The following is a 68,604-nucleotide window of genomic DNA, read 5'->3' on the forward strand; positions in this document are numbered from 1 at the left end:
TGTATTAGGACCCTGCCTATTGGGGGTTAGGTGGGTGAAGAGAATGATGCCCTCTCCCCTTTTGATTTCTGTGTTGTAGAAGATTGGTCCCTCCATCCCATGAATATTAAATACAGTGAATATTTTTAGTTTTTATCAAAATAGTTGTGGAGTTGAATTTTTATCACCCCTTTAAAACACACACACACACACACACACACACACACAGAATACACAGTTTCAGTTTCTTTGCCCGGCCAGTCACCATACATACCTTCCTTCCAAATTGTTGACTTAAAAAAATAAATAATTGTGCCAAATGTATTCTCAGATTAGATACTTAAATGGATTAGGATTGTAAAAGGATTAGGGCTCGGTTTCCCTCTCGGTGCTGTACATTTTGTGGTTTATAGGAAGTAATCACTTTAAAGAAAACAGGCAAGACAGCAAGGCTGGCCAGAGGGATGCATTAGAGCATGACAACACGAGAACTTCTCTGCCAGTGCACTAGCAATCTCCAGAGCAAATATTTGGCATGGAAGGAGTCCCTCATTGGACAGAAACGGCCAGGCCCTTGCTTAACCTCTGTTCAGTGGCTGGCTGGCAGCTGCCGGGAGCAAAACAGGACCTTGTTTGAAAATGGAGGCAGGCCTTGAAAACTCTAACAGCTGGTCTCGGTTTACTGTATTCCTAGCTGAGAGGCAGTGCATCCTTTGTTGAAAGAGGTTCTAAGTTTCTGCTTAACGAGCTCCAGAATAGCATAATGCAATGATGCTCTCTAATAAATATCAAATTCATATTCTGTTCCAAGGAGAGGCCACTCAGTTTCTGCATCACATTCACAAGATAGGATTGTTATATAATTTCTATTTCTACTCTAATGCTATCTCAGTTTATATATTTTCATAATGCAAGACATAGTCTAGATTTTAAATTTAATCATACTCTATAAAACATTGGGGAAAACAGAAATAAAAAAGCTGAGTAAATTCTTCAAAATATATACATGCATACTTTCCAAATTAAGGAAATAAATTTATGTTTTTTTTTCCATTTTAATACATTGGTCCAACTGGTTTGTGTAACTATTTCTGCTTATCAATTCAAAAATAGCTTTATCTTCTGCTAGGATCTTGGCTGATTAGGCTTCTTTATCAATTACTTGGCCTAAATTTTATTCCTGAAAAACCTGAGATCTTGTTAGTTCTGCTTATATAAAGCTACTGCCCTTTATCATTAATTTCTACCTCTGGATATGGTATTATAATGAACTGTCCCAGGGAAATTTTTGGTTCTCTTCATATTTCTCCTTGCCCAACTATTGACAGATAAGAACAATGTCACTAGGCATTATCTTGACACCATTTTGATCAGGTTCATCCTGTGACATGTAGAGCCCCACACAGTCACCTTCAAATTCAGTAGAACTATTGCTTTCTCTGAAGAATCTCTCTTCCCTGATATTTTATTTTATTTTATTTTATTTTTTTTGAGACAGAGTCTCGCTTTGTTGCCCTGGCTAGAGTGAGTGCCATGGCGTCACCTAGCTCACAGCAACCTCCAATTCCTGGGCTTCAGCGATCCTCCTGCCTCAGCCTCCCGAGTCACTGGGACTACAGACATGCGCCACCAAGCCCGGCTAATTTTTGCTATATATATTTTAGTTGGCCATATAATTTCTTTCTATTTTTTTAGTAGAGACGGGGTCTCGCTCTTGCTCAGGCTGGTCTCGAACTCCTGACCTTGAGCGATCCACCCGCCTCGGCCTCCTAGAGTGCTAAGATTACAGGCGTGAGCCACCACGCCCGGCCATCTTCCCTGATATTTTAAAAACTCTAATCCACCAGAGTCCAGAGTTATGGAAACAGTAACCAAAAAAAAAAAAGTGGAAAAAGGAAGAAGAAGAAAAGTGATTCATTAGGCATTTTTATGAGAAGTATCATCCATATTCAATCCTTGTTTCCTGAAACTATCATGCATTCTCTGGGAGAAAAGAAACACATAATGGTCACTGATTTAGAGCATATACTACCCACAGTCAGACAAAAATCTAACATGATAAAACTATGTTGTCTGATTTGCCTCTATAAACATATCTTCAAAAGATCAAAACCACATTTCTAAAAGAGAAGCTGCTGTTGTGTGATGCAGAACTAGAAATCTCATGCATAAGCCTTACTGCATTTAAGTGAAGCAAATTCTGCATTAATCAGCAATGTTCTAGGGATAATATAGGTGAAAAAGTAATAAGATCTTAGAAATAAAATTGAGGAAATTATTTTATCAACATAGTTAAAATTATAATCCAACACATTAAATCTTTGACAAGAAAAATACATGAAAACTAAAATATTACTGAAGTCATAAAACAACTCTGAACAGATAAAAAGATATATACATGGATACAATTAATTCATAAATTCAATGTAAGGAGTTTCAAATACTATTAACAATATATTTGTGTTTGTTACTTAAAGAATCTTAGTTGGTGTAGAGAAATGCATGGCAAATAATGTGATTTTTTAAATACATAAACTTTATTTTTTAGAGCACTTTTAGGTTCACAGCTAAGTTGAGTGAAAGTACAGAGGGTTCCTCCTGTCCCTACCCCACTATCAACATCCCACACCACATTAATACATTTGCTACAGTTGATGAACTTGTATTGATACATCATCACCCAAAGTCTATCATTGACATTAAGGTTCACTCTTTGTGTTGTACATTCTGTGACTCTTGATAAATGTATAATGGCAGGTACCCACCATTGTAGTATCACGGAGAATTGTTTCACTGCCTTAAAAACTTTCTGTCCTCTGCCTATTCATCCCTACCTATCCCCACCCCCAATCTTTGGCAAACACTGTGCTTCTGAATATCTGAATGCATTTTGACACTGAGAGTAATGCAAACGAATTGCTACTTCCTCCCATTTATATAAATACTTTTGAAGACAGCTTTCTAATATGTTTCTATGTAATATATATGTGAAACATAATTCTTTTAATTTGCATTTTTGTCATTGCAAATGAAACTGACCATCTCTTTCTATGTGCATTAGCTATTCAATTTTTTATTATGTAATTTTTAAACCTAAGAAATTTTTATTGCTTCTACTGACTTTATTTTTCTTATTTACAGACATTCTTTGCTTTTTAAATTATCATCTTGTGTCAGGTTTAGGTGCTACAATTATCTTACCAGTTAGCTATTTGATGGTTATTTTTGGAAATTATGTCCTCATTAAGTAAAAATCTTGTTTTTCTATTTTTAAAAACCTCTCATTTTCTTTCTTGTTGCATGTTCTCTCACTCTCTTGCTCTCTCTCTCCCCCTCTCATTCCCTCTCTCTCTTTACATTATGATTTTGCTTTGGAAGTACTTGTTAAACATTTCTTCCTCTTCCAAGTTCGCACATTGCTATTTTACATCTTTAATGATTGCTTTATTTTTATATTTGTGCTTTCATTTTATCTGATTTCACATTTGCATATTTTGTGATTTTCAGTAAGTACATATATTATTTTTAAATAAATAATTATTTGATAACTATGAATTATAAAATCAAAAAATCTATTGTCTATCGTCTCATTTTTTCAACATAACTAGAATCACCAAACTCTTTCTTTGAGATCTACACATTAGGGGACAATGAGTTCTACTGGTATGGCTTGCAAGAATATATTTATTTTACTTATTCATATATTTACACACAACTTGGTTTAATTTATTGAGAAGAGGCAGATAATATTCCCTTGAATTGGGTTTTTTTAAAAAAAAATTTTGCACTTAATATTAAAGAATTCAATAGTAAGAATCTCAGAATTATTAATAAAGTCAAGTCTTGCTTGATTATTTGGAGCACACTGTTGCCATGATCCTGGGCTTGCTACTTTTTCCACTTGTAAGTACTATTCAATTTATAAGAATTCCATCAATAGCATCAAAATTGTTTAAAAAGGTTATTTTCTAGGCAACACAGCATTTGTGAGAAAGCACTAATAAGTTAATGTTTTCTAGTCATGGTTAATGTTTTTCATCATTGAGTAAATTAACTTTTTGTTATTATAATCAGAGTAAAATTATAATGTTCACAAATGTTTTATGGTTAAGGCAAAATGAGAATGTATCTACGATTTTCTAGAATAAAGTGAAAGAAAAGATCACAATATCTCATAACAGTAATTGTTTGTAACTTATAAGACATTTCGTAATATTAATATATTTTGTTTTGTCCTCACAGCATCCCTGGGATGGAGATTTTATTATTTATTTATTTATTATAAATAATGTAATTATCTTTGTTTTGTAGCTGATCAAACAGAATTTCCAAAAAGTTATATTATTTCTCTACAATCATAGTGAGTTAAATGCCAGAATTAGAACCTCGATCAGTAGAATCAATATGATGCTGGGAAAGGTCAGGGAATGTTAGAAGTAACATTTATGAGAGATTACAAACATTAAGATAGGAACTGAGAACATTAGGTTAATGGACACTTCAAAAGCCAGGTCAGAAAGATGAGCTAAGAATTGGGCCTAACCTGTCCAGGGAGGGAATATGTGGTATTTGATACAGCACTATACCATCATTGCCAGTCAGAAAATTTTGGTTCATGTCTTAAATCTTTCATTAGGATCTTGACCACTCAACATTTAATTTCCCTTGGCAATAGTTTCCATATCTACAAAATTCAGGGTTTGATCAATATACTCTTCTAAATCAGTCACCACTTTATGACTTCATTTTGGAATGGATACATTTAATAATAAAGCCAATTTTTCAACAGTGCAAGGAATATATCTATTCTTCCATGGTGACAGAATAATCCAAGATACACAGTAAAGTGTGAGGATTGTCAAAATCCTTCAAGGTATCTACCTTTATTTCATAGATCTTGACATCTATGCAAGTACGTATCACTTTAGATACCCAAATGCCTACCAACATACAAATATATTCAGCATGTGACACCGCATTATGATATTACTACCCACAAACAACTGGTTGGAATAAGCTATTTTGGGTCATCAGGCATTGATTTAGCAGGTGCAAATAAGTTCCAGAAGCTGAATAGCAATAAACACGATTAATCTAAAGGGTACAGAATACAGAATGGTCCAAGTCAAGTCAAATATCTTCTGATTTTCATAGGGCCTCACCTTCATTAAACACCTTTATAAAATTTTTCAAACATAAAAATCAGTAAATTTATTTTTTCTGATTCATAATTCTAAAACTTTCCTTGCTCGTGTATGTTATATTAACACTTGAGCCCACAGAAGTTTGATTCTGCCCAAAATATTACACTAAAACTGTTGTCATTGTGATAGCAGATGATTTCTCCCATCTGATAACGTGAAAACATCACTTTAAGTTCTGTCATATTTTTTTCTCTTAATAGATAAATATACCCATTACTGTGTTTATTTATCTTTTACTGTTAGTCCTCGTTAGCTTCTGTGATTTCTGTGACATTACTGACTACTCTGCCTCAACCACAGATGTGAGTTTCCTATTCTTTGTTCATCTTCTGCATTTTGATCTTTGTAGGTGTTCCTTTTTAGGCCTCCTGTGTTTCTTACTTCCCAACAATGATTGTAAGCCTTACTTGACTAAAAGTACCTTGTAAAAATATACATATTTTAATAACTCTTTACTCTCCTGAAATGAAAGATGTGATGTTCAGAATGGACAGATCCATAGAGACGGAAAACCGATCAATGGTTGGCAAAGGGTGGGGCGAAGGGGGAACTGGGAGTTATGGGGCTTCTTTTAGGAATGACGAAGGTATTCTGGAATTAGACAGTGGTGTCGATACACAGCTTTATAAATTTCTAAAAACCACTGAATTGCAAAGTTTAAAATGTTTAAGATGAAGAATTTTAGTTTATGTTAATTTAATTTAAAACAATCATATAAAATATTTCATCTAAAACAAAGTTTTACCTAAATAACTCTATATATTTAGAGATAAATAGAGATATGTCTCTCTATCTTTCTATGTATACATAGAAAGAGAGAGAAAAAGAGAACTGGGAAATGTGCTAAGACCTGAAGGTCTTTGAGAATATGGCCAATTGGAGGTAAGAATCACAGTAAAACAATTGTTATTAAAATCTAAGGGAAAGTGACCCATATTGTGTGAAAGCAGCAGTTTGACAACACCGCTGTCGGTAGTAGCATGGAAAATAAAGTGTGTGTATAATGTACTTGTCGTTGTGGCTAAACATTTTCAGAGAGCCTATTGAAGGGGCTAATTGGGGTTTTCTAGTAGTATATGACAAAAAAATGACATAAAATAAGAAGAAACATAATTTTTAGAAGAATGTAGAAATATTTAAGACACCAGTCTTTCCAGTCACAAATAGTTTTTTTTTTTTTTTTTAAGAAGTGTCTTTAAGAAAAAGATGAAACCTAGAGTGCTGCCAGTAAAACTAGTGATCTGTGTCAAGATACCATAACCCAAGACCTTTTGTTGTTTTTTCAAATATCTCTCCAGGATTTAAGATGTTACTTCATAGATCTTTTTAAGTCAAAACAAAATGACAAAACAAAACAAGTCAGAGAATCTTAGGGCATGGCTCTTTATTCTTCTTGTTAGACATACAAATTTCTAGAAATCTTGAAGGGATGTCTCCTATAAACTTGACTCTCAGCCTTTCTTATAAAAGATCTGGCTTTTTTCTGAAGAGTTATATGGTTGCAGTATTTGTCTAATTGCATAGATAATAATTTAATGCACAAAAAACCCATGCGGTTTTTAAACAAAGCATATCTGCTCAAAAACAGAGGCAATAAAATGAAATGGGGTGTCTCACTACCCAACTCTGTGCAGGCACCCAGAAGGTTGAGAAAGGTTGAGAATGCTGCAAAGATGGCACATTCTCATGGGAAAGGAAGAATAACTCAGAGGGCAGAGCCAAGAGTGAGAAAAACTACCACTAGGAAGCAGGGGTAATGGTGAAACATCTGGCTGGATATCAGAATGGTTATGAAACAGTATCACCCCCACCCCTCACCCTTTGAATGCAGGTACCTATTGCAGTTGTTCTGTTGCTTTCACAGCACTCTATATTCTCTATATTTGAGTTCACCAGTCTTTGAGTTCAAGGAAATGCACCTGAGATGCTGATCCCAACAAAATCATCTGTGCCTTGAACTAGTTTAAATGATGGAATCCTAAACATTTAAATAACGGCATAATTAGAAGACAGGAAAGAAGGGAGTATATTTTACATATGGAAATGAATTATTGTGATGACAAGGTGAACGATGGTATTTTTTTAATTAGTCCCCCCAAATTCCTCCCTTCCTGTGCAAGCCCCTAGATTTGGGATTGTCCTGTGACAATTTGATGAAAAGATTGTGGCAGAAGTGGTGTTTGGAGACTTTGATTCTAGGCCTTAAGGTGATATGAAGTGTTGGCTTATCTTCATTTGGAAAATTTTATCTTGGTATATTCCAACCACAGCCTACTAAGGCAGAACACTCAGCTCACCTGTCCATGCAGAGAGATTATAAAATACGTATTGTTTTGAAGCACAAAGCTTTGGGGCAGTTGCTATGCAGCAGTAAATCACTTAAATATCTACCACAGTAGAATATATAAGTACACTATCTCTTAGTCATTCAATAAAATTTAAAAGTGAATAAATATAATGACATGCAGCAATATGTAAGAGTCTCACAAACATGATGTTAAACAGCAAAAGTTAGACACAAAAAATGTACAGACTATTTTATTTCAAAAATATATCATTCCAAACTAGGTAAAACTAATGTGATGTTAGAAGTTAGGATATTGGTTAGTTTTGGGAAAAGGCAGTGATCAAAACGGTGAACAAAGGGGCTTTTGGGGACCAGGCAATGTGTCAATATTCTCTTTTGATTGAGGTGTGATTACAAGTCTGTTTTTTATAAAAATACATCAAGCTGTGCACTTCATCATATATACTTTTATGCAAGTTTGATGTACTTTAATAAAATTTATATTTGCAAAATTTATAATGGCATACAATTTAATTTTTATCTGATTAACAACATTAAAAAAGTGATAATGCAAAATTTTAACAAATATTTGAAAAAATAGGAATATTTTTTGCACTGGTGGAATACATGCAAATTGTCACAATAATGTTAAAGAGAAATTTTACAATAGATAAACTTTGAAAATGAACAAAGCCCAGAACTCTGCAATTCTACTTCTATCTATGTGCCTTAGTAAAATTTGTGCATATGTACACAAGGAAATATGTACAATCGTGTTCTCCAAAGCATGTTTTTAAATTGAAGACAATTAGAAAAAGGAAATAAGTAACTATCTATAAATAAAAAATGGTGAAATAAATTGGGTTATAGTTGTAAAACTGAATACTACATAACTTTTAAAATAATAAATTAGAACCAAATGTATCAACATGAACATATCTCAAAAAAAGTTAACTCTAAAAAGCAAGATATAGACTGATACAATTTCTGAAATAGTTAAAACCAAAATATACTTTGTTATAATTGTTTAGGATTCAAATATACTTAGTGATTATATAATAATATTTCTGAGGGTTACTGTAGAAAAAAGTACACACATTGGTTATTTTCTTGAGGGAAAGAACAAGTGGATTAGAATTGAAGACAAAATATATTGAGTTGAATGGCATCTGCAATATTTAATTCCCAAAAGATAATCTGAAAGAAGATAAAATATTTAGACTCAATTATATATTTCTGATAAGCAGATAACAGTGTTTATAAACTATAGATTTTAGTATTAATATATAGACTTTCTGCTTAATAAATATAAATAGTTTAACTTAGGGATATAGTTATTTAGAAAATCTTTGTTAAATTATGATTTTTATCTATCTGCCATAATTGGCAATTAAAAATCTGCCTTATTCAACTGAACTTGTGTCAAGGTCTGACTTTAAGAAAATATGGACTTGAAATATTTATAGTCAACTCAAGGATTTTATTTGACACTACTCTCACTGATTTTTTTTTTCAGATATTTTGAGGGCATGCCTTTATTTATTCTATCTGTGCTCAAAAGTGTTTGGTTCAAATGAAATTGAATCTCTTTGAAGAATCCCAAAGGAGATATTTAAAAGCTCACAGATAATAACGAAAATGCCATTTTGATTACTAAGTAGTATGTAACACCTTTCTGATTGTTATCATGTCCAAAAGATTGCCTTTGAAATTCAGACAGAACTCTGAACCTAGACAACACCAAAGTCCTTGTGTATTATTCCCAGTTTTGCTAAATGCCAAAAGAGATCAATGAGTTTTGTGATCCGAATGACCTCTCTGTAGTTTCTATGTTCGGGCAATTTGTTGTGACATTCAGCATTATTTATTCTTAGCTGGTGGTAGACACGCTCCAGTGTACACCTGAATAAAGTTTCAGTGCTCTATAATTACTTTGACTATAAATGGGACTACAATTGGCTACTAGTATCTGGGGTTTTTTAAATCACATTTTTTAAAAATCAGAATTACAATACATTAAAACATAGCTAGTTTCTTATAGCACAATTTTTATATCCTCATGCTTAAATCCTACGCTAATGAAAGATAACTTAGTGTTTAGATTTACTCTTTTATAAACCTTTGGAAGAACTCTTCCCCCAGGAGCTGGAAATAGGAATTTGAGTATTCATTTAATGAAGAAGTTTATTGAGTTCCTGTGATATGCCAGGTTATGAAGTGCTATCCTTAAGCAGTTTATGGTCTAGTAAATACAAGGGGGTAAGAGGTGTAATATTATGAAGTTAGTGGAGCATACAAATAGGTAATAGGTGCATTATTATGCTGTGTAATAAGTACTTTGGCAGTGATAAATCGTCAATGAACAATCATGTATAGAGACACTCAAAGAAGGCTCAGGAGGCCAGTACCTGGCATCATAAGAAAAAAAAAAAAGTAGCTGCTCTTTAAGTGGATATTTGAAGGAGGTATTTATGACATCAAATTTGAATTGATATTTGAAGGAGGTGTGTTCTAAGAAGATGGCATAGAGTCATCAAACAAAAATAGATGCAACAGAGCAAAGCAAGGAAGTAGCATGGAGTTCAGCACTAAATGCATATTCAGTGAATGTGTGAGTAGTATTGATGAGAATGGAGGGGAAAATAAGGTCTAGACTATCACACGATCTCATAAGGAATCGGAAAGAAGTCATCAAAATTTAGAAATAGAATGAACAGATCTTGGTGATTGACTGGATGTACCAAATCTTCCGCCCATAGTCTTTCTTCTCATTATCAAAGATGAATTATTCAAACACTTTGCTAATGCTAATCCTTGATTGTTTTACTAAGTTTTATTCTCTCTTGCTTACACTTTTCCCTCTCCCTCTCATATATAATTATTATTTTGCAGTAGACAGGACCATCTCCATCAGCATACAAATATACTGTTTTTACTGCCATCTTAAAAATAACCACACAATAAAACTTTCTCTAGCCAGCTACTGTCCCCTATCTTTTCTCCCTCTTGTGAGATTATCTTTATACACTGTTCCAATTTATACCACTGTAACTACTAACATTGGGTAACAATCATAGCCCATGATCATGCCAGAGACAGTCGGTGGTTCCTCAGTCATGCTATCCATAGGCACACAGTCCAAAATCTGACATCTGGCTCTGTTATAAATATTACATCTTCCCTGCCTCAGAACACAAGGGGAAATGGGGAAAACTCACAGCTGCCGTAAATAGTTATAGAACGCCTGGTATGCATACTATCATGCTGCTATATGGCATAATTTTCTGAAAGGTGACTTCAGTGATTTTGACCTCTAGTTCTTTATCGCCATCCCAGATGGCTCACATAAAATCTAGATGAACATATCCAAGTGCCTATTGGGTATTTATATTTGGATTGTGCATGGATACCTAAAACTTAACATTCCCAATACTATACCCATCATTGTTATTCAGCCCCTCTAAATATACTATTATTTCAGTGCTTTCTAGGTAAATAAGTGATAAATGATTCAGTCATCCACACAGGGTAATGTCACTTCTTCTATTGAATATAGCATTAATTAATTCATTTGGTCATTCAAAATATGTACCATCTGTTTACTGTTGTCCAGGAAATTCTTGAATAAAACAGACAAGATCTCTACTTTTTTATTGTTTAATCCTATGGGTTCTTTATGTATTCTACTCATAATAAACTTGTATTTCATCCAGAATCTATAAAGAACTCAAACAAATTAGTAAGAAAAAAAAACATTAAAAAGTGGACAAGAGACACAAACACAAGTTTTTCAAGAGAGATAAATGACCAATAAACTTATGAAAAAATGCTCAACATCACTAATCATCAGGGGAATGGAAATTAAAACCACAATGAGATATCACCTTACTCCTGTTAGAATGGCTGTTATTAAAAAGTCCAAAAACAATAGATGCTGGCACAGATGCAGAGAGAAAGGAATGCTTATACAACTGTTGGTGGGACTGCAAATTAGTGTGAGCTCCATGGAAAACAGTATGGAGATTTCTCAAAGAACTAAAAGTAGACCTACCATTCAATTCATCAATCCCACTATTGAGTATCTACACAAAGGAAAAGATGTCCTTTTTATCAAAAAGACACTGGCACCTGAATGTTGATTGCAACATAACTCACAATTGCAAAGATCTGGAATCAACCCAAATGCCCATCAATTCATGAGTGGATCAACAAAATGTGGTGTATATGTGTACCATGGTGTACTACTCAGCCATAAGAAAGGATGAATTAATGCCTTTTGCAACAATTTGAAAGGAATTGGGGACCATTATCCTAAGCGAAGTATCTAAAAAATGGAAAAACAAACACCACATATACTCTCTAATAAATTGGAACTAACCAATGGGCACACAAGTGCAGAGAGGGAAGTAAAAATCACTGGAAATCATGCAGGGGGTAGCAAGGAGAAGAGGAAGGGCAAGAACCCACCTAGTGGGTTCAATGAACACTATTCAGGTGATGGTGCATTTATAGCCCTGACTCAAGCCATGTAACAAAAACATTTGTACCCTCTTAATGTTTTGAAATAAAAACAAACAAATAAACTTGTATTTCAGTGATTGAGACAGACAATAAACAACTGGAAATGTCAGTGGAAGTCTACTCTATTGCCACAGGCTGCTTCAGCCTGTAGAAAATTTTTCTTTGATTATGTTGCCCACCATCACACTGCATTCCACAAACTTCATTGGCTGCAAGTGGAAATTTTCTAAATGGTCTCCTTGAGCTTTTTTCATTAGGCTTGAGGGGAGAAGAAGAAACTCTTTCCTTCTTCCATGGAATAAGGCAGGACTCAGGTCAACAAGGAGCCTCTTTCTCTAATTTTCAATAACTCCTCTATCTCTCTCTCCAACCCCTTTCAGATCCTGGAGAGGTTTGGTCAGCTATGGTCTCAAAAGAAGTTTTTCAACTCTTCAGCTTATGCCCAAGTTCTTAAACCTGTCACTTTGGAATGTGACTGTAATTACCACCATTTAAAAAAATAAGTTGCAACAGAGACAGAATGCATTATATGACAGACAGACAAGGGTCCAGCCATTTGGAAAGAAGATATTTCAGAAAACACTGCTGTTGTCATATTCTGCCTTATTCGTTGGAAATGCTAATTTCCTGTAGCAGTTGACTAATATAGAACATTCCAAAGAAATGAAATATTTTCCCTAACTTTGAAAAACATTGAAATGTTCTGTTGTACATTTATGTAGGTGAAAAATGTTTACATTTTTCTAAACAATATTTAAATCTATATAGTAAAAGTATTTTTTAAAGCGTTGAATATTTCCAACAAATTCTACAAATGCAACGTCCATGTCAATTGAAGGAATATGGTAGTTTGCCTTGTTAAAAATTATTTTAATATTTTTTCATTGTGTCCAAGATGTATTGCCATGCTAATGCTGCTAGTGAGGTTGAAATTTACCATATAGCATTGCTATCACATTTCCAGTTATTCTACATGTAGATGTAAGTACAGGATGACTTTGTTATATATTCTAAGTGAGTTGAGATGCAAGTGTAATTAGTTGAATCCATATTTTAAACTATAAATTGCTTTCCTTTTATCTCAATTTTGTGTTATATTTAAGGAATTAAAGATCAAATAATTAAAATTATTCAATTGTGGTTTCAATGAACATTTTCTGATAACTAATGCTATTGCTCATCTTTTCATGTGCTTTGTATATCGTCTTTGGAGAAACTTGTATTTCTTTGTCCATTTCTAACTGAGTTTTTGTCTTTTTATTGTTTAATTGTATGGATTCCTTATACTTTCCAGATTCTTAATTCTTATCAAGTGTACAATTTAAAATATTTTCTCATATTTTATGGTTGCCTTCCTCTTTTTGTGGGTGTCATTTGATGCACAAATTTTGCTGTGATACAATGAAATCTTTTTTTCCTATAAAATTAGGTCTATACCATTTTCAAAAGTAAACAATATGACAAGAATTTTATTGATTTTATATTATCTCAAAATAAATCAATTTTCTCAGAAAATTATAGCTAATCTGACTGTATAGGGAAATCAGGTAATTTCTCCTTTTAAAGAAACAAATAGAAAGTGTTCTTTAACAATTAATAATTTAAATTTAGAGAACAGTATGTCTTTATATTACATCAGCTTTTCACAGATTATAAAATAGCACTTTTTACTTAAATACACCTTTAAACTAGAAAAAATCATTTGTTTGATGGAGGGTAAGAGTAATAAAAACAAATATTAATAATTACAAGTTAGGGTTGCAATTGTGAACATGCAATTCTACCCAGGGGCAGGACATAGGAAGAGGAAGGGCACAGTGGAGAACACTAACCTCCCCATAGCAAACACTAATCTGTGCCCCACATCAAACTCCCTACAAAAAGGTCATGCAAAATCTTTAAAATAAATTACTGTGAAGATAAAACATTTCTATAAGCTACATTCATTTAATCTTACATACTGCCAATTCTGCCAACCCTACTCTATAGCTACAATTCATTATGTGGAATTATTATTTTTTTAACTCACAACATCAGAAAAAGCTCCCCTTTCTCTGCTCCCTTCCCCTTTCCAGGTTTGAAGGTTCTGTGTAGTCTATATTGTGATGACAGAAAAAAAAGACTTTGAAGACACATTTATTACTCCCAATATTATATAAATGTTCTGTGCAATACAGTAGTCACTAGCCACATGTGGTTATTTAAATTTATATTTTAATTAAAACAAAATGAAATACAAATGTTCTCCCTCAGTCATAGTAGCCACATTTCAAGCATTTAATAGCTGCATGTGTCTTATGAATATTATAATGCACAATGCAATTATTAAATGTTTCCATCATTGAAGATAATTCTCTTGTATAGCACTGTTCAAGGTCATGACAGTTTTAATATGCATTACTTTAAGCAAATAAATTTTGCCTTTGCCATTCAATATGAGAAATAAATGGGAAATTACTAAGAAATGAAAAATATGAACATTTATTCATAGTGTTTATTGAGAAACATATTTGAAAACATTAGAAAAATAGTTTAGTTTCTTTACTATCATATAGTTCCATATTCTCTACAGCCCAGTATTTTTAAAAGCATTGAAAATGCAAAGGTGTTTTTTAATATTTAATAAAATTGAATATAATCAAGAAAATTTGCAATTATTTTTTACAACTTACCCAAAATTATACACACACACGCAAAAACACACACATTATATATATAATTCCTCAAAATAAGTTAACTTACATATCAATTACTAATTCTGGAAAATAGAATATCAATCTGAGTTTAGATATCATTTTGTGAAAGAATCTACAATTTCTAAAATTGCTTGTCTCTCCCCAGCTGTTGCTTTTCAAATGTATCAGGGTTCAAATAGAAAGAGAACCAAAATCAAATAGAAAATAGAATATTAACATTTCTTATTTTTTATAGCACAAACTTCCCAATGCATTTTAAAAATAGAAGATCACATGTGGATATTTTTTCAGGCTCGAAATCTTGAATATATAAGCAACTAATCATGAGTGAATTTGTTGAATTTGCATTAAATTGTTTAAGCCAGTAGGGTGCACACATTTTGCATTCTAAAAGTATCTAAATATAGTTTTCAATAATAGATAAGGTACTGCATTAATCATTTAATCTTATATGAAATGTATAGGCTATATTTAGCTTTGAGGAATGTACTCAGTTCAACATACACACACACAAATATACACATTTAATATTTTCTGAATATAACCTCTGTTCACTAGTAGGAGGTTTGCCATCTGATTTCATAGAATTATTCATAATAGGGGAAGTTCATTTTTCCTACTATTATTTTCTTTTTACTCCTTATATTTATAGTTAGTTTTTTCATAGTAAGTCTTGTAGAAAAATAAAATAGTCATCTATCTACATAGAATGGCTTGAAGACTGACAGTTTGAAGGTTTTGTGACCCAATTGATCTGTGAAGTTTATCCTTCTGATCAGAGTGACTGAGCAGATTCTCCATTTCCCCTACAGTCTTATATCAGATATACCCAGAGGTGGGTGCATTTTTTTATACAATGTGAGGAGCTCCTAAATATCTTTAAAGAATATTTCACATCCTACCTTTAGGTAATATATTTTTCAACTACACTCCAGGATGAAATGAACTCTCTCCAACAAAACCAGGTTGCTTGGATTAAGAATAGGTTGAGGAATAGACTAGAGAGGTTAGTCTAAAAAATGGAATGTTGTCTTAGGAGGACATGTCAGAAATATGATCATGAAACAGAGAGCCCTGAGTAATGAGAGTAAGTGGTAAAGAAGATAGAGGAAAGGAAAACTAGGACAGATAAGATAAAAAATAGTTGGTGTTTTCTATCAGGTAGCCCTACTAACTTTAGGCTTTACTTTTCAGAATCAGCTTCCATTTTTAAATAATTTTGTAATTTAAATATATTATATCTAATATAATCAAATTTTCATTTAATACCTACAGTTTTTTATGTACAAATATGTCACTTAACTTGCTACCTTAAATAAGACTTAATGAAGGTTATAAATAATTTGGATTCTTTCAGATTCGCCCTTTCCTCTTACATGCAATATCCTTAATATGTTATTTGTTATTGTATTTCATCACTATGTAAGAATCTTATGGCATCCTATTTCAACTACAGCAATTAACTCAGCAATTTGTTTCAATAATTATTGCTTCCTCTATCACTAATCGTAACCTGCACATTTTCTAATTCTTTGAACAGTATATACAAAATACTTTTTCAAATTGATCATCCTTTCATTATTATTCAACAAACATTTATTAAATGCTTAGGATGTGCTATTTACCTATGCACAAAGCTAAGTATGGCCCCTGATTTCCAATGTCTGTCATTCTATTTGATTTTACTCAATCAGAAGGAAATACTCTAAATAATTTTACATTCTACAATATGATTTCCTAGTAAAGAATCTCATTGTTCATAGAACAACGGCTCAATTTTCACATTTTCTGTTTTAAATGATCACACTGAATTCACTTACCAATTGTCATACTGCCAATCAGACTTCATGAATCACACTGCACTCATCTTTACATTCACTGGAAGGCTTTCAGTTGCCCATAATATAAACGTGTATCTCACTGAATTTTAACAGTGAGGGAAGTATTTTCTTTCAAAGTACCAAGGTAGGTGTTGCCAGGATTCTCAACTCAGCTACTCAGTGAAAGCTTTAAAGCCTCATTTTTTTTTCTTCCATCTGTTCTGTCAATAGCTTTGCTGCTATGATGTTCTGAAGATGGTTACTGTGGCTTCAGGCAAATGTTCATGGGAAATAAAAAGGGAAAACAATCTTCCACAGTGTTTGCACCTTCTTTTCAGTGAGGAAAAACTTTATAGAGATTTGCCAATAGCAGTCTTCTTAAATTATAGGTGAGAATTATGTTATAGCTATCTTCCTAAGCCAATTTGTGACAAGAGAAATGGACCATAATACTTAACTTAGACCAAAAGAATTTTATTTCATGGATGAATTCCAGTTCCCTAGAGAGTTGTTGCCATATGGAAAAGGATAAATTATTCAAAAACAAAACAAAATAAACAAAAACAAAGAAAAACAAGCAAGAAAACAAAACCTATGACTTTGCTAAGATGAAGGAAGGGGGACAGGATATGTTTGGTGACATAGGCAGGCAACAACAAGATCTTATACTCTCCGCTCTGTCACACCTCTTCCATCAGGCAGGTGCTACTAAACCATCTCTTTTATATTTTCAGGTGTTGAGAGGATCTACTTACTTTGCAGATAAAAATAATCTACTCATTCTGTCACCAGTAAGATTATTTTCCTGGATACTAGCATCTTATTCATTAAAATATTTAAAAAATGTCTATTTCTAAAATATCTTCCCAAATCTATTACAGGTGTAGAGAAAAGAAGAACATAGCCTTACTCAATATGCAAAGATTATAACATAAATCACTGCTATTTCTTAATCCACTCTAATTTTATAAAGTTAAAAATTTTAATCTTGCTTCATTAGTGAGAAATTTAGGATTCAAGGAACATAATAATTTACCTAACAGCTTTATTCCACTATTAAAAATTTTTCTGCTTTGGTGTTTGCAAGGCAAAGGAATATTTTTAGGGCAAATGACCTAGTTAAATATAAAAAACTGCAGTTAGTGTGAAACTGCTACTTAAAAATCATATCTGAAACTTGAGCCCAGACTTCTGTTATCAAATTCTATACTCCTCCAGGACAACATTATAGAAGGAAATCATTATAACTTGAGATCCATAGACTGATAATATTTCCCAAAATTACCCTGAATCTATTAGGAAATTTCTACAGTTAGGATACAGAAATATTAATCTATAGACAATCACAAGAGGCCATCACTCCCATACTAAGTTTGATAAGCTAAGAAAGCATTGTTTTTTTTTGTTGTTGTTGTTTTGTTTTTTTTGTTTTTGTTGTGTTGTTTTTTTGTTTTGTTTTTACTAGTCAGAGAGCTGAGGATGTAAAAGAGGCCCAAGAGAACCAAGTACTAGAAGTGAGAAGCGCATTTGAGAAATGAGACTGATGATTTCTCTTACCTTGCTAGAGCAGTGAGAAAATCAATCAACTGGTATAATAAGAAACCAGAAAACATTTTGTTGAACTTTTAATGGTTTTAATGTGGTTCTGACAAAATACCAAGGTTCTCCAGCCAAAGACTGAGTTGCAATAAACTAGCGATATTTTCCTAGAATCTTCACTAAGTAACTGGGGGCAGTATGTCAAAAGATGGGGCTCAGGACAAAAGATGTGAAAGAGATCCTCCTGGAGGCAGTTGTAGCTTCCCCAAGTGTGAAGTAGTCTCAAATTGAGGCAAGAGAGAAAACCTGAGAGAAATCAATGCTAGGTCCTACTGAACTACAGAAGACAAAACAAAGAAAAGCACGAGAAAGCAAAGATAATGTCCTCCAAGGCATTCTCAGTTGATAGTGTCCTGAAGTGCAGAAACCAGAATGCTAAGAGAACTTAACAGTTATGCTTGCAAGGCAGAGAGAGATTTCCCTTGTTCAGAAATTGGCATTGGCAGCTTGGCTCTTGTATTAGTCCTGGTTCTCCAGAGAAACAGAACCAATGGCGTGTGTGTGTCTGTGTGTGTGTGTGTGTGTGTGTGTGTGCATGTGTGTGTGTAAGAGAGAGATTTATTATAATTAGTTCACAGGATTATGAAGGCTGAGAAGTCCCTTGATCTGTTTGTTCTCTGCAAACTGGAGGTCCAGGGACATAACAAATTCTGCTTAACTTGGTACATGGCCACATTGTTTTTTGTTTTTTTTAATGGCAGTAAATTGAGATGCAAAAAAAAAAAAAAAATTTACTGTATTGTCTGTGTCAAAGTCAATCAGAACTGATTGATTTTGACTATCAGGAGATAATTTTGTTCCTACTATGCAATGGGGCTAAGGGTTCATATGTTTATAATGCAGAATACTCTGTGGGTATACCTTTTTTTTTCTTTTTATTATACTCACATGTAGTATGATTAAAGTCAATGAATATCTATGACAAATCAATTTAGGCAGAACTGCTTATGGCTCCAATTCTTCAGGAACATAGGTTTGAGTCATACCATCATACCAGAAAACAAAATGCTAGAGGTTTAGGAGCAAAGTAACAGAGAATTAGTGTTAATAGTAAAATGAAAAATGTTAAATACTAGCTATGATCATGTGACCAGTTGTTATACCAAAAACTGTAATCTCTGTAATAGTTGTAAGCATTTTTTCTTTTTTTGTTTTGATTATATATATGTGTGTGTGTGCACATGTGTATAATAACATAAATATTATTTCTTCCCCTCTACCATTCCCTTGTTTATTAAGGTAAGATGTATGAACAGCAGTTATTTATATATCTCACTAATTTATAGGATATCAAATGGGGGGGGTAAAAGTGAACAACCAAGGACAAAAAAAGAGACTTTGTATCTTCTTTTACGAAAAGTGTTGGTGTGTTTATGGTTAAATGCCAGATAGTTGAATCATGTTGGGTATATACATGCCTTTGCTATTTTTTTAAAATTGGAAATTAAGTATGATTAAAGAGATGTGTATGGATGCTCAGTTAACAAAGAGTGGACTGTGGTAGTTTTGTAATGTGCAACTTGATTAGCCTGAACTGTGTTTCTTAGAACTTCCTCTCCCGTTTTTGTGTGATATGGAAGGTTGAAGTGAACAAGAAGCCACACTGTTTTCTAGCCACGCTCTTTGGAGTTGGGTCACAAACTCACACAAATCATCACTTATCTGCTGGTTTTCTTCATTGATGTGGGGCATCAGGCGGGCCTGTAACCATTTCACTTTTTCCTAGTTACTCCTTCAGCTTCTCTGACTCCTTGGCTAGGTATGCATCTAACTCCATGATAGAGAGTACTGGCTTCTGAAGGGCACCCACATCATCAAGGTTGTAGGCTCTTTGAGAAGGATACCATTTCCCCTCCATCCTTATAGGTTCAAGTTCTAATTTATGCTCTTGGATCACAGCTTTTCTTTTCTCTACCCCAGTTTTACATCCCTTTTCCATTTCTAACTACTTTTGAAGCAGAATTTAAGCTCCAGCAACACACACGAAGATATTGAATAATCATCTCTGACAATTGCCTAAGATTAATTCATTTTTAAAAATCCCTTTAGATATGTAGATGATAGATAAATAGATATCAATATAGATAAATATAGATCTATATATATGTAATATGTATCTATGTGACATATATCTGTATCTCCAAATAGATTTGTGTCTCTGATTGAACACTAATACGAGGTGATAAGAACTTAATAAGCTTCCAAAATTAAAAGATGTAAATATATTCCCAAATAAGAGGTAGATAATTTATCTTTTTCTGGTTGGAATTTTAGATCACCAATACTATTTTTCTTCAATGACCCAAGGAATCTGTTTTTAAATTATTTTATTTTAAATTTACAAATAATAATTATATATAATTATTGGGTACAATGTGATGTCTTGACATATGAATACATTGTGGAATGATTACATCAAGCTAATTATAAACAAATTAATGACACATAGTAAATTCATATATGTGATGCAATTTGATATGCTGATGTATAAAAAATGAGTTCATATTTTAAAACAGAGCATTTTTTTTGATATGTGATCAATGCTTTTCTTAGTATAAAATATACACTTAGTATAAAATTGTATACCTTTAAATAAAATTAAATGCATCTGTTGATTTCAGAGATAGTATTTCTATATTGATTAATAGCAAAAGTAATTAAAATATTAGAACACATGCTGGCAATGTAAAGATGCCACTATAATATTTATTTGGTTCAGAACATTCAACTCTTTGCTTTATTTATTTTTTTCTTTTCTTCCAACAGTAACAGAGGCTATCATGACATCAGTAGTTAATGATTTTAGAAACTGTTGTTAGTCTAATCAACGTGACTCAGTAGGAATTAGAAATATAATTGAGTAGGTAAAATTAAAAGTAAAGTTGATATAAGCAAGGGCCTAAAAGGTACAACTAAAAACTATTTTATCTGTTATCACTTGTTTCTTGTACCTGTGTAATGTGCTATACACAATCACTTAAATTCATCACTCTGCAATATGAGGTACAGATAATATTCATGTTAGTCAAGGTTGATTTTTGGCTCATTAAAGAACTGAATTTAAAATGCCTTAAACAAAGAAAAAATAGAGTAAAAGAACAAGAAAAAAAATAAATTTATTAAAAGGATGTAAGTATAGGGTGCAACAGCATTTAATGGAACACAAGGGTAGACAGTACATTTAGGCCTTCTGAGGGCTGAGAAAAGAGATGTGAAAATCTGTCAAGGATCAAAGCTTCCACATCATCAGTCTCTCTCTCTCTCACCCTCCCTGGAGCCACATGACCTCTCATCTGTGTACTACTTTGTGTGTCTGCTTGATTCTTATCCCTGTAGACTGGTTTTCTCTACTCTTCAGCAGATGAACACAGATCTGCAATTTACATTACCTTGATGCCAGACACAAATGGAAATTTACTAGAATCATTGAAATCCAATTTTAAGTTCCTTAGGCTATAATATCATTAGATTAATAAAGATCCAACAGTTTACCAAGCTTGATATATAAGATATATTTCATACCAATTATTTGTTCAATCAAAAGTTCAAAGAAGATAATTTAATCATTAGATTAATACAGTAGATTCTAATAACCTCCAAACATTTGGGACAAACATGGCTTAAGACACTATGTTAGCAATACCTTCACTACTAAATTAACATTAGACATTAGAGGTCCTTAACTTTATGTGTAGCGTTACCTCTTTTCTACTGAAAAGTTTGTGAAAAATAAAGAAATTTATGAGACATAATAAATAACAAAGGAAAGATTTTGGATTTTTATAAGGCAAAGATCTGACATGTATAACATAAAGATACATGCCTCTAAAAATAAATTTGGAGTATTTCCTAAGTATGTATTTTTTACTTCAGAGAAGATTTCAATTTATTGGAGAAAAGTGAAAGAGAAGTCAAATAGTAATATAAATGAATTTCTGGCTGGGCTCATGTCTATAATCCTAGCACTCTGGGAGGCCGAAGAAGGAGGATTGCTTGAGCCCAGTAGTTCAAGACTAGCCTGAGCAAGAGTAAGAACTCATCTCCAACATTAATTAAAAAAATTAGCTGTGAGTGGTGGCTCACATCTGTAGTCCTTGCTACTTGGAGACTAAGGCAGGAGGATCATTTGAAACCAGAAGTTTTAGGTTGCACTGACCTGTGATGATACCACTGCACTCTAGCCAGGGCAACAGAGTGAGACTGTCTCAAGAAAAAAAAAAATTAATTTCCTTGAAAGAGTTCTTAGTAGTGTCCTTTTCCCATCTCAAAGACTAAGCATCATAGAGGGTCAGGTCTGACAATATCAAATCAAACAGTAGAATCAGCTGTTATTCACTGTGGGGGAAAAAAAAAGCAGGTTTAGCAAACTTCCCACAATTCCCATGTCAACAGAAAAATAGAGAAAAAGTTGAATCATGGTGTTAAGAATACCAAGAACAAAATGAAAATCAAAAATTTTGCAAAGAAGAATGATCATATTCACATGAATGAGAGTAGTTGTCATCAGAATTTTCAGTGACATATGTGCAAGACCATGAAATGGCATACAATGGAATTAATAACAATCTTAACTCTTTTTAAATCATAAAGTTCATAATCATATGCTGAAAACAAAAAATACAGACATGCATCTCTTAATGACAAGGATATTTTCTAAGAAATGCATCATTGGGCAATTTCATCATTGTGTGAACATCATAGACTATATTCACCCAAAGCTAGGTGGCACACCCTACTACACACTTAGGCTATATGGTATAGCCAACTGGTCCTAGGCTACTAACCTGTGTAGCATATTACTTTACTGAGTACTATAGGCAATTGTAGCATAATGGTAAGTATTTGTGTTTCTAAGCATATTTAGTCATAGAAAAGGCACATAATATTATAATATTGTGGGACCACTGTCATTTGGTTAATGATTCTTCATTAACTAAAACGTCAGTATGTGGTGCATGACTGTACCAGATAACATGTCCAGGCTACGAAGAGTATCTCAAGGAATTCTAAACAAGACAGAATAGAGAACCCAGAAATAAAACAATATACGTACAACCAATTGATCTTTGACAAAGCAGACAAAAACATACCCTTGACAGAGGACACATATTCAATAAATGGTGCTGGGAAAATTTGATAGCCACCTGCAGAAGACTGAAACTGGATCCCCATCTCCCACCATGTATAAAAATTAACTCAATATGGATTAAAGACTTAAATTAAGACCTGAAATAATAAAAATTTTAGAAGAAAACCTAGGAAAACCTCTTCTGGACATTGGCTTAGCAAAGAATTTATGACTAAGGCCTCAAGAGCAAATACAACAAAAATAAAAATAAATAAATGGGACAATTAAACTAAAAAGTGTCATCCATATGGTTTATTTAACTCATCAATACATTTTGTAAAGTGTGGCTAATATGACTTCAAACTAAAATAAGAATCATGTATTGAGAAAAACAAAAATGACAATAAAGAAGCAGAAAATCCCCCTCCCAAATACAAACAATATCACATCCAAGTAAGGATAATTCTAAACTTTCAAAGCTATTTTAGTTTATGAAATTTTAATTCTAATTTAAAAGTGGCAGATTGTAAACTTGCTGAAATGTGTACCCACACAAATAGTTCATAGAAAGAAATAAAAAGACATACTAAAGTAAAATATGTGATATTAGTATACACATTTATAAACAGCCTCAATGTAAGTCAACTAAGGAAAAATTGTCTGTGTAAAAGAAACTGTTAAATATATTTGGAGAGGAAAACGAAGGAAAAGCCTTAGCAATAAAGCAAACTCTTCACCAGGGATACCTGAGTGCCAGCACCTCTGCTCTCAGCTGGTCAGGGTAACTTACGCAGGAAGGCCTGTAAGCCTAGCGAGATCTGAGCTTACCAGACATACATGTTCTGAAAATGTCCTTATTTTAAAAATACAAATTAGTGTCATAAAGTCTTTAAAAACATAGTACAAAAATTTCAGAATTTAAAATCATGAATAAAATTTCGACAGACAGGCAGTTATATCCAGAGTTTTAATCATTAGCGAATATAAGTTCCAAAAACAGAAAAATAAAAGAAGTACTTAAAGTAGTGATGGGCATCCCAAAAATTAAAAAGGACAAAAGTCCTTCCTTTGAAAGAGTGAGTTAAAAAAATCCTAATGATTAGTGTTATAATATGGAATTTTAAATATTAATAATTGAAATGAAAAAAATTTTTTTGGTCTGGAATAAATACAGCCAAATATCTAATAGCATTTTCAAAGCAAAAATGGAGGCCTTTTTTCTTACCAAATAACAAATAGTTTATAAGATATAAATATTTATAAAATGTACCATTATCACAATGATGTATAAACAGACCCAAGGCATAGCAGAAAAAATTTGGAAACAACTTTATAAATTTATGTAAATTAAACAGTGGAAAATACATTTCAAGAAGGAAAGGCATTTTTGATCATTAATAATAGAGCAATGATTATTTATTGGGGAAAATGTAGCCAAATATATATTGGTTATAAAACTGACAGCTAGTTCAAATTGATTAAACAAAATCCAAAACACAAAATTTTTGGACATAAGTTAATTTTATAAATTTAAAATAGGTATTTCATTAGTCCTTCTATTGCTGCTGTAACAAATTACCACAAATTTGATGGCTGAAAATAACATAAATTTATGTTTTTACAGTTCTTGAGGTCAAAGTCCAAAATGGGTTTCACTGGTCTGAAATTACAATCAAGTTGCCTGCAATTTTGCACTTTTTCCACAGACTCTAGGGAAAGATTTCTTTCCTTGCCTTTTCCAGCATATATAGCTGCATTCCTTATCTCCTTGCTTCAGCTTTGTCTTAGTGACTTTGGGCTGCTATACCAAAATAAACATGGAAATTTTTTTCTAACAGCTCTGAAAGCTGGGCAGTCCAATATCAAGGCATCAGATTCAGTGTCTGGTGAGAGCCCACTCCCTGGTACATAATTTGGCCTTTTAGCAGTGTCCTCATATGAAAGAAAAAACAAGGAAGTTCTCTTGGGCCTATAAGGGGATTAGTCCCACTCATAAGGGCTCCATCCTCAAAACCTAGTCACTTCCCAAAGGCCCTACCTCCTAATAACATGGCATTGAAGATTAGGGTTCAATATATGGATTTGGGGGGCAAACATATTCAGACCACAGTAATCTTCAAAGCCATGAGTATAACATCTTCAAATCTCTCTCTGCTATGTTTTCACAATGGGTTCTCTCTGATAAAGACCTTTGTCATTACATAGGACCACAATCCAGGATATCTATACATCTTAAGATCCTTAACTTATTTACACTGTTTTGTCAATTAAAGTAATATATTAGGACAAGGGGTTCTTGATCATCATTTGTCAGCTCACCACAGGCATCTTCTTTCTCAAGATAGTATGCAAAATCCATAAAGATAAGTATTGGTAAATTTGATGCATTAATATTTAAACACCTATGAAGCAAAGAATAATACCACAAAGTTGCATATCAAGAGGAAGATTGGAAGAAAATATTTGCTATATTTACAACAAATATTATTATAAACATATTTAAAACTTACCTAAAGATTTAAAAGTAATAAAAACAAATATAGTCAAAATATAAATGACTAACAATAATCGGAAAAGATGGTCAACATCATAGATTGGAAAAAAGCAAATGACATAAATTACTGCTTTTTACCATCAAAGTTCAAAATGAAAATCAGTTGAATCTGTTATCATTAGTATATATAAGCTAAACATTATGAAGGGAAGATTAGTGTTTATTCAAATAAATTATGCCTGAATTTTGACTCTAAATTTCCCCTTTTGATATTTACTCTAGAGGGATATTTGCCCATATACTCAAAGGAACATGTGCAAAAATATACAGTCAGATTTTTCTTAATGTGTCAACATATAGTATCTGCAAAATCTGACTTTTAGTAGAGAAATCTTTAAACAAATAAAGTTATGTAAATGCTACAGTGCGTTATTCAATAGTTAAATAATGAAGCAACATGATATTAATAGATATGAAATTATCTACATACCAATTTAAAAAGACAGAAACCCTGTGTTTGGTTTGTGAAAAACTATACATGTTTATTAATTCCTTTTACAGACACTAAATACACAGAGTTGTCAGATTACATCAATAAAATTGCAAGATACTCAGTTAAATTTCAATTTTAGGTAATATTCAATATACACCTGACTGTCGTTTGCCTCAGTTATACAATTTTAAGTTGGAAATAACAGTTTGGAAAACATTTTTATGTTTTATTTTTCAAGAAGCAGCATGTCTTGTCAATATTTTGTAAATGAAAATGTAAAATCTGTTATAATAATAGTTTCCATTAGCACACATTATAGACAAATCTGTTAATAAATATACCACTTCCATAAATGACTAAAGTAGAATTACATTTAGTAGTCCAGTTTTCAATGCATGATATTTTAAAGATATCTAATAGTAATTATATCTAGAGTGCTTATTGGGTTTCTAAATTCTCTTGTATTCCAAAACACTTTTTTTATGTCACCATAGGAACATGTTTCATTCCTCAAATATATTGTAAGAGTCACAAAGACGGGGCATTTCTTCCTTAATTCTTTTCTAAGTACATCATGTATAATAAAATATTATGTTAGTAGACTCCTTTATAAATTGTGTTGGCTTTCTGACAAGTATCTTTTAAATTCTCATATGAACTTAAACTACAGCTTAGATTTCTCACAATTTCTTATTAATTTTTATAAGAAACATGTTTTGAAATGTGATTTCTTACTTTGGAGTGCTTTTATCTTTGGGTTCAAAAATAACAATTTCCTTAAGATCACATCTTTTTTGGATTACATCATAGTATATTTTAAGTTATTAGTTTTTACGCAGGTGAGATAATTTCTTTCTCTTTTATGAGCATTGACTGAACTTCCAAGTCCAGCAAAACAGTTAAATGCAATTGAGGTGAATGCTTGTGGTTGGATAGATACCATCCTTCACCACTGCTGAAAGTGTCAACTGAGATTGCAGAGGCTCTGAATTAATTGTAGGTGAAAAGTATCATTTTCTTGATCTTTCACACATTTAACCAAATACTATCTCCTTTATTTAAGGATCTTCTTGTGGTGTCCCAGATTTTTTATTCAGATACAGTCTTTTTGTGGAATGTATGAAAATGTGGCAGTGTAAATTAATTGATCAACATATATGGCCCATATGCTTTCATCCATAAGTTTAATAAATACCAGTTAGAATGAGGAGACAGCTTTTTTCAACATGACTTCTTTGACTTTATTCAGTGAAAATCAATGATAAGGGAGGCCTATAAATGAATTCTGGAAAGTATAGAATGGCAGATGAGTGTTTAAACACTATCAAATTATGATAGAATATGATTGGTAAACAGTGGCAACACAGAATGGAAAAAAATATTTCTTAACTACCCATTTGCCCAGGTATTAGTGCCCAGAATATTTAAGGAGCTCAAATAGCTCAGTAGGAAAAAAACAAAACTAAACTAAACTAATAATCCAGATAAAAAATGGACAAAAGATCTGAAGAGACATTTCTCAAAAGAAGGCACACAAATGGCCAACGGGCTTATGAAAAAATGCTCAACATCACTAATCATCAAAAAATGTAAGTCAAAACCATAATGAGATATCATCTTACCCCAGTTAAAATGGCTTTTATCCAAAAGATAGGCAATAGTGAATGCTGGCAAAATGTGAAGAAAAGGGAACCCTCATATACTGTTGGGGGGAATGTAAATTAGTACAGCCACTATGGAGAACAATATGAAGGTTCCTCTAAAAAATAAAAATATAACTACCATTTGTTCTAGCAATCCCATTACTGGGTATATATCCAAAAGAAAGTGATATCTGCACTCCCACATTTATTGCAGCACTATTCACAATAGCCAAGATATGGAATCAACCTAAGTGTTCATCAACAGCAACCTAAGTTACATCAATGGATGACTGAATGAAGAAAATATGGTACTTATGCACAAGTGAATATTATTCCTCCATAAAAAGAATGAAATCCTGTATTTTGCAATATGAATGGAACCGATTGACATCATGTTACATGAAATAAACCAGGCAGAGAAAGACAAATATTGCATATTCTCACTCATATATGGGAACCAATACATGTGTATGTGTGTGTGTGTGCGTGTGTGTGTATACACACACACATATATAAAGTCATGGAGATGTGGTAAAATGGTTGTTACCAGAGGCTGAGAAGGGTAAGCACTTGCTCCTTCACTTTGTACTTTCATGTTATAAAGATGGGTTCTTCACTTAAATCTCATGAACCAATCTTTGCTACCTTTAAACTTTTCTTCTGTAGCTTTCTCACCTTTCTTAGCCTCCATAGAATTGAGAGTTAGGATCTTGCTCTGGGTTAGGCTTCGCCATAAAGGAGTGTCGTGGCTGTTTTGATCTCCGAGAATTCAGACCACCAAAACTTTCTCCATATCTGCAATGAGCCTGTTTTGCTTTCTTATAATTCATGTGTTCACTGGAATAGTACTTTTAATATTTTTTAAGAACCTTTTCTTTCTGCCTTTTCTTTATAACTTCACTGTTTGGTGCAAGAGGCCTATCTCTGCTTAAACATGCCTTTCTCTTTAAGCTTAACAATTTCTAGCTTTTTATCTAAAGTGAGAGATATGCCACTCTTCCTTTCACTGGAACACTTGGAGGCCATTGTAGAGTTATTAATTGGCCTAATTTCAACATTGTTGTGTCTCAGGGAAGATAGAAGCCCAATAAGAAAAAGAAAATGGGGGAACATCCAGCAAGTGAAGCAGTTATTATAGAATACACACGACATTTATCTATTAAATTGGCTGTTTCTATGGGTTCATGGTGCCCCAATGTTACAACAGTAACATCAAAGATCACTGATCACAGACCAAAACTACGAATACAATAATAATAAAGTTAAAAATATTGTAAGAATTTCCAAAATGTAACACTGACAGAACGTGACCACATGCTTTTGGAAAAATGGTGCCAACAGACTTTCTTGATACAAGTTTGCCACAAAACTTCAATTTGTAAAAAGCGTAATATATGTGAAGTACAATAAGGTGAAGCACAATAAAATGAGGTTTGCCCAGATTTGATACTAGAATGAGACAGTATTCAGCATCAATTATGGTCTTATATTTCTTGCCATTTCTTTTTTTAGGTATGTGCTGAGAAAAATATGATCATAGAAATAGATGGTAATGGAAGTTGTTTCATTACAGCAAGGTTCTTTGACCCTCTTAATAGTTGCATGCCCCAAATTACATAGCTATCTATCTTCAAAATTATTTTTAATAATCTATCATCTGACAACTCTGTTAGGTTTTTCCTCCCTTGTGTTGAAAGTAAATAATGGGAAACCTGAACAAGAGGATTTATACGCAGCCATTAGTGCCATTCGTTTTGCAATACCAACCTTAGTACTTCTATTTACATTTGAGGGTGCCTCAGAGTTTCTTACCTTCTGGGGCAAAGCACCATAGTTAGAGTAATCATATAGTTTATCATTAAAATTGAGAATAAATATGGGCAATATTAATAAGTATGCAGGAAAAGCAAGCATAATTCATACTGGCACTGGCAAATCAGCACATAACTATCACCCTAATGGTTAAAAAATGGATGAGAGGCAAGCTATTCTTTGTAAAATTAGAGAGGAAAATTTATAGAGAAAGAAGTGGGAAACTGCAGACATCTTTTATTTTGGCAAATATATATTTTAAATAGATACATTTACTCTCAGAAAACTGTGTATTTGAAAGTTGAGGATTTTAATATTCCCACCCATGCCACTATTTGAGAACTCCTTTGTAATTTGTTAAGAACATAAGACAGAGTAGCAGAACATGCAGGTCTTTACTGCAGAAGACCTTTGACATAAGGTTAGTTCATTCGGAATTTATTCTTTCAGTAATATGAAATCATGTTCTAAGGCTATTGAGATCCCTGCTTCCAACACTATATATCATGAGGTAGGGTAACTTGTATTATTAAATTGTCAGAGAAGATTGTACTGGTCAGAGGACACATCCCAATGTAATGAAATAAGTTAATGCACAATCCACCTTTAATTCACAGAGAGAAATTTGCTCAAGTAGTTTACATGGTGCTAAATTTAGGTGAAATATCTTCCCAGTTTATTCACTCCCAACAGTAACTAACACTGTTCACATTCACATGGCAAAGTTGTACAGTAGGGCTGGAGTACGGGGAGATGTAGAAAAAAATATGCGTGTCAGGAGAGGAAGCTCCCTGCTGCAAATTTTTTTTTTTTCTGAAAGTGTTTTTTATCTTTTTTGGAGGACTTCTCTCATTATTTGATATTTTACATAGGTCATGAGAAAATTCCATGTCACCTCATGCCAAAACTCAGAAGTACATCTACTTAAAATCTAGAGACTTACATTATTTAAATCAAAACATCAATTCTTCACTATTCCCATCCATATGTAACCTTCTTAACCAGTGTTGTCTCAATAAACTTGGTATCCAGACATTAGCACAATCATTCACATTCAGTTTTCTGAGGAATAATTAAAAGGAAAGAAAAATATGAAGCTGAATTTCTGAACATTTAAATAATGTCTTTAAAAAAAAAGTCAGTCCTGTTTTCCTTTTCATTTCTTTTCATCTTCTCAAGGACTCTACTACATCTTTCAATTAGATCATAAGTTTATTTTCTTTCTTGAAATACTCATTGGTATTCCTCAGGTTGAATAAGAAATACATTCCCCTTGAACTCATATTTCTGATCTAGTGCCACATCTGTCTAGGAAATTCCCCTTTTTATATTGAAACATCTTAGAATTTCTTCTATTTAGATGGTTTCTCCATTCCCTGGCTATATGTTCTGTGTACAAAAATGAACCTGAAAAAGCCAAATCTTCAAGATGGATCTGGAGTGGCTAACTTGGCCTATATTTAAAATGAAGCCAACCAGCCATTTGTTGACTAGAGGCCATAACTGTACTTTGAGTTCCCCCAAACCCACATCTCTGTGTAACTTTAGGACTCCAGAACTCACCTAAAGTAATCAATCAGAGCTCACCTTCCTCAGCCAATCAGAGATCAGCTGTATCAAATAATCAGGGATGAGTTGTATTGACCAATCAGAACTCAGCTGTGCCAACTAATCAGAACTCATCAAGGTTCAATCCTTCATTTGCATAAACTGAGCTGATTGGGAACCTGCTCAGGAATTTATGCTACAAAACTCAAGCCTTCCCTGTGTTCTCTGGTACGCATCTTTGTTTTACACTGGAAACTGCTGGTGTTTGCAAACTGTTTACTGGAATAAAGTCTCTTCCAAATACCTTTTCAGAGAACTTTTATTCACAATTCTTTCTCCATCTACTCTTTATGGAAAAAGTAATTACTAATCTGCAAATCCAGTCTTCACTTCTCTGTTCTTAATTGATTTAGCAGTGTTCCCAGAATCTGTGGCACATTCTTTGCAAAAAATTCATTATTAGCTGATAACATTTTCTTATTTATTTGGTTTTAATATTTGTTTGATGGTTACATATTTGATTTTGCTTTTTGTTTCAATTACTTTTTCTTTTTTTTTTTTTTTTGCCTTAATAATATAATCTCCTTGAAGTCAGGACCCTTTTTAAATTCACTGATTCAAAGAAAGAACTAAATAGTGAATTAATAATGAAAAGTATTTTTTAAATAGTTTTATTGAATATATAGATCCAGAGATCTGCAGCTGATGTAAGCAGATCAATAATTAGAGATATGTTAATTTTAGTGATTGTTTCAAGAAAACAAATTTAGGCTTTCTTGATTTTCTCAGTCAAGTACCTTATCTGCTTCTTTGACCCCTGATCTTTTCTTTATTATTTTCTTCTAGTTTCTTTTAATTTTCTTTCTCCTTTTCTAGCTTTGTTTTATTTCCAAGCATTTGCATTTAAGGCTACACATTTCTCCCTTCGGTCTGCTGTAGCCACATCTAATATCTATATCATGTCACATTTTTATTATTATGAGGTTCAAAATATTTTCTACATTCTTGTAATTATTCCCTTTAATATGTAATTAGTTAGAAGTACATGGGTAATATTCAAACACATGAGATTTTATAGTTGTCTTTTTAAAAATAATTTATTTGTAGTTTAATTTATTTCTAGTCATTAAACACACCAGAGGTTGATTTTTATGATTTAATTTTGAAGAAAAGTGCTTTATTTATATATTTGGTATCACCTTCGTATAACCTCGAGTCAGCAGCTATAACTTTTTTTGTTACTATGCTTGCCTCTAGCACCACCCCCTTACTGCCTCCAAATTGCTGCTTTTAATTTTCTGTGTGCTGGGAAATCAGATAAGCAAGCACTTTCTTTTAATGGTGTCTAAAATAAGAGTGTATAAGACCTGAGGGACTCTTCTATGAAGAAAGTGCTTGGCTTTTGCTTCGCAATCTACATCACATTTATTTCTATTGAGGCCACTAAGAGACATGTGTTTGTTGATTTTCAGGTTCATGACTCTGTGTGATCTGATTAGTTGAAGTTTATCAAATTTATAGCGAGTGTCCACTGAACAGCAGGCACTGGACCTGAGCTGGATTTACACATGTGAATAAGGCGGTGTTCATCCTTCAGGCCGTTTGAGTTCAGTAGGGGAGAAATTCACACACACAGACAATGTCAATGTAACACAACAATTGATATTTTTTAAAAAGGCTCATGCAAGGATGCATGAAAATGCAAAACTAAACTAGGGACCTAACCCAGACTGGAGTGTGTGCATGTCTAGGGGGATGTATAGAGAGATAATAAGAAAAGGATTTGTGATACAAAGGATGCTTGAAATAAGTATTAAAGAATTAATAGACATTAGGCAGACAGAGAGTAAAAATAAAGGCATTCCAAACAAAAGGGAAAATATCATCAAAGGCACAGAGGAAAGCAAACGAACGGCAGCATGTATGTGGGCTCCTACAAGCAGGAGAAGGTTTGTATGTAAAGTGCATGTCAAGAGAGTAACAGTGGGAAAAAAAGTTATCCCTGCTTTTGAGTTTTGAGCTCTACTTAAAATGTTTTATATATACATAGTGTACAACAGAACTACTAGTGGATATTACTCTATTACTGAAATCGTTTGTAAAAAGCAAAAACACACAAGTTTAAACACTTAAATGCTTTATGTGTTATGATGAATATGGAGACTGTATTAGGAAGATTTGATTTATTCTGGGAGTGCTATCTCTCATAGGCTCCAGAGGAAACAAAAAGGTGAAGTGAGGTCTAAAGATTGAATCAAAATTAACCTGGTAATGGGAGGCAGAATAAAAGGGTGAAAGGTATTAATATTTCAATCAGCCTGGTCAACATGTGCAAGGACCTGGTACGAGAGAGAGGAATCAGTCTGTGAAACAGAACGAAGGCTGAAGGGTGCATAATGGGGAAAGTGAGGGGAAGAAGTATGGTTTGAAGACAAAGAGAAATGGGATGAGCAGGTCTGCGTAGAAACCCTAGGTGCTAGACCAAATTGGACCTCATACTTAGTTGAAAATTTTTGACCCAAATAGAGCTTTTTTTTTTTCTTTTTATTCTCAACATTTTTTATTTGAAAATAATTTCAAACTTCCAAAAAGTTGCACAAATAAAATAGCTCAAGGAGCACCCATACACACTTCACCAATTCATTTATTTTCACAACTTTCCCTGTTTGCTTTATAATTTGTTCTCTCTCTCTCTCTCTCAATCTCTTGTTCATGTGGTGGTGCATGTGTGTGTTTTCCTGAACCAGTATGTGCAGTCTGACCAACTGTCCTACTTTTAGCACTGAACGTCCCATGTCCCAGGAAACCTGTCAGTCCCAGACAAAATAGGATAGCTGGTTACTAACAGGATGCAGTCTATGCATGAGTATTGCATTTAGCTATCATCAAAATCTTTCAATTTCCTTTAATCCAAAATATTATAGCCTGACATTTGTCCTTATAATATTGATATTGTTAAAGAATACAGTGTTCCTATCTTTTCTATGTTTCTTCCTTATTAGATTACATTTATACATTCTTCTCAGGGTATCATATCTAGACATAAGTGCTGAATAGTCATGTATTAATATACATCCTTTTACATATTAGTATCTTATTAATATTCACATAGGATGTTATCTACAACATTTTAGAGCAAAACAATAAATTGTGTGATAATGAGGCAATTAAAAAAGACAAGTTGACTATAGGTCCAGCACTCTGATAGATGGAGGCACAACTGAAATATGAAAATGTTGTCATCACTGTTCATAAGGAATTGTGTTAGACTAAATATTACAGTAAATACACACTGAGTAGATATTATAAATTCAATAAATCAATGCTTAAAGAATGACTTAACAACCTCTGGAAAACTAATTAATTAAGAAGTCACATCATTGATTAATATAAACATCTTGACCAGGTGCAGTGGCTCACACCTGTAATCCCAGCACTTTGAAAGGGAGAGATGGGAGGATCTCTTGAGGCCAGGAGTTCTAGACCAGCCTGGGCAACAGAGCAAGATCTCATATCAACAAAATTAAATAAGTAAATACATAATAAAGATAAAAAATGTAAACATCCATAGTTCTCCTATAATCTCATGTGTTTATCTTATCCATATAATCAAACCAAATGACCCAACTCAATTTTATTATTTTTTAATATTAGATTTGTATCACTGCCACAACACATTACCACAAACTCAGCTGTTTAAAAAAACACAAATTTATTCTTTTGCAGTTCTGGAGGTCGGAAGTCCAAAATTAGTCTTGTGGGACTAAAATCAAGGTGTCCACAAGCTGATTCTTTCTGAAAGTTCAAAAAGAGTCTGTTCCCTCTATCTTTCAGACACTCATGGTACCATCATTTTTTTGTTTTGTAGTCTTATCATTCCAGTCTCTGTCATTGTCACCACATTGCTTTCTCCTTTCTGATCTCTGATACTCTTGTGTAATTTTAAGGATCCTCATGATTATATTGGGTCCTCCCAGATAATCCAGGATGATCTCTCAAATCAGTATTTTTAACTTAATCACATACACATTCTTAGGTTCTGGGGATTAGAGCAAAAACATTTTTGGGATGCCATTTTTCAGCTTATCACATTCCCAAATTGTATATTGAGTTTCAGATTGTGTGTATATATATATATATATATATATATAATATACATATTATATATGTATATTATATATATAATATGTATATTATATATATATAAAATCCTATCACCTGAACACACAGGTATCATAAAGTCTATCTGTCTAAAACTGAACTCACTTGTGCCTACTAAATCCCTCTTAATCCATTTAATTTCTGAACCTCCATTTGAATTTTCTTTGCTTTTAAATAAGCCTTCCCAATTTAAGTTTATCAAATCCAGAAATATATTACTCATCTAAGCCATTACTTCTTTCTTCTTTCTCACTTTTTTTGAGGGATTAAATCTCATCATGTTTCCTTCTTTATATCTCTTTATATCTGCTGTTGTGTCAGCTCAGGAAGTAAAAAAGTGAATAGAAGTGCCAAATTTTTAAGAATGGCATCTATTCTTTAGCATTTGGAAACTTTTATCTCATTTATTTTTAACACACTACATTTCAACAGTACTTAAGTACTTGCAATTTCCCTATGTACTTTCTTGTGTTTTTTATCCCACTATGCAAACTAGAGTTCATCACATAGCAAACTATGGCTATTTTGAATGAATTCATACATACATGTAATCTCACATACACACATTTTTAAAGTAAATGTTATAGTCAGGCATAGAAAAATACTGTATAACTTCAAATCTGTTTTCACTTGAGACTGGCACATTTTTTGCTGAAGGGTTAATCTCAACTGTCAGCTCAACCTAAAACATGTTCTTAAGGAAGCAGTCAACTCTGTATCACTGTGCATCTTTTTTCCCTAAATTGTGTTTTATGGAAATCTATTGTGCAGAGGCATCAGAGTTTCCATGAAAAAATAGGGTATCAGTGATAGAACAATTTTAGTAATAAAGGTAACTTATCAACATTCCAATCTCTGCCTTTGTCTTCACATCACCCTCTTGTCTGTGTGAGAAAAGTCTCCCTCTGCCTTTCCCTTATATAGATATGTATAATTGCATTTAACCCCACCCTGGTAGCTCAGACAATCTAAGCATCTCAAGATTATAAACTTAATCATACCTACAAAGACCTTTTATTCCAAATAAAGCCTTGGGGATGGGGGTAAGCAGATCAGGCTCAGCCTACAATTTGCTCTCTCTTCAAACTCTTTTGATTTTTTCTTAGTTATCCTACATGAAACACTTCCATTATGATGGCTGATGATGTAATATCAACAGGTCTGAGCTCTGGCATAGGTTACCTGGATACTAGTACTGTGTGTACCTTACAATGTCATCTAAACTATCCTTTTATACCTGAGTTTCATGACAGAAATATTGAAGGATTAGATTGAGTTATTTATCTTAACTGCTTTTAAAATTGAGTCCTATTTTTAATATAACAGTATAAACTATCTATTTAACAGTATAAACTAGAATGTGAGCTCCACAAGGACAGAGACCTATATTTTACTCAGCAATATGGAACTCTCCCTCTCATGTAGTAGACACTGAATAAACATAAATGCATTCCTAAGTTTCCAGGAAATAAAAATGAAACCCTTTTTTATGATACTGAATGGATAAGTAATGTGTCTCAATTATTTTTTTAAAAAGGAACTGAATTTAAATATTATATACGTTTATGCAAAAAATAATTAAAAATCATGCTAGCAGGGGATTTTATGAGAGTTAATTATCAGATGACCATTGTACTTAAAAAATTACTTTTCTCTAAATTGAGTTATTTATACCTTATTAATAACAGTAGGAGTTGTGATATCATTTATGCCCAAGTAAAGAACAATCAATTAGGACTTAGCTGTTGAATTATTTTTCCCCTTTTGTAAGCTTTATATATATATATATACATATATATATTATCATTATTATTTCAGCATATTGTGGGGGTACAAAAGTTTAGGTTACATATATTGCCCTTGACCCCCACCCCCCTTGTTGAATTATTTAGGGAGTCAAAAATAATGTTTGCCAATAAAGCTATTGGTAAGATTTAGCAAAAGATGAAACTATCACTCCATTCAGAAGGGTAAGATATGACATCTCATCTGCTAAAGGTTTTCCACCTTCTCTTCCTTCCTGCCCTCTATTCCTCGGCTCTGTGATTTAAACAGACTGTTGGCTACAACCAGGCAGAGCCTGAGGGCATCTGGAGGCATCAGGGAACAATGATTTACGCCCAAGTTACTCTGAGTGCAATGGTGGTGGTAAGGGCTGTTATTTTAAAGGACGTCTGAGAGAATGTGGAAATAATGGAAACTTCTTTGCAAAAGACCAAAAATATGTTGACAGGAGAATGTGTGAAGGGGACATGAAATATTCCTTGTTAGTGTTCTTGGACTTTTCCTTGTCCCTCCCTTCATATCTCTCTTAGGCAATACAGTTTCTCTGAGTTTATTGTTACACATAACCTGGAAAAGAAATAGGGGAAAGAGCAAAAATACTTAAAAAAATATCTAAAAAGCAAAACGCACACACACACACACACAGCAGAAAACATGGACCTCAGAGAGTAAGGACGAGTAGGAGGTATTGTAGAGAAAACAGGAGTTACAAACACATCAGAAAAAAAGTGTTTTGGGGTCCAAAGGACCAAGAGGCTCTAAAGAAGCTGTATAAACAAGAAATGAGGAGGATAAGAGAAAAAGAGGTTCTAGAGGAGTGTTACTATATTCAATATTCTTCAGAAAATGGTTAGGATTGATGTTGGAAGTGAGAGGAGAGAAAAGTTTTCACTTTATATTCTTACTTTTAAAATATTTTTACACTGATCAGTTATGTGTTTTGTAAGGGGAGAGAGAGAGAGAAAGAGAGAGGAGACAGAAAGCCTAGGCAGGCAGGAAAAGGGAGAAAAAAGAAAATTTTTTTTTATCCCAGTATCATTAGAGCTAGCCTTTAGATGTATTATCACCTTGAGCAAACTGATTAATTTCTATAAACCATAATTTCTAATCCTGTGAAATTCTACGAATAACAGTAAATATTTTTTAAGACTGGTCTCAAGCAACCTGTGTTTGTGGTTTCTGAGATGCTTCATCACATGTTCTGCCATAGTAGCCCAGCCTCAGACCCTCCTATTAGAGTGAAGAAGAACACTTCAACCTTATTCAAGCACGTATTTCACTGAATTCCCTTCTATTCAGAAAATCTTATGCAACTGAGAAGTCACAGCTTTTGAGTTAAAGCTTAAGTTTCAAATATAACATTTTGTAATGGATTAAATTCACGTAACGATGCATATATTTCATTCTCTGTGGATATCCCATCTCAAACAATGCATTTTTCTCAGACTGGCATTTCATATCTCCTAGTAATTACCAGCATTCTGTCTTGGCATTTTGATGGTAATCCAAGAACCATCATAATCTGTATCTGGACAACTGGCCATACTCATAGCATGTTTCTTAAACTTTAATGTGTGTAGGAATTCCCTTGTTAAAATTCAGCTTTCTGGTCTCTGCTGATTCCACAGGACTGGATTAGGGTCAGTTGATCCAAATACTTAACAAGCTCCCAAGTGATGCTCATGCTGTTTGCCCATGGTCCAATTACATAGCAGTGTTTCACACCATAATTTCAACAAGATAGCTGCCATACCTTGTAAAACAGTGTTAGTAAGAAGGGTTCCTGTGGCTGTTTCATGTCTCAGGTAACCTGCACCACTGTTTTCTGAAATTACCACCAATTTTCTTCTTGGCTACATTTGGTTAGCTTAGTACCTGGCAATCATTTAGTAGGTGTAGGATACTGAATCATAGGTAGAAAAACATCCAAGAACTACTCTTTCAAAATCTTACTTTGAGTTCAACTCTCCGTTTCTTGTCTTGAGGTTAGCCCTAAATACAGTATCATTCTCAAAGAAATACAATTCTAAAACCAAAAGTAATGAAGTCAATTTAAATCATACTGAAGTCTGTCCTTAAAAGGCAAAGTGAAAGCTTGTTGATACCATATCAAATAAAGTCTTGAAATTTGCTTTCCTCACTTGTCTTTAAATAAATATAGACAAGTGCACCAACACAACATTTTATTTCTCTGTCCATCTAATAAGCTCAAACTCCCTGGTCAACCAGGACCTCATGGGTTCATGACTTTTGTCATGCCCTTCTTTTTCTTGACCTTAATACCTGAATTTATGATCTGATTCTCTGTTTCTGCTCTCTTTGTTTTTCTTCTCTCCTTTGTTCCTATGAACTATACACTTTGGAACCAGGTAGGCTGGGTTTGAATTCTGGCTCAGGCACTTAGCACATGTGTAAACATGGATACATTTCTTAAATTTCCAGTGCCACGTTTTCCTCATCTGCCAAATGAGGATTCTAATAACCTGTTCACAGGGCCATTATAGAATTATAATGACCTATTGTAAATGGTTACAACAGAGCCTTGTATTCAGGATATGCTTTGTAAGCATTCACCATTATCTTATAAAGACTGTCTCTCACTCTCTCAACTTATTTGTTATTTATGATTTTAAAGCATTAAAGACAAACCTCAGCATCTCCCACTGATTTACTGTAAACTAAGAGGTGGCATTTGCCAACTTATCTGAATACAGTAAAATAGAGTGATTTAACATGAATTATTACAAAATCAATATTATCTTTTTCTCAGTTATCTCCTAAGATAGCTCCCAAGAAGCAGAACGATCACTCTTGTCAGGCACCTAATAATGACTGAAGAATGGTGACTCACAAAATACTTTCTTCTTCATGAAGAATCTTTCCTCCTTTAAGTAATCAATCAATATGAAGAAGACTCCACTTGACTTTGATATGCCACCATAACAACATCCAGGCCCAAGTCATACACAATTAAATCTTTGCACTCACTTTTCCTAACAAGGTTTCTTTTTAGAATCATCTGCGTGACATTCTCCTTTGCTGGAGAAAGTCAGTACAATTCCCTTTGCTTTATTCATAAACAAATTTATTTCCTTCAGAAGAGAATTTCCAAACTGGCAATAATTAACCAATTACAGGCTATATTTCTACAATTAAGCAGATATTTTATGTGTGAGAAAATTTTAGAAGTTGCTTAAAGATATATCCAAGAAGACTTTCCAAAAAAGGTAAGGTTTATATAGCATGGCTGATATGGGATCAAGAAAATCGCAGTTTAGGCTGACCCCTGAAAAATGAGGAGGGACAGGAAGTATACTTTAAGAAGAAGCAAATGCAGTATTTTCAATAACACACATGGGTCTATAGAGTTTTTGTTTTTGTTTTTTCCAAAATATACCCTAAAACAGAAACTTCAAAAAATCCAAGTTATGCTTTTGAAGAGCAAGGTTCTGTAACTTAAGTTTCTAATCAATACTTTTAGATAGGGAGGAATAAAAAATTCTCTTTATGGGTACAATATTTGGTGCCAGGTTTCCTCCAGAGAGGATTTTTGTCCCAAACATATAAAACCTAGGAAAGCAGAAGCACATATTACAAATCCTTATAAACCCTTCTGATGTTTTATTATGAAGAACTTTATGCTGACTCAACTAAAATCAGTAAATTGGTTACTTGATATTTCAGGATTATGAGTTTTTTTTTCCTGTGGGACAATACTCAAAAAGGAAATACATTTTACTATTTTGGGAGAAGAGAAGAGAGATATTGAATAACTTGAATATAACTTTCTTCTCAGGTGGAGCTAAAATCATTATTCTTAAAATAAACATATTTAATATAAACGCAGATCAGACAAATGTTCTTTAAAGAATCATATTGTGATATTTACTGATGTAAATATCTTTATTTGAAAAATGTATATACAGTATGTTATAGGAAGTTGGTAAATTAACTGCTCTTATTAGCTGTACTGAACTTTTGTTTTCAAAAAATAAAATTTATATAGGGAATAAAAATTTTAAGTGATATCTTTTATTTTAGAGAATTTATCATTTTATTAATTAGAAACATCTTTCTATGATGTGCAAAAATTCAGAGATTTCTATATTTGAATTTTATAAATTAAAGGATGCCTCTGTAATTGTTTGTTAGGATTGAATTTATTATTATATATCATAGTAGATTTCCACCAGATTAAAACTTGCTGCTTAATTAGAGATTTTTTTTCTAAGTATGAAGGATAGATCTTATGATTACTGGCTTTATATAAACAACCTCTGCTTATAAAAAAAATCTTTTGTGCTTATACTGCAAAATCATGCATCCATGTTACAGTTGAAAAGTGAAGAAATATTAAAGTGCTAAATTTACTTGCATTCTGTAACCTATAAAGCAATTTTCAATTTTCAGCTTAGAAGTTGATCTCACAGAATATTTATTAGGATTCATTCTGTAAACTGATGGGATAAAATGATAAGCATGAAAAGTAGTAATGAAATAATTTCCAGGCATAGTATCAATGGCTCATGAAAACTTTTGAATTACATATTTTTTAATAATTTTGTTTGTGTCACAAAACTTCAAAATTATACACTATTTGACCCAGTAATTCCATTTACAAAAATAAATTTAAAAAGATAATATTAATCAAAGCCATGGATACTAATTTATGCAAAGAAATTAACCACTACATCAAAGTTGTACTTTAATTCTATAATTATAAAAAATAATCTAGAAGCAAAAAAAAGAAATGATTAATACATTTATTCTTCTAATATTTCATAGATATTGTTGTACTATTTTCAAAATTAATAGCATGAGAAAATATTCTGTCTATCAAGCTAAAAGGATAAATCATGAAAAAAACTATATATTGAATATGCTATAATTTGTGTGGTAATGTTAAACAGAAATTTAAGCAAAATATGAAAAACAACAAATGTTTCTACTGTTTAATTTTTATTAATGTTATTTGCAGTTAATTTTTTTCTTTTTTTCTATGTAACTTCTGTATGAATTAATGATTTATTTTTATCACAAGCTAATTGACTATTCAGTTGAAAATAAAATGTGCTTTAGCATATTGGACTATTTTTATTGACAAATGATTCCTATAGAATATTTCCTATAATCACTTCAATTAAAATATGTGTTTATTTTCTACTGATAAACTTTAGATCTTGAACTAGCTAAAAGGCAAACAAAATGAAGTGAAATTGTCAGGGGAAAAGTGGTATTTAAAATGAAAACTGACTGTATCTATGCCTTCTGAAAATATTATAAAATTTAAATTATTCATACCAGTAAGTCTGACTATTGCTCCCCTCCCTATGTAGACACTTGTGGGAGAAAGAAATGATGAAACCAAGTCACTGAGAGTGATTCTGTCTTGCAAAAGATGAGAGAAAAAGAAAAAAAAATGCCCTTCCTTTGGTAGATCTCATTAACATGCAGTTTAAGTTCACATATGATAAGGAAATGAAGAATTAAAGAACTCTGAAGAGTCAAGTGAGAGGAAAAAATATTATGGAAGAGAAGAGAAGGAGATGGTACTATTGTGCCAAATGAAGAAAGATGCAGATTTAATAAGCACTTGGTGTCCACCTACAAACACAAGAGGAACTGATGTTAGGATAAAATTTATCCTAATTGGTGTATCAGAAGATGGAAAGATTCCAGTTTATCTACACCACTGCTAAGCTGCTGGAAGACCCTATCGCTAGATTGACTTTGATGGAAGCTTATATATTTCCTGTTTGTTTAAGCCATCAGCACTGACACTGTAACTTTTCATCAAGGCAGTCTAACTGATATATGGTCTTCAGGTAACCCCAGGTAGCACCTGGCTTTCACAGGGATATAGGGGTATCAATATATGCTATTGCACTTCCGAGGAAACTAGAACCAGAGACATAAAAACCATTAGGACAAAAATGCCACCATAGTTTCTCTATTTCTGTCTAAATATTTGTGGTCATGATATTAAGCTTTTCTATAGATAAGCTATAGATCTTGAATTAGTTAAAAGACAAACAAAATGAAGTGAAATTGTGAAGGGAAAACTGGTATTTAAAATGAAAACTGTGTCTATGCCTTCTGAAAATATAAAATTTAAATTATTCAATATTAAGCAGTCTTTCATTTCATCTTCATCTAATCTCTGTGAAATGTCATTTCACTCTCTTTCTCTTTCCTATCTGTCCATTTCTCCAGATATTTTCCGACATTACATTACCTCTGATATGCAACACATAAGAAATTTGGGTAGAGGACCCTGGTTTTCAATTTCAAATTCCCAGGAGGTAGATCACTGACATTTTCTGAATCAATACCTGACTATTGCAAAGAGAAATTTTTCTTAATATTTCATGTGACAGAAAGGAAATGACTATTGACAATGTTAAAATCAGTTTCTCCATTTTACATTTCCAACTGATAAATGCTTTTCAACTTTTGACAGGGTCAAATTATACTTATGCATTTATTGGCAACTTCTATGTTACTTAGGTATTTATTTATTGATAATTCAAGTGACATTTTTTTGAGTAAAAAGTGATATATTTGTTTAAAGAACATCCCTTGAATATATGTGGGCTTGATATTTTGAAAATGCTTTCTTAACAAATTTTAAAGAACATAGTAAAAATTTATTGCATAAAGAGACTTATTTGGCACAAATAAAGGGATAAGTAGTTGGTGTTTGTTCTAGTTACTATTGTTGAATAACAATTCACTCAAATTTTGAAATATAAAAAAGCTATATCATTATGTTCAAGGATTCTAGGGCTTAGGAATTCAAGGATGGAACAGTGATTGCTTGCTCTACTCATTGATGTCTTTGGCCTCAGCAGAAAGACATGAAGTCTGATGGGAATTAACAGATGTGGCCTGGAATCATCCGAAACATCTTGATTCACATATCTGGCAATTGATGACAGCAGGCAGTGGAACCTCTTGGACTTCCTCACAATGTGGCTGCAGCTGGGTTCCAAGAGCAAGTCTTCCAAGAGAGCAAGAAAAGAATGTGCTGTTGTGATGACCTAGCCTCGGAAGTTCCAAAGTGCTACTTCTACCACACTCTTTTGCTTGAGGCAGTTATGATAGCCCATGTGGTCCAAGGGAGAGGACAACTGGGAGGAATGTCAAAGTCAAATTGTTAGACAAGCTTGTTATTACTGTGGCCAACTTTTGGAAGCTACAATTGCCACAGGGCTTTTATTTATTCTGACAATCTTTAAAGGTACATGTTTGAGTACTCTAAAAATCAAAAGGCACTATCAGCGTAGGTGAGATGGATGCAGCAGCCTGTCCACCTAAGGAGCCGTCAATATGAAACTGTCATAGACATGGAGCTCTGAGTCAACACAAGGGAGTATGTGGAGACCGACATTCTAAGTAGTCACTAATATGTTTCTAGTAGTAAGTATATACTTTTAAATGATTTTCGCATACTGTATTTTAGCCTCAATTAAGAGGACATTTCATAAAACCATATGTCATATATATACATCTAATAGGGCAATAAAGTTGTTGAGATTGTGTTGGTCTTAAACTACCCTATTTTTCTATCTTTTCTTCAATATTCTTTCAAGTAGCTAAGTATGCAACTGTGTTAATGATCTGTTTACATAAAAGCTTTATATAATTGCTATAAAATTTGTCATTTGTACTACCACCTGAGGAGAAAAAAAGTTTTCTTAATCTTTGCACTTGACTTTCTATTTAATCTTATAATAAACTAGATCGTTCATGACATTTTACCTTTTTTCCTTTGAGCTAGATGAAAAGTTTCTATTGTTTTGCATGCCAGTGTCTCATAGATGATATACTGTGGACTTAAATGTGACTCAGAGGTTTTTAACAGTTGGAAGGCCAGTACTCAATATTTATCCTGATGTTGCCATGGCTACTAATGCAGACAAAATATTCTGAACAAGTTCAAGCTAGAGACAGCAGGAAAAGCACATGGGGTCTCATTAATGGTTTCAACGATCAACCACAGTGAAAAATAGTGACCAAATGTGCTGTCTTGATTTCCTATTCCGTTGTTCTCACTAAACATAAAGTGAGACTATTTAGGGATAAATACGAGGACTGTCCGGAAAGTATCCAGCCATTGTTAATATAACAAGAACAGTTACATGGCTGGATATCTTCCAGACAGCCCTCGTATGTGTTAACACAGTTGTTTCGTAAGTGTTATCCTTATTGCTGATAAGATGGCAGGGAGAAAATTACTCTAATCTTACTCCATTATCATCTGAAAGCCTTAATGTAAATAACATCTGATTATTATACTTTACTTAAAATCACAGGCCAATAAACCTCTGCTATTGGCTAAATATTTGTATTATGTATTAACTACATTAAATATTACTAGAAACATATAACATTAAGGAAATATTATATACAATTTTGTGTGTGTGTTCTACATAGTTGTATTCAGGATAAAGAGAGATTTTTCTTTCAGGATTAATCTATCCTGGTTTTTGCTATTTAAAATTATATTATTTTATTAATAAACACTAAATTACCAATAAGCTTGCACTTTTTTTAAAAGTTGATTGATTTTCAAGAATGTGCATATAAGTAAATTCATCCAAAAGTTGTGGCTAATTAAGTCATTAATGATTTTAATAAAGAATGATTTTATTTATCAGATGCACTCAGTTGCTAGAACTGACTGTTCAAACACTTTTCACTTAAAAAGATAAAGAGAACACCCAAGAAGAGCCCTGAGTTATTTAGATCTAGAACATGGGCACTGATTCATTTGATTCATTGAAGAATTCATTAATTCAAATATTTTTAGTCAATATATTGTTGATGACCCTGTTCATGATTTGGAAGATTATAGCCATAGCTTCAGTATCACAGCCTTGCTGTTTAACAATATCACAAAATCACCTTCAAATCCTTAGTCTTTCCTTTTTTTTCTTTTTTTTCTGGTTAGTAATTACACATTTTATTCTTATATGATTTAAGAGACTAATACATTAAAAGTTATCAGTCTGTGGTTTTAAATGCATGATGTATAGACATATAATTTGGTGACAACACCTCAAAGGGGTAGACGGAACTGTATAAGAACATACATTTTGTATGTTTTTGAAGTCTTTCTTAATACACTACTGAATTATTAAGTTTTATCGGGGGTAGGAGGGTAATCTAATTCTGTACTGCCAAACCTTGTTCATTCTGGGAAATTATTTCCTACCTTCTTCCATAATGCTTTGGCATTATTTAATTCTTGTTATCTATTCATAAAAGTTCAAGAGTCATTGTTCATTTTCGCATTAAAGTTACACTTCCTATTCCAGGCTTAGTATTAAGTATGTGAACAATTACTCAAAAACTCAACTAATGAATGACAAGTTGGAAGAAAGTGAAACTCCAGGTGGTTTCTGTTCATTGGATTAGATAATGCAGTTTTGAAAGCTATTTTACTTAATCCTAAAGCACCTATATTGGTAAACCACCAGTGTTTAAGCAGAGAGCTCAGGGAACTTCATTAGTGTCATCCTACTAGCATGAGTTATCCAAAAGCAATGTCTGACACATCAACATTAATTGTGATTTGTCTTCATTTTTTGCAAAAAAATTATTCTTCAATTCACATTTCTTGGTATCTAGAAATAGGCAGCCTTTTTGTATACAATTTGGGGTAGGACCACTTTAAAATATAAATCTGCACATAACTCATGGTTAATGTCTGTGGCAGACACCAGTGCAACTATAGGGTATTTTCCCCCCCATTTACTGGCTGAATGATTTGGACATTTTCCTTCACCTTTCTGAAGTCATATTTCCTCTTCTATAAAACACATATATTTTTTGCAAAATTACTAATCACTGAGCTAGGTACCATAAATACAAAAGTGAATCATCTGGCATTGTTGCTGTTACAGAATTCTAGTCTGTATAGAAAAAAAAAAAAAGACACAAGTCTTTATAGAGGCAGAGTGAAAGGAGTACTTAAATAGTATTACAGAAAGCATATTCTGCAATTGTGAAGGAACCATCAACCTTGAATGGAAGATGGAGAGGCTTCTCTGAGGAGGACATGTTTAAGTGAGTCTCAGAATTTGAGTAGTTTGTGCTAATATGGAAAAAAAAATGGCTATTAAGACAATCTAGAAAGAAGTCTCTATATAGAATCCTGAACGTTTAAAGTGAAAGTGGGTTAACCAACTGTCTCCAATCACACAGAACGGAGGGGTTTCTTCCACCCCAAGATGCAGGATTTTAGTGCTATTAATAAAACTTGGATAGTCAAAGTCAAACCAGGACAATTGTTTACTGTAAAAGTGAATTGTAATTTGGAAAAAGTAATAAATTTAAGAAAAGTAAACATAAGCTCTATTTTAAGTATACAATGCAGTATTGTTAACTATTGGCATTATGCTACATACTAGATATTCAGAAATTATTTGTCTTGCATAACTGAAAGTTTATATTCCTTGATGACATCTCCCTATTTGCTCCTTTCCTTAGCTCCTGTTAGTCACCATTGGACCCTTTGCTTCTATGAGTTTGATTTTAAAAATAAAGGGATGGGAGGGAATTTTGGGAGGTGATGGATATGTGTATGGCCTTGATACTGGAGATGGTTTCACAGGTGTGTACTTATTCCCCAACTCATCTAGTTCTTTACACTAAATATGTATAGCTTTTTACACGTCAATCACACTTCAATAAAGTGATTTAAAAAACAAAGTATATCACAGTGTGGTAGGCAGCTTCTAAACATGCCCTCAATAATCCCTACGCCCTGTTATTCACATCTTTGCATAATCCTGCCCCTTGTGTGTGGGCTGAACCTAGTGATTTGCCTGTAACAAAATGAAGACAGTAAAAGTGATGGAATGTTACCTCAGAAATTAGATTAGGAAGATCTCTGGTTTCCTTCTTACTTACTCTCATTCTTATTCTGAGGGAAGCCAGCCACCACATTGTGAACCATCCTCTGGGGAGAGAAAACAAACAAAAAATAAAGTAAGCATATAAGAGAGGCCTCCCCCAATAGCCAGCAAGGAATTGATCCATTCCAGCAACCCATGGGTGAGCTTAGAGTGGATCCTCCCTCTGTCAAAGCTTCATTTTAGGCTACAGTCTCAGACAACTGTTACCTTGTGAGTAAAGCTACAGCAGAATTACCAGGCTATCCGACATCCAGATTTCTGAATCATAGAAAATGTGAGATAATGAATATTTTAAAGTCTCTAATTTTTAAGATAATTTGCTATGCAGTCATAGATAACTAATACATATAGTATAGTGGAAGTGTAGAGTGTTATCAATGGGGCATGGAGCATGATAAGATATATGTGGTGGAAATTTGGTTTTAGGCAAGATTATAGAATGATTTATTAATACTATCCAGATGTAAAGGTGCCTCTTTCTCCACTCTCCCTTTAATGATGGATGTTTCTGGGGTTAGTGTTCTCTTCTTTTGCTACTGGTTTCCTGTTTACACTTTTCTTACTCTGTGCCATAAGTTCTCTAAAAATAAAAATTTTATTTTTAAAAATAAAAAATACATCATGTTGTTCTTTTATTCACACATTCTTAAGGAAGTCACCATTCTTATTATTACTCTGTGCCTTTCCTTTGTAGTATTATCAACACTTATAAAGATAAGAGTATTTGTATAATTTCTTTTAAGTTGACTATTTTTTCATAACTATTTGTATGTGGTTTTATAATGCATGTGACAGCTGTCCTTTTCCTTTCACAGAGTAAGCATTTTATAAAGTTTTGTTAACATGATTGAGTTAATATTTACACACTAATTCTAATTAATTAACGCTGAGCTCCTCTAGAAAAGTTATATAAAGGAGTTCATGCCATATCAAAATATTCCATGTTTTTTCATTCCTTAAAAGAGAATAAAAAATAACATATCGATATATGTACAAATAGTATATAAAAGATAGAAATTATTGACAATAAAAAGTTAGTTTAGGAAAAGGAAGGATATCTTTTCTAGCTTTTCTTCCATCATAGAGAATATTTTGTCATAATCACAGTATAATTGTCATATAAGAAAAGTAGTTAAGTTAGAACATATATTAATCTAATGAAAAAGTATAGACTAAGATTTAAGTATGATAGATTGAAATGTACATAATGTATCTGGAGATAATGAAATGTTTATATTGTATCTGCATAAAGAAGTTCTAGTTTAATTTCTATAAAGGAGATGATTTCAATAAGACTTTAAATATCTCCCAATAAAATTGTCTTGTCTATTCCCATCTTTTTCTTCATTCTTCATTTATCTATTCATTAAAACACAAGCATTTATTGCTTATGTTTTTGTACGATGTTTTGCTAAGGTTTGCTAGAGATACTAAAATGAATATCCATAGATCATTTCCTCAAAGATATAATGATACATGGAAAGAGAAATTATATGTGTGATGGATTCAAACATCCAAATATGGGTATAATATCTATTAGTTTCTTCATCAGTGATCTTGTATGCCTTTCAAAAAAGTTGACTATAACATTTCAAAGTTTGGCTCATATAACATATATCTCAGGTGGAACTCGAAAATAACATTGCCAAGTTATAAAAGTTTTCACTCATTCTAATCTCTAGGTTAAACTAGACAGAAAAAGCATAGAGTGGAGTGGAAACAGTTTGTATGTAGCTTGCTTCAAATTTCATTCATCTAAAGTGACTACAGTAAAGTTGGTTTCAAATTTTGTGGGACCTGAGACCTATACAAATTTGGCCATGACTTTAAGAAAACAAAATAATAAAATTAGGCAAATACTTAAATTAGTAGAAGGAAACATTGTTAAAAAATATGTATTAAAAATGGAAAATACCACAATATTTACAATATCTAGGAGGAAAATATATTTTTAAGAATTAACTACCCCTCACATTACTCTCTATAAGTTTTTTAAAAAATCTTTAGAATTCATGTTCTTTGTACTTTATTTACATAGAGGTAACCAAAAGGTAAGTTAGTATCCTCACTAGCAAGTTTGACGAAAATTTGTTTATTGTTGATGGTTAAAAAGTATATTTTAGCTTCTCAACTAATTTTGTTAACATTTTATTTAAATTTATAAGTTTCTTTTCAAATTAGGATAACAAAATTTTCAAGTATTTTTGTTCATAGCTAACATTAAGATTTCAGGACATTTCAGGTCCTCTGGAACAATGATAAAACATAATAATCTTTGAATTAGCAACATCCATTAACCATGTTCCTCGAGGCCTCCCAGGACCTTGGAAAGGAACTGTGTGTGAAGAAATGTAATGCTCTAACTTTAGTAGCTGCACAATACTACACCTCTTTATGATATTTTTGATTAATATTATTACACTCTGTGGTGATTCTTTACACTCAATCCACCAAAGGTAACCTTGTTTTCTTTTAACATAAAATACACAATTATCTTGTCTCCAATGATACAAAAATAAACAGACATTCACCTCTTAAAAAGATATATGTATATATATTAATAGACCTGAGTCCAAAATATGTAGTATTTGACTTATACGAATTTCCCCAGCAGCTAAAGTTTATACTATATACTATCATTATATCATCAAATATACATTGCTTTATATTGAATATAATATGTATTTTTAAAAATATATAGGAAAATTATGTGACTGTGAATATTGAAAGACACATCATATAAGCCTATAACATATTTAATGTAAAATTCATTTTTTTATTATTAAAATTCATTATTTTATATAGCAAGCAATTTCTATAAAATAGACATTGGTTAAGGCATTTTGTTAAGAAATTATTACACTTTACCAATTAAAGTAGTATTTATTATTTAAGTCTACATTTAAATTCTTTACCCAGTTTAAGTCAGTTATCACTTAAAATTAATATTTTATAATGACAAATTATATCAAAATCATCATTTAAAATTGCCCAATGCTAAATTTTTAGGTCATTAAATATGAAATGTCTGACTTTGAATCAAAAGTATAGTTCATTGTATCTCAAACAAGAAGCTGTACAGTTAATCAAAGTATGTGCCTAAATTATTGACACAGTTTAGCCTTCTTAAGGTTAGCTTGTTTATGCCAACAGTGAAGAAGCCTGGAGAGCAAGTAGCAATGAAATAGTGAAAGACGTTTTCTACAGCTTGTTGAGAACTGAATATTTTTCCTTGCATGAAGTGGTCTAAAGCCTGGAAGAAGTGGCAGTCAGTTGGTGCAAGGTCTGGTAAATATGGTGGATGACAGAGAGTTTCTATGTCCAGCCTCTGTAGTTTGAACGGCGTTGTTTATGTGACATGTGGATGAGCATTGTCTTGCAAGAGGATTGGCCTGTCTCTACTGAGCAATCTCAGCTGCTTAATTGCAAGTATCCTCATCACTTCTCCCAATTGCTTGCAGTAGATATCTACTGTAATTGATTGACCAGGTTTCATGGACCGCCAAACAGACACCATTAGCTTTTTTTGATGAATATTTGGTTTTGGACTGTGTTTCAGTACTTTTGGCAACCATTGTCCTGAACCCTTGCGATTATCAAAAAGAATCCATTTTTTCATCACACGTAACAATACAGTGTAGAAGTGGTTCACCTTTATGTTGTGACAGCAAAGAAAGGCAAATTTAGATATGATTTCTTTTCTGATGCTCCTTTAATTCATGCAGAAGCCATCTATCCAGCTTCTTTACCTTGCCAATTTGTGTCAAATGGTCCAATATTGTTGGAATAGTAACGTCAAACTTTGCTACTAATTTGTGCATGGGTTGAGATGGATTTGCTTCCACTACAGCTTTCAGCTCATCATTATCCCATCTTGGTCTCAGGTTGCCCACATGGTTCATTTTCAAGATGGAAATCACCAGAATGGAACTTCTCAAACCATGGAGGTACTGTGCTATCATTAGCCACATCCTTCCCAAACTCTTCATTGATATTTCGAGCTCTCTGTGCTGTATTGTTTCCATGACAGAACTCATATTAGAAAATAACACAAATTTTTGACTTATGCATGGGATCACAAAAATTGCTCTAAAAGTAATTGGAAAGACAATTACAACCCAAAATGTGTGTTTGCAAGACTGATGTACCTTCACAATAAACATAAAATAAGAAGTGTCAAAGTGAAATGTCAGAGATATCAACTGTCAAACTTAGTACTTAAGGAAATCGAAAATTTCATACTTAATAGGTTTCCAAAATTGATCACCAATATCTACCTACTTTTAATTCTAAAAGTTATTAAAAACTTTACCACTGTAGACATCTCACCAGATAATCCATATGTTCAATATTATTCTATCTGACTCTCCTCTTCTTCTACAAATACTCTAGGTAAACTCTCCATTTCATGTTTACATTAATTTAGGTTGATATTTGTTGAGCAGGAGAAAACTCAAGATCATCAATAAATTTTCCATTGCTTTTTGGAACACTTACACATAAGGGAAAAAGATACAAACATCGCATCATTGTCAAAGTGTGGCCTTGTATCATGAATGGTTCTTTTTTCCACAAAAAAATGTACATTTAGGCAGGACTCAAGCATTACAAAAGTGATTCATGTAACCTACAATATTTGTACTCCCTTAATATCTTGAAATAAAAAAATGTACATTTACAGCAGCTTTCACCAAAGAAAAATTTTTGAATGATTTCCACTATTAAACCGGATGTGTCTTAGCAGGTGTAAAAGGTCTAAAATGAACATAATAGAGGATTCCCAGTTTCCCCTTTTCTTTCCACCCTTGCCTCCTTTCTTCTGACCTCTCCTCCTGGTGAACCATTGCAGGGCTTGCAGAGGTCTCAGGAAGCACTATTTTGATGGATATCAGGACCACACCAAAGCACTAATGCAAGAACAACCTTTGATGTTGTGTCAAAGACAAAAACTGCTGCTTCGGCCAAAACTATCTGGACATGTAATCATATAGATACTTTATCAAAACCCCAAACCTATTTTAAACTTGGGTCATCTGGTCCCTGATACTCCCTAAAAGGCATCAGCTGAATAAAGATTTTAACTGAAATTTGAATATTTTAAATAGCTTTTTGGAACATAGGAATGTAACCCCCCACTGAAATACAAAATTTTAATAAAAAAGAATCAATGATGAGCAGCACTTTCTGATTCCAGGATGATTCCACACAATCTAACAATTTATAATTATATTTACTGGAAAGTCTTTCTCGCAAGTTAAGACAATTCTAAAATCGAAATTCTCCTTTGCATCCCTTCCTATGAGCCTTTGCATACCTACTAGTGGAGTAAGACTATAGTTGCACAGTTTGCAATAGAGTGTTGGATTCTAAAATCTGATAAATGTACTCTGCGCTTGAATTTTAAGCTAAGAGAGAAGGGCTCAATCCTTGCCCGTGTACGTAGGCACTTCTTGATTTTAAGGTTGCTTGAGTTTTACTTGGTGTTAAGGATGGGATTAGGGAGTGAACCTCCCAATAAGGGGGCCATTTAGAACCTCTTTATCACGTCATCAAAATAAATTATATTTAGGTTCATTTGTAAGGGATTCAATATCAAAATTAGTTTTACTGTTTTTGAACATTGAGTTAATGCTTGTTAAATTTTATGTTCTTGATGTGTACACTTCCTGGGAACATTTAAAACAAGTGTGTCAACTTTGAGTACGGCAATACATGGTCAAGCAAAGTAGATTTCCAGAAAAAGCAGAGATTTCCAGAAAAATGTTTTGTTGACTAAGTCAGATAGCAACTAAATCTCCACCCACCAGGTTAGAAATTTCCAGCATTATCTGGAAATGGAGAGTAAAACAATATGAGAAGTAAACATGGAAAAGAGAGGCCCTCACAAAAATCAAGAGCTATAGGACCACTAGTTTATTTTTGCTTCCATTGCATGTGCTTTTGGAGAAATATCCAAAAAATCTTTGCCAAGAACAATGTCCTGGAGTTTTTCTCTATGTTATCTTATATGAATTGTAGTGTTTCAGATCTTATGTGTAGGTCTTTAATCCATTTTGAGTTGAAATATGCCAGTGACAGAAAGACAAATGCTGCATGATGTCACTTATTAATATATGTGGAATCCAAAAACGTCTACTACATAGTAACAGATAGGAGAAGGTGATCATCAGAAGTCAGAGGGTGAGAGAAATAGCGAGATGGTCATGAAAGTGTACAAACTTGCATTTATAATATGAATAAGCTCTGGACACCTAAAGTACAGCATAGTAACTACAGTTAATGATAATGTATTATATACTTGAAATTTGTTAAGAAACTAGACCCTAGGTGTTCTCAGAACACACAACCACATACACAAGTGTGTGTGATGGATATGTTAACTGCTTGATTTTGGTAATCATTTCACAATGTGGGTATGTCAGACATCTTCTTGTACACCTTCTATACATGAAAATTTTTAATGGCTAATTATACTTCAATAAGCTGAAATAAAAAAAAATCAAAGAAGATGAAAACCCAAACTAAAATGGCGTGGGCATTAAGCATAATCAAAAAAATATCTTAATGTCTTTGTCATTTGAATTATGCCATTTAAGAAAAAAATAAAAAGATTATCCTTAGTTTAGTACCTTCTACATGTTAATGCCCTACTTATGTGTTCCCAGTAAAAGTAAAATATATTTCTATCAGATCTAAAACTAAGGAACAGATTTGTCAAAAAATTTCCATAATCCTCTGACTATAATGGCTCACTTTACCGTGAATGCTATTTTTTGGGGGATTATAATATATCCATTTTGTCTTATTGGTTAAAATAATACCTCCATAATGGTGACTGTTAGTACAACTAATGTAAAGAAAATCGTCACATATTAGAATTATATAATTTTTTATTACTAACATAATTCTATGGCATAGAATAAAATTATATGAGTAAATAGCTTCTAGAATAGAAAAGAGATATGAGTGGAAAACACTTTTTGGGAAAAAAAGGCTTGAATATAGTTTTTACAGAGTCATCCAGTTTACTTCCCAATATAATAAAGAAATATCTTGGAAAGTATATAACACGTGCAAATATACATAAAAACAGCTTAAAAAGAATAATAATCAATATGTTAAATAATAGAATTTAGCCAGTAATTTTTGTTTCTTCTCTGCCTTTCTCCTAATATGATTCTTTCCAGCTGTAGATAAAACCATGGCATTTCTCAGTCAGCTAGGTATGGCCATATGACCAAATTCTGACCAAAGAACTATAAGGAGCAATGGAGGGTGGGCCATCTGAAATAGTTGACAGGGAGAAAAGGTGTGGCCTTTTTTGTCACATTCTCTCTCTTGATTTTGAAAGGTTTGTGAGGAATAATTAAATGATAAATTAAAATATATATAAATATGCTCAATGTACATATATTTGGAAGGGCATATAAGTTTGCAGAATATATAAATGATCCAACCATTTAAAAATGTCACAGATTTTGTGACTTTGTTTAATTTATTCTTTTTTTTAATGTTTTTAGTCATATCCATCATTTGGAATGGAATGAGATGAAGACTTTATTAGAGTACTAAGTGTTTCCTTAGGCAAATGGAAACTTTGTCAATTAAGCTAGTAGTGATATGAAATCATTTTTGGAAGTTATTCAATATATGCACAGATAATTTATGTTATGCCCTAACTTAGCCTTCAAAAACATTTTCCATTCATTGTATTGGCTATATTTTCTCTGTTTAAACTCAAAAAGTCAAAAAATATGTAACCATTAGGGATATTTTAATATGACCTACAGCATTCAAGATATTTAACTAGTAAGTCTCAAAGTTGGTAATGTTTCTTGGTAATTGAATAGCAGACAATTTTATATTTTATTTTAGGAACTGACTATACTGATTAATGATAATCTAGGCAATTATTACTCCATAAATATTGAGGAAGATGGCTTTTTGATAGATTTAAAGCAATATAATACCATTGCTAGTAAGTTATAAAGCTGTGATTTCATCTCCTTGTTCATTTTTGGTAATTGCCCCACATATTCATTTTGGGGAATTTATAATGAAAAAATATTGGGCGTTTGAGCAATTTAGTCCTAAGTAAAAATATGAGAGCACGATCAAAATCCCCACTTAGCTGTGTCTTCAAAAAAATGGCAATGCAGACAATAAAAGACAGCCTATATGGTTGGCATTAGTATCTTTTTGAAGGCTCTGAATAAATTTTATTGTTTTGTGTAAAATCAAATAGTAAATGATATAATAATTACAGTCAAATGGGAACTTATATTCAGAAGACACTTGAAAATAAATGGATTTCAAGTAGCCAAAAAGGCAAAATAGAAATATATGTTTAAGGCAAAATAATAAAGGAGTTATTTCTATTTTGCTCTTTCAATTTCACATATTAATATATTATTATATTTCAATGTCATTTCATGTTATATAGCATACTAGACATAATTAACATTATCTGGGCCTATTTATAACAATTATAATTGGCATATTATTAATTTACTATTATACATAAGTATCTTTCTAAATGAAAACAAGGCATTCAATTATCAAACACTCAGATATCCTGGTTCACTCATACTCGTTTCAAAATTTAATTATTCTCCAAGTAAAAATCATAGTACATGTGTCTATGGAGATCAAAGTTGTGTATGAAGGTCATTTTCTAACTTGAAACACATATCTTGGTATTCATAAAGAAGATATAATAAGCGTTTGTATTTCCCACACAATAACAAATAATATTACAAGAAAAAAGTGATACTTTGGTGGAAAACTGAGAAAAATATTCAATAATGCAGTAAGGAACCATTTAGTTGGAGAAATGAAACAAAAATGTGAGATCATGGCAATATATTTTAGTTTGAAAATTCAAAAATTAGAAAATTAAAATATTTCTCACGTGACAAATTTTGGCAATTACTTCTTAAGTTTTATCAAATGGTTAAAATGATCACAGTTTATGTTTGTGAACCTAGCAATCAATACTTAAAATCAATAATAGAAATAATTTCTTTATTTTCAATACCTTGTCTTGTTTATTCTCACTATCTTGTCTGTTTTGGAAATCATCATCTTAATAATACAATAAAGTCTTAATTTCCCAATCAAAATGTAGAAGTTTATATTTGTCTAATTTTTAAAAATATATATTTTACTTGAATCATAATATAAATTAATAATTTTCTTTTAGGAGATAGTTACCTAATTATTGACATTATCATAACACAATATAAAAATATGATCAAAGCAAGCTTTGCAAATTAATAAACCTAAAAAATCATAAACTTAATAAATTGTTCTAACATCTTAAATCATATAACCATTTATTTTATTTACATTACGTAAATTAAATTTAAACCTTAGAAATCAGGGATTAGGCTAAGATTTATAAGGTTAACATTTTTTGTGAGGGCAGCTGTGACTATGGTAGATACTAATGTCTGGATCTTTTGATTTTAATTGAGACACAGAGTTTGGCATTGAATTATTCAGATAGTTTATTTTTATCTCATAAAATATACAGTCTGGTGAAAGTTCAGTGAGTTTCATTTTTAATCTTGTATGTCCTCATTTTAGAAAATCTAGATAATTAAAGAAGCTAGGTTTTATTTGCTGCTTGTGGAACATGTATTAGTGGTATGACCAAAGCAACAAGAAAAAATAAAAATGATAAAAATATCCAGAAAACATAAATGAGAAAATTGAATTATGAGAATTAATAATGGGAAGTGATGAAGAAAGAAGAAAATCTAAGATTTAAAGGCATATGCCTATATAAAGACCATTGTAAGAAGCAAAGTAGGAGGTCAAAATGATTTTTCTTTATGTTCTCTTTACTGACATTTACATTATAAAAGAAATACATGTTAGTTACAGCAAATGCATTAAATAACATGTCCAATGTAGAAAATAAACAGATGCTTATGTTTGCCAAACAATAATGATGATTAACAATGGTTATCTATCTGATTTAATGTTTAACATATATTTTCATATAGCTGAAATCTTTTAAGCCATAGGTCTTGGTATTCTATATTTTACTCCAACATTTTCCATTTTAATAGTTTTTATGTAATCATAACTGTTAATGATTACATCATTAAGTAGATATACTATGATGTATTTGTATTTCTATCTTTTCCTTTATTTTATGTTTTGGATATTCTTCCCTAGTATATTCTCCTTTTTACTATGCTCATATTAATACATTGGCTTTCATTTATCTGTATTTTTGTTGTTGTTATTATACACTATGTTATGATGTTCCACATCATCATAAGCTACTATGTTGCCCTGATTAGTGTCATGAGATTTTTGTTATGTAACAAACCTCTGTCAACACACCTTTTGGTTCATTTTTCTATTTTTTTTCCTCTCAGAGAAAAATCTAGTATATTTTGTTAAATTGAATAGCCAAAATTCTGGAACACTAAAATTAAATTTCATTAAAACCTATAGTGACACTTAACAAAAACTGCCATCTTTTCCGTATTTAGTTTTCAAGAATCAGAAGCCACTAACAAAAGATAAATAATATACAGAACAATAAAAGAAATATACAAATCCCAATTATATTTAAAATTAAAATTTCTGAACCACTTAATGTCAGATATAAAGATGAAATTCCACTATGACAGAAGAGGCTATATTGAGGAAATCCTAAACAAAAATTAGAAACTCCTTGAAAACTATTAGGAAGCTATTTTATAGCTTTCTAATTCACTGGGTCTCATTTGTTACAAACGCGAAATTTCAGGACCAACTAGAAATCTGAATAGCCTTCCATCTCTCAAGGCACTGGCTTTAATTGCAGCCAAATTTATTGTTAATGTTATTGCAAGGATCACCAGTGTTATGATTATATTTAAGGTATTTATGACACTCTGGTCAACTCTATAAAGAGGAGAAATAGTAAGAGCTAGGAAGGTAAGAATTAAATAAGAATAAATAAAAATGTAATTATTTACAGCTTCTATCATCTATCAACAAAAAAAACCACCTCAACAGACTCAAAATACAAACCCTTAGAATAAAAATCTTCATGTTTGCCTCATTTAAAATAAGACACACTTAAAAATTAATAGCATTTCTCAATACCAGCAATAAATAGCTACACAACTTACTAAAAATAAGATCCCATTCATAAGAGTCTATGCTGTAAGGTCTTACAAGATTAATGTAATCAGTAATTTATGATATTTCTAAGAAAAAAAACTTCAAAAATGTAAAGCCTATGCTATACCTTCTAAAATTTTCCACATTTTTACATCATCGAATTTGGAATGTTTTATAATCAATAAGATATGAAAAGATTATGTCGTATGTTAGTTGAAAGCATTTTTTTTAATTGTCTATAAAACAATGGTGTATCTTCTGATCAATAGCATCCTAGAGTCAATGAATCATGGTAAAAGACATAGAAAATTATCTGAATAAATGGTTATACACTACATGGTTTGGGATTAGATGACTTACTATTAAAACAATGTCCATTCTCTCTAAATTAATTTATAGATTTGATAGAATGCTAATCTGAACCTAATTGAGTTTCTCCAAAAGTTGAAAAACCATACCTAAACCTCAAATGGAAGAGTGAAGGACTGCAAAAACTAATTCCCCTTATAAAAAAAAAAAAGGTGAAGAATTTGTCCCATCAAATATTAAGATATTTAGGCAGACCCCACTTTTCACAGTTCAAGACCAGCTCCCACTCCTCCCCATCCCATACACACACAATGACTACGGCTGCAAAAAGAGTCTTAATAAACAACAGGTAAAGCTACTATTGTTACAGGACCTTTAAGTTTTTTCCTCAGGATATTAAACTCTCCTAATGTTGGCTATCATTAGAGTGAATAGACAGCCTACAGAATGGGAGAAAATATTTGTTCTCTACACCTCCGATAAAGGGCTGATAACAAGAATCTATCTAGAACTTAAAAAAATCAACAAGAAAAAAATCAAACAATCCCATCAATAAATGGGCAAAGGACATGAACAGAAACTTTTCAAAAGAAGACAGAATAATGTCCAGCAAACATATAAAAAAATGCTTAACATTTCTAGTCATTAGAGAAATGCAAATCAAAATCACCTAACCCCAGTGAAATTGGCTTCTATCAAAAATCCCAAAACAACGAATGCTGGCCAGGATGTGGAGGGATAGGAACACTTTTACACTGCTGGTGGGACTGAAAATTAATGCAACCTCTGTGGAAAAGAATTTGGAGATATCTCAAAAAGCTAAAAGTAGAAATACCATTCAATCCAGCAATAGCACTATTAGGCACCTACCCAAAAGAGCAAAAGACATTCTATAACAAAGATATCTGCACCCGAATGTTTATGGCAGCACAATTCACTATTGTAAGGATGTGGAAACAACCCAAGTGCCCATCAATTCATGAGTGGATTATTAAAATTTGGCATATGTATACTATGGAATATTACTCAATTATAAGAAATGACAGTGATCTAGCACCTCTTATATTTTCCTGGATAGAGCTTGAGCCCATCCTCTGAAGTGAGATATCACAAGAACGAAAGAATAGGTTGCACATGTATTCGCCCTCAAATTGGCACTAACTGATCAACACTATGTTGCTCATATGATAGTAATATTCTCCAGGGATTAGGGGGTTGGGGGGGTAAACTCACAATTAATGGAGGTCATGAGCGTTGTAGAGGGGAAGGGCACACCTCTGATCCTGGCTTGGGTGAGGCAAAGTCATAAAATGTAAGCAAAATGTTTGTACCTTCATAATATCCTGAAATAAAAATAAATAAAAAAAAGAATATAAGAAAATAAATAGTAAAACTAATATGCAGTACACTCTAATATAAAGCATTAGACATTGAGAATTTGTGTGTTTTATTTACTTGTAAAAAGCTCACTAACAGTAGTTTAAACCTTGCTTTTCATCTCCTTTGATCATAAAAGTTTTGATTTGGGGTATTTTTACTACGCTTTAAAGAATTGTCCTACTTCAGAAGTTTGGATCAGCTTCCAATATTTTATCTTTGGACTTTGAATGTCTTGAAGTACCTCAGAGTTACTTTAACATGAAAATTTTAGCTGGCATCACTCCCTCTGGAACAAATTCATCCTATTTGTCAAACCACTTTTCTCATTAATGCCGATAAATCCACCTTCACTAAGTTCCTCTGTTTGTATATCTAGAGTCTCTCCAACAGCAACAGTGTCAACATTCCCATGGTCAGCTATTTCCTCCTTAATTCCATTTACATTTGATTTACTTCCTGCATTATCATTTTTCTTTCTTTCTTTTCTTTTTTGCTTTTTTTTGTTTGTTTTTTGCTGTACTATCAATTTTATGGGTCAATTTCTCATTTGAGTATTCATTTTAAATAAAATGTCACATGAATATATGGTTAGGACACAAAGAGACACACAGTTAAATGCTTGGCTGTCTGAATGTATGAACTGACTGTAAGAGAAGCACAGTGACCCTTCACCAACAGACATTGAAGGAAGTGCTATGATCAGTCCCTTTGCAAAAGGTGAACTTCTCATTCAGATAGTGATTAAAAGGAGGGAAGAGTGAGCAGTGAAGCTTGAACTTTATGCAATTACTCACAGTTAATGTACCCTGGTAACAACATTTTGATTTGTGTTGTTGGGAGACTGCTGATTTTTAGATGAAGAGAGAATAGAGAGTTCAGGGACAGCCTCAAGTAAAGACAAATCAGTAGGAGATGAAGCATTTCTTTAGCACATGAAATTAGAAAATGGGTTTCCTCCATGAAGAAACATACAGCTGGATATCTTCTATGATACAAAAAAGATGAAATTTAAAAGTTTAAATTTTTAAATATTAAAAGGAAAACTATAAAATTTGCAAAAGAAAATTTAAAGAATATCTTTGTGAAATTAGGGTGAGAGAAATAATTATTTTAAAAAAATCCATTTTTGGCTTTTTTCTCACCTGTTATATTCCATTACAATTTTAAAAATAATTGACAGACAAATAAAAATTGTATGTATTTATGATGTAAAACATGATGTTCTGATTTATACACACATTGAAAAGGCTAAGTTAAGCTAATTAACATATATATTACCTCACATATTTTTTGTATTGTTAGTTATAGTCACCATACTATACAATAGGTCTCTTGAACTTATTCCTCTTGTCAAACTGAAATATTGTATCCTTTGACCAACATCTTCCCAATTGCCCAACCTCTAGCCTCTGGTAAGCATCATTCTATTTTCTGTTTTTAGATTCCACATATAAGTGATATCACGTGGCATTTGTCTTTCTATGCCTACTTATTTTATTTAACATAATGTCCTCCAAGTTCATTCCTGTCATCAAATTATTTATTTGAATATCTGAAATGTTAACATTATTCTAAAATATGATTTATACACAGTCATATTCTCAGAGAATGTCTCTCCATGCAATGTTTCTACCACATGCTCATCACTTCTATCCTTACATTTTTGTTCTGCATGAACATTAAAGGAAGTTCAAAGTATATCATAAACTGAGATATAACATCTAGAATATATGTGATTAGAATATATAAAGGATTTTTAGAAATATATGAGAACAAGTCAGTAAAATAGTAGAAAAATTGGCATTTTTCTGAAGGAAAAAATGGAATACCTCCTAAGTATATAAAAAGGAGCACACTGTATCATCTCCACCACATTTTAAAAAAATTTCAATGACAACATTGATTTTTGGTGAGTACATAGAGCAACGGAAACATGCATACGCTGTTTTTTATTACATAAATTTATGAATCACTTTGGAAACATCTTCCATCTCCCATTATCTACTAAAGCTGAAAACTTGCATACTCCATTAAACAGAAATTTCATACTCATGAAGAATGGTAAACTCAAAATTCAGAATAATGTTTACTCCTTAAGGAGGAGAAAAAGAATGTAATTGGGGATACTTTAAAGTTAAGACAAATTATCTCTTCACAAACTGTTTAGGAGGTACACTGATGTTTATCATTTCACTAATTGTAGAAGGTGAAATGATTCCTCAAAAATGTCTACCCCTAATCCCTGGAATTTGTGAATATGTTATAGTACATGATTAAAAAGGGCTTTGCAAAAGTCTTTGAGGTTAAGGACTTCCAAATAGGAAGATCATCCTGGTTGATCTGTGTAAACCAAATCTAATTAGATTATGCCTTCAGAAAAGAGAATTCTTTTCTTTTTTTCCCCAGGTAAAGTCAAATAGATGTGGCAGTATCGAGTCAGCAGTCTGAAATGTCCGTTCTTGGTATGCTCTTGGCCAAAGAGTGACCAGACACACCGAAACCAAGATAAGCACAAAACAAGGTTTATTGAGGAGAGAAAGACAGGATTACAGAGCAAGAGCAAGATACATTTGCCACAGACAACGAACAAAATCTTGTAGGGGATCTTGTTTTATAGTTTCTAAACTGGGCCCCCCTTGTGGTTCCGACATCATCATGGAACCACTCTGATGGACAGTTGGAAATTATATGACCTGAGTCTTACAGCACATGCTGATCTCCCACGAGCCTCTCTGAAAGCCCATTTGCGGGGGTGAACTGCAAAGTAGATTCAAGATAATGACATGATAATTAGCCTTAGGTTGTCCTAGGTCACCTTCCAGACCCCATTGTACTATGCTGCTTGGCCAGTGGGCTAGAGAATCCTCTCCATTCGTTTGCAGTTGACATGTTAAGTTCTGATTGGCAGATTCATAGGGTGTTTCCTCCTCCCCAAGATGTAGCAATTGCTTGAGGTGCCCAGCTTTGTCCTCGGGAAGGGCCGGAGGTCGCTGGCCGACTACCTCACAGCAAGAGGAGAGGTTGGGTGGATACAGAGCATGAATGGAATTCCACTTACCATTGCTGGAGGTGGGCAGGGGGCACATAGAAAACATGAGAAGGGATCCAGGCAGCTGCTAGGAAGAAAGCCTCTAGGCCCTTGGCTGACAGCCTGATAGGAAATGGAGACATCAGTCATACATCTGCAAAGAACTAAATTTGGCCAGCAACCTGCATGAGTTTGGCAGCAGATTCATCCTCAGAGTCTCCAGAAAGGAGCACAGTTCCGCTAATACTGTCATTTTGACCTTGTGAGACTAAGCAGAAGAAAGAGTTGAGCTGATGGTACATACATTTGGACTTCTGACCTATAAAACTGAGATAGTAAACAGATGATGTTGGCAGCTATAAAAAACTAATACACTAGTATGTGTACCTTACATTACATTTAAATGATCATAACTTATTCACTGTTCTATGTAACACAAATTTATCCCAAATCAGTAAAACCTAAGCCTATTAAACCTGAATTTTCAATATATTTTTGTGTAGGTTTCAAAATTAGTAGTAGAATTTCAATTTTATATTATTTTGAAATTTAAAAATAAGAATGCCAAATATTAATATTAGGGATAAGTCAAATTTTTACTCATTGGAAATTCATAGCCTTGCCACTTCCAGAATTAAAGATGGTTTGCTGGGTGGTGGTTAATTAAAGAAGATTTTGAATTCACAAAGTTGATAAACCAGTTTCAGATTCTTGTCCACTTCAGACTACTTTTGTGCTGTTGTATTTATGCATACATAGGCAGTGTATGTGCAGACCACTAATTTTATTTCTCAGTCATCTTAAATTTACTTTGACTCAAGCAAATAATAAGTTATCCTTACTTTCCAAATTTATTGGCAATATTTTTTTTCTGTTTTGTATGTTTCAGTGAATATATAATAAAGTAGTTTAAGGCAAAGGTTGGCAAACCCAAGAGCCAAATCTGGCTTGTAACCTGTTTTAGTAAGTAAAGTTATACTGGAACACAAAATCTATTTGTTCACTTACTGTCTATGGATGCTTTTATGCTACAATGACAGTTGAGCAGTTGTGTCAGAAACTGTATGGTCCACAAATCTTAAATGATCTACTGCTTGGCTCCTTATACTAAAGCTTTCCAAACCTTGATTTAAGGAAATGTATAAATTAAATTTTCATAACATCCTTAGGGTGTGAAAATCTATCAAAAGACAATAAGTAGTAATTAATTATTTTAAGAAACATAATCCATAATCTATTATTTTTCAGTATTTGTAAATGCATAAAATTGAATATATGTTCAGAGATTTTAAAAAATAAGCTCTTTTAAATTGAGATTGTCAAAGAAAGTTCTTGAAATAAAAGAATGTGGAAATTTGCATATGAACATACAAGTACCTAAAAAGTATTGTATTTAACAAAGATCAACATGCCCTATGGTTTCCTGTCTCTTTTTATTTCCCCTTTATAAGATCCTTCCTCTTCTACTCTTTTTTTTTTTAACAACAAATTACTGGTCCTTGATTTATTTCATTATTAACTGTTTCATTTATATACAAGGATGGATGGTTTCCTCTATAAAATAAATTCAAAAGGTGAAGCAATTAAAATTTAACAAATATACATCTTTTTTTTTAAGGTGTGAAAGGAAAAATAATTTTGTAGCTCACTTTTTAGTTCATAAAATTGCTAGAATAAGGAATAATGAATTGTTTTCTCTGCAGTGGAAAAAAGTGAAGGTTGAAATTGGACTATATTCTAAGAGAAGTATAATTAGATAAAGTTAATGTTCCAAGCAGGATCTATATGTTCTGTTTCTAATTTCCAATCTGCACAGAGCTTCTAAATCTTTTCTGACTCTTGGCATAGATTTAATCATCACTCTCACTGAAAGTGATTTAAATTGAATTCATTATGTGACTTATTTATATAATAGTTGAAGAAGGAAAGCCTCCAAGACTATTCATAGCCTAAAACAAATAGATCATTAAATATAAATAAGCAACATCCACAATATAATATGTATAATTAAAATTTTATTTATACATTTTTATAGATCACCAGCATTCAGAGAAATGAATTTAAATAAAATAGTTATATATTATTATGATCTCCTGAGATTTTGTCTTTCCTTTGCTAAAAATGAATGAATATATGGAATGATTGATTTTTCTCTCCTAAAATGGAAGGCTAAAGTGTAATACCGTCTTCAAACATTCAACTCTGAAATGCATCCTAAATTCTCCATTGGATAGTCATATAAGGAGAGCATAAGAATATATAACCAGGAATCTTGCTGCCGGTGTGATCAAAATAGTGGTTTGAAGAGTTTGTGATAAAGGCAGAAAGTGGTTGGTGAGAGAAAAGGGAGATTTTAAAATGTTTTTCTCTAGAAAGCTTGAAAGCTAAATTTAATTACTTCTTTTGTTCTTAAAGTTCTGATTTAGTGTTTTGTTCTTACATGAAGTTCAGATAAGAATGGTTCCATGTTTAGGAACAAAGTGTACTTGCAAAAACTTATTTCAAAGGGAGTAAGCTAAGGACAAGAAAGGACCAATAAACATTCTATTACTTATTCAATGTATAATAAACTCTTCTTAAGTTGCAGGGTGCTGCCATCTCTTGGAAGGGGTGATCTTAAACACTTTGTAATGTGCAATTTGTAATTTATAATTTGAGCTATATAAGGCACATACGACTGCATGTACTTATAGCAGTTTAGTAATTCTCAGGCAATAGGAAGTTAGCATCTATCCTGGCAGAAAATCCACGATGAGCTTTGGTGGAGAATTTGTATTCATTGCTGGAGAATTGTCATAATAACTTCCTGGAAAAAGATAGCTAAATTGACAATTATGCACATATATCTAGGATAACTGACTCAAATAAAACGATGTAATCTTCCTGAATCTGAATGTTTTAATCTGTAAAATATGGGAAACATTTTGTATTTCAAGAGGATATTCTGATAATTAAATGAGAATATTTAAATTGTTAACCTCTTGAATACTGCTGAACCCTTAACCTTCCTAACTACTCCTCTTCTTTGAGATTTATGCATTGTGCATCTTAAAGCTACTAGAACAGTCTGTCCAAACATAAATGTGACTAAACCACAATCCATCTTAAAACCTCAGCAATGACTACCTCCTCATAGCCCTAATTCAATTTTTATGAAATAAAATATCAAAAAATTAATGATCTGGCTTGTATCATTCCCTAAATTTTATTTTATTCTTATAAGATACCAAACTCCTTCCTTTTCTAAACATATGTGAGATGGTAGGGTGAGGGTAGGGGGTTTCTATCTCCAGTCCTCAGTGATTTAATTATTCTACTCCTTTAAGGCATCTCAGATTTCATGCATTTAGTAAATTTCTCTTTATATAACCGACACCAATCCCCCTTCATCAAAGACAAAAATGGCTAAATTATATGTTATTCTTCTGGAGTGCTAATCCAAGCTCCTTACTAGCCTGTATTACAATTAAATTAAATTACAACTTAATATGTCTGGCTTTTCATGGGTCATTGCAAGACCTTTGAGGGCAAGAAGAACAATTCATTCATATTTACAAACTTAAGTAACAATGCCTAGCCTAATAAATTTGTATTGAACTAAACAAAAAACAGTATTTTGAATAGCTAAAAGCAGTAAGTAATATGTGTATGTTAAATATCAGCATTTTAAAGAAAACAGAAAAGTGGTACAAAATAAAATTAATTTAAGAATTATCTCTGTATATTCAAATGCATAATAATTTGAGTAACATAAGGCACATACAACTGCATGTACTTATAGCACTTTAGCAATTCTCAGACAATAGGAAGTTAGCATCTACCCTGGCAGAAAATCCACAATATACTTTTTTCACTTTTAACAAAAATAAATGAGGGTCCACTTACATAACATCTGTGTAGAATTTATTGTCATTTTCATTATTTGATAATGTCTAATATCTTGTTGGTGTTCATTGACCTAGTCTTTCTTTGATTTTCACGTTACAATTTAGCCTGATGCCAATTTTGAGAAAAATAGAAAAGTTGTGTTTAAGTGTCCTCTATGAAAAAATGTTCAGGAGAAAGTTGAAGATATGTTTATAGACCTACGTATCTCAACACTTCTGTCAATGTTGTCCCTTATATAAATAATATAAGTCCTTTAAAAAATATGTTCTCATTAAAAATTGCCTTTAACAGTAGTAAAAATCTGCAATTCAACTTAATGTTTGATGTGGTACTTTTTAAAAGAACAAAAATAAATCTAGCTTATGTTTTATTGCATGCATGCACCTAATATTTTTAAACCATTTGGTTATAACTTTCAAGCTAACTACTTTAATTTTTATTTCTTATAAATATTAATTTTTAGCAGCAACTGTTGGATAGTAATTAGTCAGCAAATTCAACATTTGTTTTCTATGATTTTTTTTTCAAAATTGTAGAGCTGCAAAACAATTTTCAACATTTAAAAAAAATTATTATTATGGAAAAAAGTTTCTCTCTTTTTATGAGAGAAATTAAATAGTGATCTGGCCTGGATGAATCTTAAGCTCATTTGTCACCCTGTGATTCTCTTGAAGTAAATTGTATAACATAAAAAGAATAAAAAAAAAAAACTTTTAATAAACAATTGTATAAAGTATATAAATTTAAAATATTATCACTGCATAATTACAAAATCCAGAATTTTCAGTTTCATACTCTTTTATCAACATGATACCTTTGGTAAAATGATTCAAGTACAGA

At 32.4% G+C, this 68,604-nt stretch overlaps 1 long non-coding RNA gene across 2 annotated transcripts; it reads right to left on the minus strand.

Moving 5' to 3' along the window:
* Nucleotides 1-22,179: 22,179 nt before the first annotated feature.
* On the minus strand, nt 22,180-60,741 carry LOC123649142. Of its 2 annotated transcripts, none has more exons than XR_006738877.1 (3): nt 60,702-60,741; nt 47,983-48,076; nt 22,180-22,441 (listed from the first exon to the last, which is right to left on the minus strand). It is a non-coding gene; the product is annotated as an uncharacterized LOC123649142 (long non-coding RNA). The 2 variants fall into 2 exon arrangements; XR_006738876.1 differs by lacking the exon at nt 22,180-22,441 and adding an exon at nt 43,768-44,110.
* Between the last annotated feature and the right edge of the window lie 7,863 nt (nt 60,742-68,604).

This window comes from Lemur catta, chromosome 13 (assembly GCF_020740605.2).
Source record: "Lemur catta isolate mLemCat1 chromosome 13, mLemCat1.pri, whole genome shotgun sequence".
Taxonomy (NCBI): Eukaryota; Metazoa; Chordata; class Mammalia; order Primates; family Lemuridae; genus Lemur; species Lemur catta.